The 72,089-nt window shown below is 33.8% G+C and overlaps 2 protein-coding genes across 2 annotated transcripts; one reads left to right on the plus strand and one right to left on the minus strand.

Moving 5' to 3' along the window:
* The first annotated feature begins 27,398 nt into the window (after nt 1–27,398).
* On the plus strand, nt 27,399–40,262 carry LOC120085848 (eukaryotic translation initiation factor 5B). The gene is made up of 13 exons (XM_039042068.1): nt 27,399–27,956; nt 28,120–30,293; nt 31,810–32,372; nt 32,517–32,624; nt 32,712–32,812; nt 32,911–33,001; nt 33,100–33,210; nt 33,296–33,361; nt 34,377–34,436; nt 37,293–37,850; nt 39,091–39,210; nt 39,483–39,602; nt 39,792–40,262. Exons 2-13 carry the CDS (start codon nt 28,178–28,180, stop codon nt 39,855–39,857), a joined length of 4,080 nt encoding a protein of 1,359 aa, XP_038897996.1. The 5' UTR covers nt 27,399–27,956; nt 28,120–28,177; the 3' UTR covers nt 39,858–40,262.
* A 9,748-nt stretch (nt 40,263–50,010) lies between these two features.
* On the minus strand, nt 50,011–51,464 carry LOC120086150 (vacuolar iron transporter homolog 2-like). Its single transcript, XM_039042625.1, has one exon. It carries the CDS (start codon nt 51,351–51,353, stop codon nt 50,682–50,684), a length of 672 nt encoding a protein of 223 aa, XP_038898553.1. The 5' UTR covers nt 51,354–51,464; the 3' UTR covers nt 50,011–50,681.
* Nucleotides 51,465–72,089: the final 20,625 nt, after the last annotated feature.

A 72,089-nucleotide genomic window follows, 5' to 3' on the forward strand; every position in this document is an offset into this window, starting at 1 on the left:
ATGAACAATTAGTTATAGTCCAACTATAATCGAACTCCTCTCAGACTAGAAGAGAGTGTGACGCCACATTATTCAAACTCCGAAATCAGCCCTTAAGAAAGCAATTTATCTACTTACCCTAACAATAGGAAATGAGTGAATTCTTTCTTGTGCAGCTGTGTTTTCAACTCCCAAATCAGACGAATTCTCAAAATGGTAGGCCTATTGAGTCAGCGAGTCTAGCCACTCTGACTCATACAAATCAAATGACTACCCTCATAGGCAAGAGTTCACAACTCACTAAGGATTAAGGTCAAGTCACCTATGGTCATCCTAGTGAAATGTAAGTCTCTTCTAACAATGGTGTTATAAAGAGAGACTATCCATTTCATGATCCGATCTTATATAAACTCTTTTTATAGGATACCCCCGCTAACATGTCTTCACATGAATGATCAAAATCAGACCACTCATAGCACTTTACAACAATTATAACAACTACAAAGCGGGTCGTCTCCATAGCGTCACTAGGATAAGGTACCAAACCTTATCCATCTACTATAGGTCGTTCAAGTTATCAATTAAATATGATCCACCTGTATGTCTCCACGTACATGTTTAAGTTATATATAATAACCTTGTGAAAGGATTGAATCCCAATACAGAAGCGATTGATTGTTCTGTCTTGAATTGGGATTGGGAATGGGAAAATAAAAAATAATTTTTACAGAAACATAAATTAGGCCAAGCACAAGGATTTTTCAATCTAGAAAAATCAAAGATCAAGAATATTTACCTTTGTAGAACCCAAACAACTCAAGCAAAACCCTCCAAGGTCACGTTCAAGCCTACTATGAAATCCCAGTAAATTTTCCATCAATGAAAAACACAACCAATAGGAGTCCTCGTTATTCTTAGGACATAAGGAATGAAAGTGTGGGCTTTTAGTGAGTTTTTGGCAAAGAGAAAATTTGTAGAATTTTGTGAGAGAGTTTGAGTGATTTTTCTAAAGCAATCAAAGAACACACTCTCTCTGTGTTTCAGGTAGAGATAAAGAGAAAGGAGAAATGGAGGGAGTTGTGTTAATTCCCTTCCCACGTTATCCTCAAATAAGTCCCTTAATAAGGAGTTATTTGTTTAATATTGTATTAAAATAATATTAATAATATTTGTTATTCTAACCATTAATAACCATATTATATGCTTTTATAATCATATTATACTACGATCCCCTCTTTTAACCTATAGTTTTAATATGAATCAAATTCTTATTAAATTATAATCTATAATATAAAACCTATTTAAAATATTTGAATCTTATTCAAACATTTTTTTCTCACATAATATAGACTCTTAATTATAAATCATATTTATATTTAACTATATATTATAATGTATCAACATACATTATATATTATATAAATCATATTAATATAAGTAATTACTTAGATTCCCATAATTAATTTGAACAATTCAAATTATTCTAAAAACAATTATTCCTTGTTTCTATCCTTAGTGAGCTAACAAGGAGACCTATTGGATCTACAAATTAGAAGCTCTAATGATACGAGATTTACCAACTAAGCTCTTTAATTGGATTAATTAACATTCATTAACTGTCAATCACACCACTAAAGACAGACAGTTGCACTCTTCACATTGTAGATATATTTCTGTGTCCATTGAATACAACCAATCAACTGTAAGTTGAACCCTCACAAATTGCTCGTAACTACAGTTGGATCAAAATTACCGTTTTACTCCTATAGTTATATCTAACTCCTTAAATGCCACTGATTCCTTTAATAAACAAACAATTTATAGTCCAACTATAAACTAACCTTTCTCGGGCTAATGAGAGGGTAAAGCCTCATTGTTCAACGTCCGGAATTAGTCATTAAGAGAGCAATTTATCTGCTTTCCCTTTCTACTGGAATGAGTGAATTCCATCTTGTGTAGTTATGTTCCCAGCTCCTTACTTGGACAAAACCCTAAAATGATAGGCATATTGAGTTGTGAAATAGACCACTCTCACCCATACAAATCAAAGGTTTGCTCTCATTGACAGGAGTTCATAACTCAATCAGGATTAATCTATGATCATCCTAGTGAAAAGTCAGTTTCTTCAAGTAACGGTGTTATACTGAGAAACCAATAATTTCGTGGTTCGATCTTATATGAACTCTTTGTATAGGATACCCTTACTCACATATCTCTACATGAACAATATAGATCATATTGTTTGTAACACTTACAACTCATGTAACAATTACAAAGTGGGTCGTATTCGCAATGTCACTAAGATAAGACACTCAACCTTAACTATACTGCAGACCTTTTAGGTCATTACTTGAACACGATCTACTCGTATGTCTACCATATATTGTTCATGTTTCATAAAACAACCTTGGATCTTAGTTTGTTGGATTGAGTTCATGCTATCTAAAAGTCAAATAAAAATACTTCTTATTTTATTAAATAAATAATTTGTATTTATAAAATTACAAACTACAAGATGAACGAGATTTAGGACACTAAATCCAACACCTTGGATCTTAGTTTATTGGTTTTTGTGTTAATGCAACTAAATGTCAAATAAAATACAACTTATTTTTTAGATAAATAATAAGTTTGTACAAATACAATTACAAGCTACAAGACCACGAGATTTAGGGCATCAACTCTAACAAGAGTAACTCTCATCCCCTCCCTCTTCATTTTAGTCTGTATTGAGAATACAGACAAGAGATACAGTTTTTACAGAATGTGGAGAAAAAAAAACACTCTCTCATTCTCTCATCTCTTTTGTATTTACTCCCTTTGCCAAAAACAAAGTTGGAGCTCACTCATCCATTATTCTTTGTTTCTTGAGAATGACAAGGTAATTCGAGTGGTGGTGTCTCTACTTTTTTTTTTTTTTTTGATATCGTGTTCTTGCTGGTTCAAGGGAAGACTTTCCTCTTTGATCAGAAAAAATTGCAATTCGTGATCCATGGAAAGGATTAACATGAAGAAGTGAAACATCAAGGATGAGTTTTCTCTTTTCCAAACTCTCGGTAGAATGCATGCATAGAATTCTTGTATTTATCCTGTAATAGTAGCATATTTGTTTCTCCGTATTTAAGCATTTTTTAAATTGAATTTCAATTACATGACGTTCATGTGCTTCTGCGAGGAATTTGATTCCTTCAATCACATCATTTGTAACACTTACAATATTTGTAATACTGATAAAGTGGGTCATTCCATAGTATTATCAAGATAAGACACTTAACCTTATCTATAATACTATAGACTATTCAAGTTATTACTTGAATATGATCTACTTGTATGTTTACTACATATTGTTCAAGTCTCATGAAATAACCTTGAATTTTTCCTGTAATGGATAACTAATTATTGCATATTTAGAACAATCAATTATTATATCAAATAACTAATTAACCACTAGGTTTTGAGGCATAAATCCCAACATTCATAATGGGAGAAACAAAAAATCATCCCCTCTAAGAACATTTTCGTCCCTAAAAAAAAGACGTTTTAAGACCAAAAAAAAATAAAAATAGAAGACCTATCTTTGGAAAAAGAAGTAGATAGAAATTAGTATAAATTAAGATAATTTGTACCTCAATTTGTAAGGAAAAGTTGGAAGGAAACGATAATTCAAAATCAAGTAGAGCAATGAAAAGTAAAAGGCAAAAGGGACTTATCGAGGCATGCAAGCACGCCAAACCAATAGCAAATGCACCAGGTTAGGCCCTCTTCAGACTTAGAGGTCGAGGTTAGACTAATCGAGGTAGTCAAATAGAGGCATGTGCTCAATATCACAATATCATCGCAACGTAGAGTGGCCGACGTCCTTCCCTAATGGTCTCTCCCGAAGTGAAAGATTTGAAGTGGCTACCAATTATTATAGGTGTGATTAGTTACCTATTTCAAAAGAAAAAGAAAATGCAATATACTTAACCAAAGTTTGGTTCAGGGGTCGTTGAATGTAAGAAAGGTATTAGTACCCTACAACACCATTTGAAAACATTTTATTTTGATATCCAATGTATTCTATTAAAAAATGGTCCTTATTTAAGGTGAAAAAAATATTAATTTTATTATAAAATATTAATTTTAAACATTGTTATTGAAATTATATTAAATATTACTATTTGAATAGTTTCCAGGTAGAAGTGTTCCCTCACGGTCAACTTAAATACCACAATCTACTCAAAACTATTGCTTATAATCAATTTTATTTAAAAATCATTGTTAGACACTCTAGAAATACAATTTAGAAAATGAATATTTAACTACTACCTAAATATCAAAATTTAATCTAGATAATGTCTCACTAAATCTCATTCGGACTTTAAAAATATAGTAGAGTCACATTTTGTGAGCGGACAAATGCCCATCAATTTATTATCATGTTGATGTTTACCTCAAGAATTTGAGATGCTTGATAATCTCAACTCCGTTATTGGATTGACATAATATTTTTTAAAAAAATATCTCATGCAAATCAATTCATATTTTAGATATAAATTATGAATCAATCTTTACGAGTGGTGCAAGCCCCTTCAAAGGAAGATTCAAAATTATTTTATAAATCAAATTGAAACTTTATTTAAAAAATTCAAATGAAATTGATATTCATTTGAAAACTTTGAATTAAAACAAAGTTATAATTAATTATAAAAATTTCAAACTAAAGTTGAAAATGAGATACTTTTTTGAAAATTTAAATCTGAAATTATTTAAACTTCATTTAAATCAAATTAAAGAGATTAACACTATTATTGATATTGAAATTCATTTTTAAAACTCTAAATTGAAGTTTGAAATGGAATTTAGAAAACTTATATTGAAGTTAAACCAAGGTTCATCTAGAGATTCATAATTAGAAAATCAAATCAAAGTTTATAGGCAAAATTTAATTAAACTGATAAAAAAATGCACATGTTAATAAAAAAAAGGTTATATTTAAATATAGAAAAATAAACTAAAATATTTATAAAATATAGCAAAAATTAGAATTATAAAAAATAAACGTTGATAGACATCTATAAGTGTCTATCTTGTAAATATTTTCAACAATTTTATCATTTGAAATAATTTTCTAATAAAATATATATATTTTATTTTTAAATGGAAAGAATGAAAAACAAAATAGAAAAGAAATATACAAAAATAAAAAGTAAAAATAAATGGTAGGACTCATCATTTTAACTTTATCAATTTTACTTTTCTCTTTCCTCTTTCTTCTTTCATTTCTTCTTCCTCACCCACGTTTTCTGCCCTTTCCTTGTCTTCTTCTTCAAACTCCTCTTCTTCTTTCACTTCCTCTTCTTATTTCACCATGAAAGTTGCAAATGGTCGCTGCTGGTGGTGGGTTCGAGTTGTAGGGGTCGCGTGTTGCCGTGCCATTGACAAAGTTCGTTGGAGCGTGGGTCACCGAATTCCTCTTGTAATGCTCACTAGAGGTGAATCTTCGTCGGAATGAGTATTTGTTGGCCGGAGCTCTTTACTTTAACAATTAAACTTCTTCCCACTTTCACTCTAATCTTACTCATATTGCTCTAAAAAAACATTTTCTCCTTTATTGTGTATTGTGCTTTCAAGCTCACTCTTCCCTATTTATACTAATGGGAGAGGAAACTAAATTAAAGAACTCCACGTTCACTCTATTTATATTTTACTTCAAAAGTGAATCAAAGAAAAAAATCTTTTACCTTTTTTTTCTTTTTAGATTATTTTTTAAATTCCATTAAGTTTTAAATTTCATTAATAGGAAAAATAAAACAAAATTTAAAAACCAAGTCGGACCAAATATGATGTTTACACTTGACACACGCCCTTACTCATTAGATCACTACCACGAATCCCTTCAATCATTGCCATATCTTTTAAACCAATCACTGCTCAACATGTGTAAGGACATATACCATGTATGTATTTTCTTCACACACAAAGCCCAAAATATGTGTTTTTTATATTCTTCTCTTCTAATTTTTATTTACTTTATGTTGATTTCTTTTTTAAAACATAACATACATAGGTTTTAGGATAAGATAACAAGAAATGGATAAAAATTCAAATTTTGCATCTCCATACAATTCCAAAAGTCAACCTATGATGGTTACTTCTGAAAAAGATATAAGGAAAGTTTAATAAACTAATCCTTAAAAAATCCCAAGAGCCAGCCCTTGAAAAACCTAAAAAATTAGTCAGAATTTGTTAAGGTCATTCCAAAATGAAAAATATCTAAGGATCACATAGGAATTAACTAAATTAAGGCATATTGATGGCCACACGCACTCGATCCAAAACTCAAAAAGTACACATCTTGAGGTAGAATACCCGCAAGTCCAAAAATGGACACGCCAAAAGACGAACAAATGTACATACTGCATCCTCATGCAAAAAGGTGGAACAATAGAAAATATACTCCCAAATTGGGATCTTAGAACTCAATCTCTAACAATTAGCCTCAAAATCCCAACACAGGAGTAAGGGATTATGTTATAGATAATTTTAGACCGATAAAAGATGAAGATAAAGGTAAAACCAAAAGAGTTACCTAATCTCAAAGAACGAACTCAAAATCGGCAGGAAGCGGGTTCGGGAAAGTTCCTAACAAATAGGGAGAAAAGGCAATTGGGCCAATACCTAATAGGACCGCCTCAGCCTCGACGAGCACGATGTCGAGCTGAGGTCGAGGCCAATAATCCCTCGCTAGTGGTGATGTGCCAAATTGTGGTTAACAAAAGCGTACCTTATCAAGTTATAGTAAAATAAAACATGCAAGAGATCGAGTATCGTCCTCAGAGAATCAAGTTATCAAATTACCTTAGCTATTCAAGAATCATGTTGATTTTATTTAAGGATTGAACTTGTGATGATGAATTTTTAATTTTTGAAATAAAATAAAGAAAGCACAGATAACTTGGAAACTCAAGAGACAAATGTGTTCTAGGATATTGAGTTCCTTAATTATTTCACTAAGTCATGCAAAGGGTTTCTATGGATATTACGCCAATGATATGCTTAAGTCTAGAAACTTTTCAAGATCATTACTTTTCAATAACAACCCATTCTCATGCAAACATAATTGATAACTAATTACTTGAAACCAAATTAAGAAGCATGACATTACGAATAGTTATGATCAACTTTTGTTAACAACCTAATTATTTTCGTGAAAGGTTAAGCTAACAACTCAATATCTTAGATCTGGTTAAACATACAATCTTTTCTAATTGGCATTCAACCTAACATACATCTAAGATCAATTGATGTAATCAAGCACAATAATATTGAAAACAAATCAAATACTAACATTCATAGAAAAGACTATTGCATTAACATAAATCCATAAATAAATTCATCAACACTCTAGAAGTAGAACACCTACCACATATCAATGCTACAATCATATTTGCATACATTGCAACAACCATGAAAAGATAAAGATAACTAACGGAGAGAAGAACGCTACTCTCATGGAGAACTCCCTCGATCAAGACCCGTCATGAGCTCCTTGATTTGCACCACGAACCTTCGAAAAGGCCTCCAATCAAACCCTTGATCACTCTCTCTTATTTAAGACTAAAATTCACTCTAAGACTCTTTAATTTCTTGATATTCTTCTATGTATTTTTTCTTCGAATAGCTGAGAAGCCTCAAATTTATTAAAAAAAAATCGAAAACTTGCCTAAAATGTAGAATTTTTATTTTTGGAAAGTTGGCATAGCGATGTTGTCCACTTGAATGCCCTTCCCACATAACCCTCTGCTGCAGTGTAGCATTGTGCCTCGATAAAGCACCGTTGTGTTGGCTTCGCATTGCAGCGCTGATGCATGGTACCGTGGGGCCCTCTAATATAAAAAAATATGGTGCTCTCGAGAAAAAAGCGTCGAGGCAACGCTTCCCTATTTTAGGGTTTTTTGACATTTTTCTTTTCTTTTCTTCACTTTCCTTGATCCATTGCTCGGTTTTGACCTCTTTAAGCATATCATGAAAGACACTCTTTAACTGGTAGGGCCTTTTTAATTGACAAGCAAATTGACTCAAATTAGTTCAATATTCAGTTAAAGTTTCTAAATTAAAATGAATAATTGCTTAAAATATGGGAGACTCCAAGAAGGACTTGAATAGATCATAACTCAAGAGTATGTTATCTATTCCCACAACAAATCATCTAACATGCATATTCAAAGTACATCATAGGCAATCGTCACCAAAAGCATGCAATTTAGACTTTCTCATCGTTTTTATACTAAAAATTTTCAAAATTACTCCAAATTTCACATTATTAAATTAGCATGCATATTTTTGTGATAAACTGTGTGCACAATATTGATTCATCAAATTATCTTAAATGAATACAAGTTTTCTCTAAATAAACCTAAGTGTAAGCTTAAATAGAGGTTATTGACAAGTACTAAGGTCGAACACAGGGACTTTTGAATTAATCTAAGTTGGTTAAAATGATTTTCGATAGTACTCAATTTGAATGATGTTGTTTGCATGAATAAAATAAAAAATAACCACAAGCAAAAAGAAAAATGGATGAAGGTAAACTGGGAGAGTGATAGTGGAAGTGTGATATGTCGAAGGTGCGTGTGTATGTGATGGTGATGCGTTGAATGATGGGGAATGGGATGCATTGATGGATAAGATGTGACACAAATGAAAACAACGTGCTATGAATGGGTTGAAAATCAGTTAATAAGGTAAGGCTGAGAAGGTTCACCAACATTCACCTAAGTGATGCACAAATATTCATTCATGTCTTTGATTTGCAAAATGAAGAATTCACCTCTCAGTGGTTTATGCCACATAAATCTTATCTCTAAGATGCATACTTAAGTCAATATTGGACGAAAGGTTAACTTTATATCTAAAGCTACTTCTTTCCTTGTTTAATGAACTCCACGGCCACTTGCTCTCTCAAGTAGTTAGCCATTTCTACTTAAACCAATTGATAAGATGGATTCAAGCAATAGATTAAGTACATATTAAACAAGATAAACTTCAACTTATATAAAACTTGTGAGAATGTTCGTTTATTCTTCCCCACCCATTAAGAAATTAGTTGATCGTGATGGAGAGAAGAGAAGACATGGATAGAATAAAGATTATAGAAATCATGGTTTATATTAAGAATGAATATGTCATGATATCAATATCTTAATACAAATTTAATGAAAAACAAAAGAATGAAAGTTCAAGAAATGAAAATGCTAAGTTGTTGGTCACAATCTCTTGCTCCTTTTGCTTTTAATGGTTGGCTACTTTCACTTGCGCTAGCGATGGAGGATGATGGAGTTCCACCTCTAACTAGAGAAGAAGACTGAGCATTCACTTAAAATTTCTCAAAGAGAATGTCGAGAGGTTCAAGATGATGGAGAATCAAGTAGAGAGTTGGGCAGAGCTTCGACCAATTTCTTGACTAAGGGCCTAACCTTTTCAACGTGAGAGTTTTTGGCTATTTATAGGCGTCAAGTGGAAGGTTTTTCAGTTTCTTTCCAATGATGATCAGACACACTTGCATTTAATTCGATGCCCTGCTGCGCCAAATTCCTTGCATCACAGGTTCATTGTTTCTACCATGACTATCTCAAATCAGTTTCCAACTTGCTTTGATTTAAGAAGCCCTCATTTTTCTTTCTTCATGATTCTTATTTGCGTGCAAGATTAGGTTGGCTGATCTTGTTATGCATCCAACGGCTGCAACATCATCTTTCTTTGTCAATTTCTGCTTCTTTTTACATTAAATCCTGCATTTAAAGATGTTAGACTTATAATATTTCAAGATTAACAAGTTTTGTAATTATTGAACGCAATGCTTATCTTCTTCTTAAGTTGATGCTTTTCTACTTAATTTCCCTGATTATTCTAAACAAAATGCTACAATAACTTGTATTTCTACAAGTTATCACATATATCTATAAAAACTTATTACCGTGCATAACATGGTAAGAAAACACAAAAGTACAAAGTACACTCCCACCCTAAACTTAGAATGATGCATTGTCCTTAATGTAGAACTAAGAACAAACATACAAAGTAAATGATATAAACATGGGAGTGCTCGAGAGTCCGCCAAACATGATGGTAGAATAAGCACTTTGTGTTGGGCAATGATCCTAAAAAAAATTAGCATCTATAAGAGTTGCTTCGTTTTTAAACCAAAAAAAATTAAATAGACAAAAAATTAAAAGAAAGCAATAAAATTGGGTTGTCTCCCGATGAGTATTATGTTTAACATTTTTTAGCTAGACAAGGCTCATCCATGACACTAGATCCCATGGTGGTTTTGACCTAACATTCATTCCTTTACATCCTAGAATCAAATTGTAATATCCATGCTTAAAGGATAAACCACCAAAATCATAACAATCATCAGAAGGACCATCCACAACATCATTATAATCAAAGAGATCTCTAGATTTAACTTTCCTATTCATGTCAAAAGGATCATTAATCAAATTACCATTATCAAAGAGATCAACAGACGTAGCATTCCTAATCATACAAGGGAGGGCAAAAGACATTACCATGTCATGCTTGCATGTAGTTTCATCTATACTATATATCCTATGACACATACATATCTCATTGGTGCTTTTGAAGGATTGATAGATATTAAATACTACTTGAACATCATTAATTATAAAAGCAAGTTTACCTTCCTTAATATCAATTAAGGCTCTCCTTGTAGCTAAGAATGGTCTTCTAAGGATGATAGGGATCTCAGAATCCTCCTCCATATCCAACACTACAAAGTCTACAAGGAAAATAAATTTATCAACTTTAACAAGCACATCCTCAACTATACCTCTTAGGTACTAGGGTTCTATCAGCTATCTGTAGAGAAATTGTAGTAGGCTTCACATCTAGGAAACCTAGTTTCCTATAAACAGACGGAGGCATAAGATTAATGACGCACCTAAATCACATAATGCTTTCTTAACAGGAAGAGAACCTATAGTGATGGGATAGTGAAACTCCCTGAATCCTTTAATTTTTTAGGTAGCTTCTTCTGCAAGACAACATTGCACTCCTCTATCAAATTCATCATTTCATATTGCTCAAACTTCTTTTTCTCATATAACACCTTCTTCGTAAACTTCATATAATTTGGCATTTGTTCAAGTGCATCAATAAAATGAATATTAATGCGAATTTAAACATGTCTAAGAATTGAGAAAATTGTTTACCTAAGTTTTTCTTTTGAAAACTTCGAGGAAAAGATCATTTTTCAATAGGTAGAAAAGGAGGAGAATGACACTTCCTTGAAGATTTGTGTCTAGGCTTCCTTTTCTTTTCTTCCTCAACTTCCTTCTCTCGCACCATTGATTTGTTAGCTTCAACCTCTTGAGACTCCGAATTTGATTACACAACGGGCTCTACAAAGGACTTGCCACTTTTTAAGGTTATAACATTGCATTGCTCATAAAATCTTCTCTCAGATGTAGTGGGATTGTTATTTATCTTGATGGAGTTTATGGAGTTTACTACAACAATAGTTTGTTCCAACTTGGCATCCATATGTTCAATGGCTTTGACATGCGTGCCACTGAGCTTACCAAGCTTTGAATTATGGTGGCCATACTTCACATGTTGCTAGCCATTATTTGCATGTTGTTCTCTAACGTTGAAGCTCTATTGTCTGACTTTTTGATGTAGTCAAGTAGTTCTTCAATTGCTGGCTTCTTTTCAAATTCTACAGAAAAACCTATGGAACCCTGTAACACATTCCTATTAGCATAGGAGAAAGTTTCATAGTCTGGGTTGTAAATTGTTAGTTGTTGCTATTGTGGTTATCCTTCATAACCTTGATTTCTACCCACAAAGTTTACTGCCTCAATCTTATTAGGGCTGATTGCCATAAATCTTGTAGGGTTCTATAGTTTGTAATTGTATTGTACAAACATTTTATTTATTTAATAAAATATGAGATATTTTATTTGACGTTTAGTATCATTAAACTCACAAACCAATAAATTAACATCCAAAGTTATCATCTGCAGCTTAAACATGTATGTAAAGACATCCATATAGATCATGTTTAAGTGATAACCTAAATGGTCTATAGTAGATGGATAAGGCTAGATACCTTATCCTAGTGACACTACGATTGTGGCCCGCTCTATGGATATTACAATTATTATAAAGTGCTATAAATGATCTGATCTTGATTAATTATATGGGGATATGTGAGCGGGAGTATTCTATATAAAGAAGTTTGTATAAGACCGAACCACAAAATGACTAGTCTCATTATATAATGTCGTTCATAATAGAGACTTACATTTCACTAGGATGACCATATGTGGCATAACCTGAATCCTGAGTGAGTTGTAAATGCCTACTTATGAAGGCGATCCTTTGATTTGTATGGGTGAGAATCGCCAGATCACTGACTTAATAAGCCTATCATTTTGGGGATTTGTCTAATTGGAGAGCTAGGAATACAACTACACAAGAAGGAATTCATTCCTTCCCCAATATCGAGGTAAGTAGATAAATTGCTCCCTTAAAAGCTTATTCTGAGGCTTGAACAATGTGGCGTCACACCATCTCCTAGCCTGATAGGGATTTGGTCATAGTTGGACTATGACTTATTGGTCATTAGAGGGATCGGTGGTACTTAAAGAGTTAGATGTAACTACATGGGCAAAACGATAATTTTGGCCTAGTTGTATTTACGAGTAATTTGTGAAGTGTTATCGCACTGTTGACTGGTTATACCCAATAGACACATAAAGATATCTATAGTACGAAGAGTGCAGTTATCGGTCTTTAGTGAGTGCCCGTGGATGTTGAATAATTTAATTAAAGGAGTTTTAATTAATTATTCAAGTACCATTGGAGCTTCAAATTACAGTTTCATAAGATCCCCTCTGTAGCTCAACAGAGATTAAATGATAATCAATTTTGGATTAATTTGAATTATTCAAATTATTTTAAGGAATTAATTATATGTGATATATAATTAATATAATGTATTTGGTACATTATAATATAAAGTTTATCTGAGAGGAAATAAATATTTGCATATGATTCAAATATTAATTATGTGAATTGAATTCATATGATTAAATTTAGTATAAATGGGATTTATATTAAATACCGTGCATTAATGAGAGAATGAAAACTATAGGTTATGTTGTATTTTATACAATATTAAACTATAGGTTATATGTTATATTTGATATAACATATAGTTTAATATATATTATATGATAAAGTGGTTATCATATAAATATATTTTAGATGTTTTATTAAACTAATTTTTATTTTTATTTATTTATTTTTGAAAAATATGTTTGGGAGAGGTTGTAACTCCCTCTCCTTTCTCTCTCTACTACGTGCGTGAGGGTGCAAAGAGGTTGTTTTATCATCTTCCTCTTGTTTTTTTTTTTTAATACAAATAGCACTTTGTGAAAACAAAAGAAAATTATCTGAGAAAAAGTTCTCTATATCTCACCTTCTGCTTCTCTCAATTTCACTCCCTCACCTAAAATACTAAAAACCCCACATCTCTTGCAGATTCTCTTCCCCTACAGATAATACATGAGGCTCTGATTGGTGGTGGCCAATTAGGGGTTCGAGTATATTGCAGTTCGTGACATTTTAGAGAAAAGGATACACGATGAAGATTGGATCTTCAAGGGTAAGTTCCTAATCATTTTCTTAATTTCTAAATGCATGTTGTAAATTTAATTTAATGCATAATTTTTTCTTTTGGTTTCTATCAAATTCAATGTTCTGTAAAAATTGGATTTTGGGACCGATCTCTGCTTCCACACGGGATCTTCACCGGTTCCTTCAAATCTCAATTGCTATGGATGAGGGTTTATTTGAGCCTGGCCTCATACAACCAATTTATTTCGAGCATTAGTAAAAGATGATAATTGGGCTTTTAAAGAACTTACCTCTAACTCATATATCCATGTGGTAGGTGTAACTAGGGTTGTAAGAGACCGCCCCGAACTGATTTGGTTTGATTTAGTTCAGATTGTAACTAAAACTTATACCATACCAAATCGAACAAATATGGTTCGATTCAATTCGATTCTCCCGTTCGCCTGACCCGCTTAAGTAAGGTTACTTCTTCAGTTCTTCACTTAACATCTTCTTCAAATGACATCTTCTACGCTCACTTTCCTATCTCCCCATCCATCGCTTTCCTCTCTCTCCTCTCTCTCCATTTGCTACTCTTTTCGCTCTCTATCCATCCATCACTCTCTTCTCTCTCCTTTTTCGTCAGTGTCGCTAGCTTTGTCATCGGGCGTCGATGAACACCTTGGCCATTGATAAGTTGAACGGAAATTTCTCAACTTGGCCGTCGATAAGTTCCTATTCTTTATTGAACCAAGGACATCTATGGGCATCTTCTGGGTTTTGTTTGGTTATATTTCAGGTAATCTAACTTATAATTAGGGATGTTCAAATAACCCGAACAACCCGGACTACCCAACCCAAAATATAAGGGTTGGGTTGGGTTAGTTTTGTTTTTGGATTGGGTTGGATTAAATTTTTTCTATTTTCGTTGAGTTGAGTTGGGTCATGGGTTGGCTAAAAAAAAAATTGGGTTGACCCAACCCAACCCAACCCGAATATTATATATAAATAAAATATACTATATATGTTTCTCTTTGTTTAAAATTTGATTACTTTGTATTGATTAATTTGTGAATTTTAAATATTTTTATTTTAAAATTGTTATGATATTTGTCTTTATTTGAAGTTTTCAATAAATATCTTAGATATAATTGGTATTTAGCATTTGAATTTTATGAGATTTTAGTTATTAATCATGTTTTGTATATAAATTCACATATTTTTAATTAAAAAGAAAAAAATAAATTATAACCCGATAACCCAACCCAACCCAACCCGAATTTTAAGGGTTTGGTTGGGTTGGGTTAGAGACTTTATTTGGATTCTTTGGGTTGCCAACCCAACCAACCCAAATTTTCGGGTTGGTCCAGAAAACACCCTCAACCCAAACCAATCCACGTACATCCCTACTTATAATGGGCTTTGAACTGATTTAGTCAATTGACCCACAAATTTTATGTTCTTTTGATGGGAAATTGTTAGTTAGCTTTGAATTGAGCTTCCTGATGTTGAATTGTTTTTTTTTTTTTTTTTGTGGGTTTCTTGTTGTCAGTATCTACTTTTCTTTTTATGATGGTGCTTTGTTTGATCATTGAATCGATAGTGATAGGATTAAATTAGATTAAAGTTTGATTAAGAACGGCTGAAATTCTGTAAATATTTCACTTTGTTATGAATTAGAAGATTGTTTGATTTATTCTTTGTGTGAATAATCAAAGGTGATAGGATGATCAAAAGAGAGGCTCAATTTGCTCCATTTGAGTGCTATGTGTGATGGGATTTTAGAGTTCAAATATATATTTCTTTTTATAGTTTTTTTTCTTTTTTTTTTTTAATGTTTATTGTCATGCCAAATTGGAAATTGATAGCAATCAATCAAAACATTATATGTGGTTGGCTCAATATTTATCGTAATGCATCTTCTATTTATATGTAAAGTCACTTATTGTTCTTGTATTCTTAATGTAGTTGTTAAATCTTGTTGTTGTATTCTTCATAGGAAACTCCATCGTTTGTAAATGAGACTTCAAAACAAAGTTGTTCCAATTCAGTAAGATCGTTAGGAAAAAAAAACCTATTAAACTAGCTTCAACGACATGAGAACATTTCATTAAAGTAGAAGGATGTGATCTTAGATATCCTTGGGCTGCTTGTAAGTACTTTGGGCCACATATGCCTATGATTCCAAGAGAAATGGTGCCACAAATCTCAAAAGATATTTAAAGAAATGTAAGAAGTATCCCAATAAGTCAGAAGATTATGTTGAAGGAGAGGGAGATTCTAAAAGTAGTTTGATGGCTACATCTTTCACTCAAGAAAATTGTAGAACAATGCTTGCTTGTATGGTCATATTAGACGAATTGTCATTAAGTTTGTAGAAAGTGAAGGATTTCATAAATTTTGTTAGGCATTAAATCCAAAGTTTGTAATTCTATTAAGAGTGACTGTTGCAAAAGATTGTTTTCAAATGTACACGAGGGAGAAAAAAAATTAAAGAGTGCATTAACTCAAAGTGGCAAAAGAGTTTGTTTAACAACCGATACATGAACTTTCAAGTAGAATATAATTACATGTTTCTAATGTTTATTTCGTTGATGTTGATTGGAACTTGCACAAAAGTATTTTGAACTTTTATCAAATAGCTAATCACAAAGGAGATATGATAGGTAGAGCAATTGAAAAATGCTTAGAAAGTTAGGGTATTAATAGGTTGTTTACCATAGCAATTGATAATACGAGTTCAAATGATGTAGTCATTACATATTTGGTTAAAAAGTTTAGAGGCAGAAATGTGTTAGTGTTGAACGGTGAATTTATTCATGTTAGATGTTGTGTTCATATTCTTAATTTAATTGTTGATGATGTTTTAAAAGGTTTGCACGCCTATATCATTTGAATTAGAAATGTTATAAAGTATGTTAGGTCATCTTTTGCAAGACTGCAAATGTTTAAAGATTTTGCTAAAGAAGATAAGATGTCAACAAATAGTTGTCTTACGATGAATGTTTCAAAACAATGTAATTCAACTTTCACTGTGTTAGATGGAGTGATTAAGTGTCAAAAGACATTTGAAAGATTAGAGGAGCATGACCCAAGTTATTTTTCGAAGGATGATATTGTTACTATTGAAGATTTGAATAAGGCAAAAGTGTTTATGGAGTTCCTAAATATTTTCTCAGAGGTAACGATAAAGTTTTCTGCATCTATGTCTGTGACTTCAAATATATTTTTTCGTGAACTTTATTTGATTCAAAAAATAATTCGTGAATACTAGTTATATGAGAATGCATCATTGAATCAGATGATATTAAGCATGCAGATTAAGTTCAACAAGCATTGGAGTACAGCTACAAGTGAGAAAACCAATTTATTGTTATATATTGTTGTAATTCTTGACCCTAGATACAAGTTGACTTATGTGAGTTATTGCTTTAATGAACTTTGGAGGAAGAAAGTGCAAAAAAAATGGACGAATAAGGTTGAAGGAGCATTTCGTTGTTTGTGTGATGAATATTATATCACAATGTCAATGCCAAAAGAACAATATCCACAAACACAATCATCCATGCCTATCAAAGGATTTAACTTTCAAAATCCGAGTGAAATGCCTTCCATCTCATTTAGTGGGTCAAGTGGAACGAGATCTTATAAGATATGTGTTGTTATTCATCATAGATTTAAACAAAGTAATAAAGCAAGTCCAGATGATGCTAAAATAGAGATGGCTTGTCATCTAGATGAGGCTCATATAGAAGATGAAACTGTAGATTTGCTGAATTGTTGGAAGTTGAATTCTTCTCGATTTAAGATTATTAGCCAAGTAGCCAGGGACCTCTACAGTATTCCTATATCTACTGTGCCATCTGAGTTGGCCTTTAGAACTAAAGGATGAGTGTTAGATTCTTTTCGAAGTTCATTAACTCCTCAAACTACAGAGGCACTCATTTGTGCTCAAAATTGGCTTCAATACAAACCTTTGGATGATGTGAGTGAAGAAATTGATGGAGCTTAAGAAATTGATGAGGGTAATAGATAATGTTACTTATTTACATATGAGCGAATTATTTTTTTCATTTTGATTCAGAATTCATAAACATACGAAAGAAGATGGAAGCTGCCCTTGAGAATTTGAATTATGATTCTAAGTTTCTACTCTTAAATCTTATTTACATATGTTTTTTATTTATATTAAATCTAAACTTGTTAGGTATTGAATCTTGTTTCTTTTTCTTTCTTTCTTTCTTTTTTTTTTTTTTTTGAGATAGCATATTCAAGTAGATGATGGAATTAGAGTACTCGATGAAGATGAAGATAAAGTTCCTGATGAAGGGTTTTGGGAAGAATCGTATAAAATGCTGATGAATTTCTCTTTCCCCTTTAACAAACTTTGTTTTCATTTACAAACCTTGTATTTCTTATCTTCAATCTGTGTTGTTGATCCTTTTTTGTGCTCTTTTGATTTGCAAGTACAGGTAGAGTTTTGGATTTATCTGCTGCCAACCATTTTGGGATATTACTAGAATTATATATGCAATTTATCTGCTTGTAGGATAGAAAAGGAAAGGGTTTAGAAGTGTAATCTTGTCATATATGTTTTCACTTTTCAACCATAGGTGTACTGACCTTTTTATTTGCTCATGGTTGTTGGATGCAAATTGACATTTTGTTGATGAATTCTTAAATATCAGTTTGTGATGAGTTTTTCAAGTTTATTTTGATTGAATATTATTCCAAGTTTGTAATAATAAGAACAACTTAAAAAATAGAGCCATTTAAAGAATTCTCCAAGTTCTCCTAAACGAAACTGTTTATATATATATATATATATATGCAAACCCCAACCTGATCTGGGTCAAATTTGACTTGATTTGGGTCAAGTCGTATCAGATTTTGTTTGTACAAAACTTGATTGGTTTACCTTGAAAATCAACCCGACCCAGTCCAATTACACCCTTAGGTGCAACTGCTCTCTCATTAGCCCAATTATAACTAGTAGCTGCCATATCCTCTGAGATTGAATAAGCTTCAGTGGTAGTCTTTGAGAAAATAGATCTCCCATTGGTGGCATTTAATATGGAATTTGTGTTGCCATTCAGCCCATCATAGAAGAGTTGAATTGCTACTAATTTAGGCATCCAAGTTATGGGCATCTCCTGAGAATATCCTTGTTCCTTTCCCAAACTTCAAACAATTGCTCTTTAGGTTATTGGAAAAAAGTAACAATTTTAGACCGTAGCTTTAAAAACTTAGTTGGTGGAAAATATTTGTTCAAGAATGCTTGAGCTAACTCGTCCCATGTTGTGATACTATCAGAGGGTATTGTCTCAAAGCATCATGGCATAGGTAAAAGGGAACGAGGAGGCAAGCCCCCCCATCTTTCGCATATCTTGTTCATCCGACAGATAACAATCCTCAAGCTTCTGTTCTTCAACAAACAAAGTATTTAGCTATTGGAAAATCGCCTTCGGTTAACGCAGCCGCCCCTAATACCGGCGGTAGCTCTGCCTCATGGGGACAGCAGGAAGAGGAAAGAGTTTGAAGAAATTTTGTTGATAATCAAGACCCCCTACAGACTATGCACTGGATCCATCCAGCCCGAAATCCAATGAACCGATGGTTAACCCTCTTTTTTTAGTGATTCCCATACAGAGACAAGTTCGCGCTTTTTCCTTAGATCCATCCAGCCCGACATTTTGGAGAACGAGGGACTACATGCTTGTGTAAGGAGATAAGGATCTGATCCTTACAAAATACACAGATTCTAACTTTCAGACCGATCGAGATTCTCGCAAATCGACATCGGGGTCAGTGTTTACTCTAAATGGAGGGGTTGTAGTTTGGCAAAGCATCAAGCAAGGATACATTGCAGACTCTACTATGGAAGCTGAATACGTAGCGGCTTGTGAAGCAACTAAAGAGGCTGTTTAGCTGAGGAAATTCCTTACAGATTTGACGTTGTTCCAAATATGATTTGTCGATCACACTATACTATGATAACAGCGGGGCTGTGGGACAAATTCGAAAAGCCTCGGAGTCATCGTCGAGGTAAGCACATAGACGAAAATATCACCTGATCAGGGAGATTGTGCGTCGCGGTGATGTGATAGTCAAGCAGTCGCATGGGAGCACAACGTTGCTGATCCCTTTACAAAGGCCTCACGGCTAAAGTGTTCAAGGGTCACCTGGAGCGTCTGGTCTGCGAGGCATGCGACATCTTGCCTTAGGGCAGAGTGGAGATGATACTGGGGTATGCCCTAGTTTATTGTATATTGTACATTTTTATATTGTATTGTACATTAATCTCCCGAGCATTGGACAAGTGTGAGATGTTGGGATTAGTCCTAATTCTCCCGAGTCTCGTTGTTTTGTAAAGATACACATTGTTTAATGAATAAAATAAAATAAGTGTTATTTAATTATGGCATTACTCATATATAATAAACAACGCTCATTGGTATATCTTATGTAAACTTAAGCATGTATATGTGATATACAAGTGGATCATGCCTAAGTGATAACCTAAATCGGTTGTAGTATAAGATTAAGGTGGGATACCTGATCCTGGTGACACTACGGATACGACCCACTTTGTAGAGGATTGTAAGTGTTGTAAACTACTACAAGATGGTAGATCGGACCATTTGTGTGGAGACGTGAGCGAGGGTGTCCTATACAAAGAGTTTGTATAAGACCTGGACACAAAGATGATTAGACTCTGATATACGCCATTGATACTAGAGACTTACATCTCACCTAAATGACCATAGATGACATCGACCTCAATCTTGATGTTTTGGGAACTTCTGCCTTTGAAGCGGTCCTTTGATTAGTATGGGTAGAGAGCTGGCCAGATTGACAACTCAACATGCCTACCTTTTGGACTCTTGCCATGATTAGAAGTGGGAACTCAAATCCATAAGATGGAAATTCACTTCTTTCCCAAAGCAGAATAAGTAGAGAGATTGCTCTCTTAAGGGCTGATTTCGGGCTTAGTAACATAGTGGCCCAACTTCTCTGTGGAAGAGAAAGACTCCAGTCATAGTAAGACTATGATTATGTTCTTTAGAGGGATCGTGGTACTTAAGGAGACCAGATGTAAACAGGGGCATAAATGGTTATTGGCCCAGCTGTATCTTACGAGCGATTTGTGAAGGTTGTCGTATCTGTCTGATATGTTAAGATGGACACAAATATATCTGTATGTAAGAGGGTTCAGTTGTCGGTGCTTTAGTTGAAGTGCCTGACAATAACGGAATGAGTGGAATTCCGTGACTAAAGAGTTTAGTCATTATTCATGTCCGTTGAGCTTCGAGCTACGTCCATGAGTCCCTTGGTAGCTTTGGATTCTGTTGAAGGATCAGTTCTTGCGTGTTGATTGAAAGTTCAAATGACAATAGGTATTTGATTATATATTATATAATCAGTATGATGTATGAGATACATCTAATAGAGGGTTGATGTAAATGAGATTACATTAAGTACCATGGAATAGAAAAAGAACTGTGGTTTACATGTTTCATGAGATGAAATATTAAAACTATAGGTTATAATATAGTATATAAGTTGGTATTCAATTATGTTTATAATAATATTAATTATTGGATAATTAATTATTTTCTTTTAAAATAACCAAAGTAGTGGGTGGTTATTGGATCATGGTAACCGTGAGTTTAAAAGAAAGTGGTTTCCTATTTTGAAATAAGTTTTTTTACAAAAGTTGAAAAGTATTTTGAGTTTTCTCTCAGCGCAAAGAAACTCACGAAAGTTCAAGTAAATACGAATTACTAAACGACGGTTTGGGCGAGCAAAACGGTCGTGCAGGTGCGAGTTAACAATCGTGCAAATGTTTACTAAAATTATCACTGGCTCAAGGTAAACAATCGTATAGAGTCTGTACGCGACAGACCGAGCTAAACAATCACATAGCTTTGCTAGACGACCCAATAGCTTTATCTAAACGATTGGACATCGATCTATACGATAGGTCTCCGCCATCTCCCACTTGCCCAGTCGTATACGCGATTTTGTTCCTCCGTTGTCTCTGCTCATACCAAGTCCGAACAGAGCCCACCCTCTAGATTCTCACATCGAGAATACCAAGGTCGCCTTGTTGGTGGTGTTAGACTCAACTCGACACCGTCGAGGTTTTCTGGAGGCCGTTCGTGGTGCTGTAGAGGTCGTTCGTGTTGCGGAAGAGTTCGTGACCGAGGAGATCATTGAGGATGAAGAGGAAGTGTTCGTGATGTGTTGCGGTAACAATAGAGCTAAACGATCACATAGCTTTTGCTAGATAATCACATAGCTTTATCTAAACGATTGGGCATTGACCTATACAATAGGTCTCCGCCATCTCCCACTTACACCAGTCGTGTGTTGTTTCCTCCGTTCGTCTGCCTCATACCAAGTCCGAACAGAGCCCACCCTCTGGATTCTCACACCGAGAATACCAAGGTCGTCTTATTGGTGGTGTCAGACTCAATCTGACACCGTCGAGGTTTTTTGGAGGCCGTTCGTGGTGTTGTGGAGGCCGTTCATGTTGCAGTGGAGTTCGTGACTGAGGAGATCGTTGAGGACGAGTGCGAAGTGTTCGTACGGTGTTCGTGCTGTGTTGCGGTCGTGTAGATCGAGCACTCGTGGTTGCTATTGTTCGATTAGCGGTCGCACAACAGAGCGTGGAGAAGCTTCTGCCTATGTGCGTAGAGTTTGACTCTTTGTTCCTTTGTATGTTACATGCTGTAATTTCTGTATGAATCGCATAACCGTTTGTTTTGAAGTCGACTGTAAATATATGTTTATTCATGATTGTAATTTGGAATAGTCTTGTTCCGCTGCTCATGGAAATCATCGCTTCCGATTTTCTTCACCTACAACTTTCAACATCAAACCATAACAACTGAACAGACAAGGGTTCAACACATAGTGCATGCATAACACATTTACATATACAAAACCTAGTAGGTCCTATCACTTCCTTACTAGTCCCTAAATATGTACATGACATTGGTACAGACATAACCAAGATATCCACCTAGTTCTTCTTTTCCTTCTTCAAGCTTTAACTTGTACTTTGAGTGGCAGGGCTACAACACAACTATCCTCTGGAGAGTTAACCACTACCTGGGAAAAAAGAAAACATTTGAAAACATGAGCTACTAGTACAGTGAGTGACTCTTTAAAAACATATGTATTGAATACCAAACAAACTCATACTTAAAACTTTTAGAATTAAAACTACTAAAACTCATTAAAACAACAGAATCCTTAGTTGAGAGAGAACCCTTTTCCTCAACCCTTAACGTCAATCCTTAGTTGGTGTAGAGTAATCTCAATACAACCAACGTCAACTCTACCTATGTGCACATGGCAATAACTGAATACTGTTATATCTTAGGTACTAGGGCTCGGATACCTTCTCAAAGTCCTTCAATATTGGGTATATCATCAAAGCATCATAAAACTTACTCTTGCAATAAAAGCATATACTTTGAAAGCATAGGTAAGCTAGAATCATTTGCTGAAATGTTTCCTTCACAAGTAATTGACATCACGTAAAGATCTAACACTAATGCATGCTTCATGAAACACAAAGGGTGGAAAAGACTTAAATCATGCCTTCATAAAATCCTTTTGTACTTGAGCATGCGTTATAGAGAACCTTTGGAAACTAGTTTGCTTGGAAAGCTTTCTCATTTTACTAGAAATAAAAGCAAGTATAAAACTACTTTTAAGTAAACATGCATTCATCAAGCATTTGGAAAAACACTTGAATTTGTAACTCACTGTCTTGGGTGTTCTTCTCACGGTTGGTAGGCTTTCCCTATTGGCGTTTTTCCTGTGAAAATGACAAACACTTTTGATTAATGCCACTAGCTCCCTAATGAGCCTAACTTACAAGAACAAGCTTAACATTAAGCCTACAGCATCAATCTCCCTTTTCAACACATATCTGCTAATGCATTCCACACTTGGAAGGTACCTTGAGTCAAGTTGCTAGGCTATGCGGCCACAAGAACTTGTCCTTTGTGCTATGACACACTCCCAACGCCAATGTGCTGCACGTCCCACCTATGCGTCAGTGCTCATAGAACCAATGCAGCCATGTGCTCACTTCCTCGCACACTACAACAATGACCCACGCCTCACAGCACAACCCTTGTGCCTAACCTTGCCCTTGCACGCGTGTCTGCCAGTGCCTCCGCCCGGCCAATGAGTTGCTTGCTTGCTCAACAGAAGCAACTCCCTGCTTGTTTAAACCCAAAATTCCCAATTTCAAATTTAGGCTCGAATAACTCATTTTTCATACATTATTTTAGAAAACTTCCTTCTACAAACTTGTTTATAAATGTGTTAACTCTCTTACTTTAAAATTTAAGCTTCAGATTCCTTCTATTCAATCTGGAAACCTTCAATCTTCCCACCTTGCTCAAGATTACCAGAGAGCTTGAACCACTTAGGGAAACTTCAGATTTCAGCTCGAATTCATGGGAGATTTCTTCCGATAGCCTTAGGTCTTCATCAAAACTCTTCAATCTTTAAGTTAGCTCAAGAATTCATCCCTTAGCATAAGTAGAAAGGCCAAACCGAGAGCCTTCTTCTACCCCCTTTTTATACTTGAGGTTGCATGCTTCATCAACAAGCTTAAGGTGACAACTAGCCCACTAAGTGGGATTTATTCTCCTAACCACAATAGTTGGCCCACTAAGGTGGATGTTTAGGCTGAAAATTTTCACTTCCTCACCAATGCAAGGCTGAACTCCTTCATTTCCTCATCATCGCATGGCGCACTAGCACGCACGCCCTACGTTTGGCCAACACATGCGCATGTTCCTGCCTCAGCCTGTATGACCTACACCTCACACATTGCTGCGTGTGGCCACTACCTCTCCTAACCTCAACGTCTTACTCCAACGCCTACTCAAACTAACACATGGGTAACACTCATCGCATGGGCATCACCCTCAACCCTTACTAACCAGCCCACGCTTAGGCCTTGTGTAACGACCCAACTTTCTAATATACTTCAAGGACGCCACTACATGCATGCATAAGCTTGAAGACATATTTCTAGAAGAAAAATTCAATAAAAGAAATAAAACTTTTTTCATTAAATAAAGCTCTAAAATAATAAAATAAAATAAAAATACTCTTCGGGGTACCAATAAATTAAATAAATAACTAACTAAAACAATCGAATAATTTAAATATTTAATTCTAAAACAAAACATAACACTTTGAGAAAATCATGTGCAGAAGCGATGTCAAGTCTCAATGGCTCTATCACAGATTCCTCTTGTCATTCACCGGTAGATCTTTATCTCTACCTGAAAAAAAAACCTATAGAGAAAAGATTGAGTATAAAAATACTCAGTAAACGACCCACTACTAGACCCACTAGGTGTATAGGTTAGTCTTCCTAACAAGACAAATGTGTGCATCTCGACATAGGCATAAACATAGGATAAGAGGCGAACCTGAAGGCACACTTTCATAGGTAATGTCTCCGAAGAGTAAAAAATAAAAATCATAAATATAGACGGCAATCCCATAAAGACGCCAAAACATACACAAGGGATGTACACAACTCGTTACGAATGCTAACAGTCACCATCAGTTTAACATAGTCATAAGTATGTAATCATAATCCTATAACATACTCACTCAAGAGTTTCCAGAACAGTCTCAACAGTCCATCCATCATTCAAACATAGCAAATCATTCACATAATATCATATTTTCCATAAAATAAACATAAGTTTCCAGAACATCCTCAATAGTCCAACCAAAGCAAGTCATAGCAATTCAACCCATCAAAATAGAATCATGCTTTCAGTGCAATCACAGTCTTAACATCAACTTGGGTTCGAGTGCGAAGTAGTAGTAAATCACTTACCTTAGAGTAAATTCAAACGATTTCGTCCCTTCGTTTATCAAACTTCTCAATCCAAAGCCTAAAACATAAGCCATAATCAGTTTCATCCCATAAAGCATAAATTTTCAACATACTTTACCTCAACTATCCTTAAACCACTTATCCAAATGGAGGTCAAAACAAGATCAATCCAAGATTTCACTCAAAGACGTCCACCAAATAGTCCATCTTATGCACAAATCACCAATAAGACAATGACTAAATTCTCAACAATTAAACTTAAGATAACCTACAAAAACCCAAGGCTTCTAAACAATGCCTCAAAGTACTTTAAAGCTCCAATCTAACACAAGCATTGTGAGTAACAAACTTAAACCAACGCAAAGCTTAATGGGTAATCTACCATTAAACTATAACCTAACAAAACTCATCGATGTGGACCCAACATTGCTGGAAATATCTTCAAAATTCTTTGAATTCTTCCAAAACATTAAATCTATGATCAGGGCGGCATGAGAAAACTGAAATTAGACTAACCTGCCATGGACACACTTGAAACTCAATTAAACTAACCACATACCAGTAAATCGAAAACAACCAAATGAAATCTCATCAACTCACCAGAACACATCGAACTCTAAAAATCTGGCAATGTAAAGCGATGACTTAGTGGCAGTGACCAGCGATGGATGAGTGCGGCGGCCCAAACGGCGGATGTTGCAACGAACGGATGACCCGACAAAAACCCACACGAACGACTACGCTGAGCGCTGGCTACGGACGATTGTGGACAGTGGTACAACTTCAGATTTGGCGGCTAGACTCCAACGACGGCGCTAACAGGTGAATGAGGGGGTTGAAGATTGCGGCTGGAGATCGGTGGGCTACGGTTGGATCACGACGCGATCTAAAACTCCGATGGAACGAGCGGCGTTGGGTCACAGCTGAGAGAACTCGCGACTAGCATGGTCAGAGCAATGCGGGATAGACATATTTGGAGCTTCTCGTGTGGGTGGCAGATCTAAGAGCTGAGGGTTGTGCACGATTGCGAGTGAAGAGAAGAACATTTTGTGGATTGGGCGTAGAGCTGTCTCTTATACACATCTAGATGTGTATAAGAGACAGCTATTGTTTACATACCATGAGTTTTAGGACATAAAACCCAACAATAATATATATATACACACATATACATATATATTATTTTTCCCTTTTCCTTTTCCCCTTTAACCTCTCAGCTTCCCACAAAAATGATCTAAAAATCCAAACCACTAAATATAAACTTAGTTATCTTATCACATTTAATTCAATATTGAACTCCAAAAATCGAGAATATAATTTCAAATAGTTCGAGGTAATTAATTTTAAATATAACAAAATATCACTATCTGTCAGTAATAGACAGTGACATTTTGTTATATTTGTAAATATGTTGGCTCATTTTTATATATTTGAAAACAACCATTTATTTTACTTAGTTCCAGATAAACAAATGTCAAATGTTAACAAGGGGAGTAAGAGAGCATTGAAAAAGAGATGAGAGAAAAAAGAGGGAAAATAAAAAAGTAAGAGGGTAAACGGTTCCCGTTCATATACTGATGATAAGGGTATTTTTGAACTTTATTTTCAAGTTTAAGAATATTATTGTAACTTTTGAAAATTTAGGTATTTTTCAAAATACGTTCAATTTAGAACTAACAATAAGAGTATTTTTGAACTTTTTTTAAAAGTTTAAAGATATTTTTAAATTTTTTTAAAGTTCAAAAACTACTCTTAACCCAATTAGTTCAAAAGTTGCGTGTGTTTTTGTATAATTCAGAACTAAATTAACACAAAATTCAAACATATAGGATTAAGAGTAAAATAAAAGACCTTTGTTATCATTTTATCATATTTATATACCGTCCCGCTTTCTTTTCCAATACATATTATATAATAGAAAAAAAAACTAAACCCTAGCCTCCTTCCTTCCTCTGCAATTTCCTCTCTTTTCTGTTTCTCGCTCTCATATATACCGCAGCCGCACCTCAAGTCACCGGCGTTTATTCTTCTGCCGCTGCTGCTAGCCGGCAACCCCTCCATCGCCACTTTTCTTTCTTCTCTCTCTGCTTCAACTTCACGGCGTCACTCCAACCCTATCTCTCGGTCGCAGCCCCTCCATTTCTCTGTCGCTGGCCGCCGTGATCGAATCTTATTTCTTTTATTTGTTTCTTTTTGGATTAAACGACCTCCAATTAGGGCGAATATTAAATTGGGTCATTTTTTTAATTTGAATTCCTGCCCAATCGGACTTGCTTTAAACGGATTTTTAGAATTTCCAATCGGACTGAATTTCAATCGCCAGCTTTGTTATGTGATTTTGTACAAGCTCGACAAACCTCTCCCAGATTCCCAATCCGAACCCGTAGCTTCGCACAAATCTCTCTGTCTTCACTAGCTGACTTCTTTGTTTTCTCTCCGGATACGCTTCATCTCTTCTAAGGTTCATTGTCGTTTTTCTGGGCTATGATGTTATTTGTTTTGATATATGTTCTATATTCTTTTGTTTCTTTTTGTTTTTCTATGGGATTTTTTCTGTTGAAGAGAGATCTGATTACGTAGTCGATTGGTGTTGATGGGTCTAATTTATGACAATCAATTTGCAGATAGGATTTTTGGGGTGCTATTGCTGGTTGTTAAGGGTTTCAATTTGCCGATATTCCTATGGGTCGAAAGAAGCCTACCGCAAGGGATGATGACAGCGCCCCTGCGGCAGCCCATGGTGGTGGGAAGTCGAAGAAAAAGACATTTGCAGTAGACGACGATGAGTACTCCATTGGAACCGAGTTGTCTGAAGAAGCCCAAGTTCAGGAGGAGAAGGTCGTGATAACTGGGAAGAAGAAGGGTAAGAAGGGCAATTCAAAAGCTTCACAACTTAAAGAGGATGACGATGATGACGATGTGGATGGTGTTTCAGAAATTGTTATTACCGGGAAGAAGAAGGGAAAGACCAAGAAGGGTGGAAGTAGCAGTGCTTTTACTGCATCCAGTTTTGGTTTGCTTGAAGAGGAGGGAATGGATGGTGCTGATGAAGACGATGGATCTGTCTTGACTGCAGAAAAGGACGATGACGAAGAGGTAGATTCTGCGATCAAGTTTTCAGGTAAGAAGAAGTCGTCCAAGTCTTCAAAGAAGAGTGGTTTTTCTGCGGTGTCAGCATTCAGTGCCCTCGATGATGAGAAAGATGAGGATGTAAATGATAATGAGATCAGGGTTGATGAAGATATTGATGACGAGCCTGTTATTGCATTTACAGGTAAGAAGAAGTCATCAAAAGGTGGCAAGAAGGCCGGGAGTGCATTTACAGCTTTTAGTGGTCTTGACTATGAGGACGAGGACAGAGATGATGATAAAGATGAGGATGAAGATGTTGCATCCATTAGTTTCTCTGGTAAGAAAAAGAAGTCAGCTAAGGCTTCAAAGAAGAGTGGAAATTCGTTTAGTGCAGCATTAGCAGATGAGGAGAATGATGGTGGTGTTTCTATTTCAGAGCCAAATAAATTAGACAATGATGGTGAAGACGATGTCAATGTTATTGCATTTTCTGGTAAGAAAAAGTCCTCTAAGAAGAAAAGCAGCAGTACTTTTACTGCATTAAGTGATGAAAATGCGCAGGGCAATGAAGTTAAAGATGTAGTCGTACCTGAAATACTTAATACAGTAAGTAGCAATCTTGATTCTGATTTATCTAATGCTTCCAAGATGGAAGGGGTGGTGGAAACTTCAAAAAATAAAAAGAAAAAGAAGAAGAGCGGAAGGACTGCTCAAGAAGAAGATGATTTGGATAAGATTCTTGCTGAGCTAGGTGAAGGGCCTACCATATCAAAACCAGCAGACCCTCCTCTTTCTTCTCAGGAGGCCAAAGTTGAGAATCCACCTGAGCTTGTAGCTCCTCCTGAAAAGGAAGCTGAAGAAGAGAGCACAGAATCGGCTGCAGCAAGGAAGAAGAAAAAGAAGAAGGAGAAGGAAAAAGAAAAAAAGGCTGCTGCTGCTGCTGCAGCTGCTGAAGGGAACGATGAAAAAATTGAGGAGGTAAATACTGAAATTATAGAACCCAAAAAAGGTGCTGCAAAGAGTAAAGTGCCAGAGAAGAAAGTGCCAAAGCATGTTAGGGAGATGCAGGAAGCAATGGCTAGAAGGAAAGAAGAAGAAGAGCGTAGGAAAAGGGAGGAGGAAGAGAGATTGAGAAAGGAAGAAGAAGAGAGACTTAGGCTAGAAGAACTTGAAAGGCAAGCTGAGGAGGCTAAGCGTAGGAAAAAGGAAAGAGAAAAAGAGAAGCTTTTAAGAAAGAAACAGGAAGGCAAACTGTTAACAGGTAAACAAAAGGAAGAACAACGGAGGTTGGAGGCAATGAGGAACCAGATATTGTCAAGTGCGGGAGGTTTACCTCTTTCTACATCTGACCCTAGTGCACCAGCTAAACGGCCAAAATACCAGACAAAGAAGGCAAAACCAGCTCATCATCAGCCAAATGGCAATGCACAAACTAAGGCCGTGGGACATGTAGAAGAAAAAATACAAGAAAAAGATGTGGCAGAGACAGAAATATTGGAGTCAGAGAAGGTTGAAGCTGTTGAGTTGATGCATGTGGAGGAAAAATCAGATGTTATTGAGGCTACAGAAGATAATGAAATTCAAGAAGACGAGGATGAGGATGAATGGGATGCAAAGAGTTGGGATGATGCTGTTGTTGATCTTTCCTTAAAAAGTTCCTTTGCTGATGAGGAGCTTGAATCAGAACCTGAGAATGACATGAAAAAAGATAGAAAGAATGGCACAGGTTAGGTCAATAATATAAATTCAACATTTGAATGCATCCAGGTTACTCAGACCAATTTAGCATTAATTAAAAAAATGTAAAATGATTAGAACTAGTTTATTGGGAGCTTTAGATCACTTCCACTTTGATGATACAATCAAATGTTTCTTTTTGGAAGTTCCATAGTTTACCTTATGCATGCAGACTTAGGAATTTGTTCCTGCATCTTATGATTTTTTACTGGTTACTCTCGTCTTGTCAGTTGTCAGTAAGTCTTTGTTGATTTTTCTATTAGTGTCCACCGTCAATAGAGTTTCTTGAATTACACATTAGATCTTATTTTGTAAGATTAGAAATCCATTTTGTGTTAATTTTTCTCCTTGCTCTTTCGTTTTTGTATGCCTTTGTGTGGTCTTTCATTTTTCTCAATGAGAATATGGGTTTTCATCATGAAGGGGGAAAAAAGAAAAATTGAGTGCATGAAAACCAAAGGGAAGGAGTAAATGTTATGTGCAAATCCAAACAATTACTAGAAAGAAAAAAAGTGACTTGTAAGAAAAGAGAGAGAGAGAGGGAGGTTATTCTTCTTTTCTATTGTACCAATTGGAAGTTTTGCAATTCCTTCTTTTGAGACTGCCTTGTTCTCTTACTTTGTTTCTCTCTTAATGGAATACTAGCCCCCCCCACCTCCACCTTCACTGAGTTGCAAGAGAAAAGTGCATCAAGTTCTTCCATTCTATAGTTGCCAAAAGGCCGACTGGTGTGTTATGTAAAGAACCCTGAATCTCGAAGTCGTTTATTTATAACGACCTTACTTGAATAGGATTTGTTCTATAGGTTATACGACTGTATCCTTGAGTTCTAAGGAGACAAGAATCGAGGGTGTTTATTTATATAATATGATTTTGCGAGTAGATTTTGGAATATCTACTATCTTCCTTCAGTTGGCATACCTCCTTTAGACCAATATGAGAGCATTTCTGCCCTTTAGTGGCAGCACCACTTCAGAAAAGATCAGGAAATTCTTTATTAGAATTTAGTTTGTCCTTTCCTAGGGCCCCTTTGGATAGAGAGGAACAATTACATTCAGTGACAATGGTTGTTTTTATATATAGATTTTTTGAGTCAGTTTTTTATTCTTGTTTTATCCTGTGAGTGCTTTTTCTCTCCCTTCACAAATTATTGCTTAAATGATTACTAATTAGATGCCCGACTACAAAGAATATATCCAACAAGGGAACAATGAGTGTTTTTTTCTCTTTTTTTTCTTTTCTCCTTTAATTCTATCCAATTATCTTTCTGATATGTCATGAGGTATTGTGTGAAGTTTTAGCATAGACTTAAAAGAGAAGGATTCTTTGTAAGCTTCCAGTATGTTATAATGTCCTAAAAGGAATATTTTATTTGTTTGTTTCTTTTTTATTATATTCTGTTTGGTTATATTATGGTGTTACCTCCTGGGTTAGTATTTTCTTTCTATTTTCAAATTTGAAGGTTGAAATTTGATTCTTCTGTTTAATAAAACTTGCATTTATAGGCGCCAAGCTAGCTGCCCCTGTTCAAAAAGGTTTACCTTCTCAGCCTGTAAAGTCTCAAGATATTGATAACAAAAAGAAGCAGCATGAGGTTGAGGTTGCGGACAAGGGAAAGGGAAAAGATGATGCTGTTAAGAAAAAAGCTTCAATTCCAGATGCTACTCCTGTACAACAGGAAGAAAATCTTCGCTCACCCATCTGTTGTATTATGGGTCATGTAGATACCGGTAAAACCAAGCTACTGGACTGTATCCGTGGTACAAATGTTCAAGAGGGAGAGGCGGGAGGAATTACTCAGCAGATTGGGGCAACATATTTTCCTGCTGAGAACATTCGGGAAAGAACTAGGGAATTGAAAGCTGATGCAAAGCTGAAGGTTCCTGGCCTACTTATTATTGATACCCCTGGGCACGAGTCGTTCACAAATTTACGTTCTCGTGGTTCGGGCTTATGTGATCTTGCAATTTTGGTTGTTGACATCATGCATGGCCTAGAGCCACAAACAATAGAATCTCTTAACCTCTTGAGGATGAGAAACACAGAATTTATTGTTGCTCTGAATAAGGTAGCTATTATTCATTTGCAATTGCACTTGATATTTGTTTAAATGATGTCTATTCCCTATTCTTGTATTATTTCCACTCGTTTTGTATATTCCGATAGATGAGATATCTGTTTCTGACCCAAAAGAAGTTATCCAACTTTCAAGGTTGACAGACTTTATGGGTGGAAAACAATCCGTAATGCGCCAATACTCAAAACAATGAAGCAGCAGTCCAAGGATGTGCAGAATGAGTTCAATATGAGGCTTATTCAGGTTATATAAATTATCGATTTTTTAGTTGTATTTTTATATCACAGTTTAATATGGACGTTGATTGATTATTTCCTCCTTGGTCAACAGATTATTACTCAATTTAAGGAGCAGGGATTGAATACGGAGCTGTATTATAAAAATAAAGAAATGGGGGAGACTTTCAGTATAGTACCTACTAGTGCTGTTACGTAAGTTTTACATGCTTGTTCATATTGTTGTTTTGACTTCTCTAAGCATTCAACATTTTTTTGCAAGTTCTCTAATAGCTTGTTGCTGAATATGTTAGTGGTGAAGGTATTCCAGACATGTTACTGTTATTGGTGCAGTGGGCCCAGAAAACTATGACGAAGAAACTTACATATAGTGATGAAGTGCAGGTGCTAATTTGCTGTGGCTTCTTATTATTGTTTTTCTATGATAATGTATATACATATAGAATTTCAAAGGTGACCATATTCTGATTGTGCATCAACAGTGTACGGTCTTGGAGGTCAAGGTTGTTGAAGGCCATGGAACAACTATTGATGTCATATTGGTTAATGGTGTGCTGCATGAAGGAGATCAAATCGTTGTTTGTGGGATGCAGGCAAGCACTGATATAGTTACAGAATTCCCTTTTTTGTTTAGAGTTAGGGGGTCTTAAATAAACTTATGGAATTATCTCGATATAGGGCCCAATTGTTACTACTATTCGAGCCCTATTGACGCCCCATCCAATGAAGGAACTCCGGGTGAAGGTATGACTTCTTTTAGATTCTTTTGTTCGTATAGCTTTAGATGATTGATCTTGCTTATAAAAGATGAGAAAAATTAACGGTAATATGTAATCTTGTTAATCTATTAATTTTTGGTTCTTATCTGTATTGAGATTTGGTTATTTTATGAGTCATTTACAGAATAACTAGTGCAAGCTTAAGTTAGTGCATGGGAATTAGTAGCCAACGGTTGAAAATATGGGGGAGACAATATTGAGAGGAAAGATAGGATCTTAAGCCTAACTGTTGGGGAGAATTGTTCTCTTCTGCTCAGTAACAGAATGTAGTCTGTATATATTTTTTAATTCTTCATTCCAGATTGGCAGATTATGATTCCTTTCACTTCTATGGCATATAAATATGTTTGAAATTGGTTTCTGAGTTAAATTTAATAATTTGAAGTTTGCAAGTGACCCCTTTCCACGGAAATTTGGATTTTGTTTCCAAGCTAGCTTGGAGGAAAATAATTTTAGAATCAAATATTGTCGCGATTGATAAGGCCGAGAAATATCTTTTTGTTTTCTATAACATTTGTTTCTTTTCAGAATAGCAGAGTCCTTGCATCCTTCTGAAACTCTTAGTCATACATTCTTATTGGAATGAGAGATTACTACTAAACTGGTTGAGGAATTTGCAGAATTATTGCTCTGTAGGTAGGAAACAATATAATTCAAGTGTAGGAAAACAAGTCTATTAGTAACCTTGTTTAGATCAATATGGTCACTACTGCAGAACCTGGAAAAAGAAACGTTAGAGAGTCTGCCTTTAGGGGGGGGGGGGTGTTGTTGGTTGGTAGAGGGAATGTAGTCAGTATTTCTTAGTGGTTAGTATTTGACAGTATCTTGCATTTTATTGGCCTGGAAATTTCTGTCCACTGACTTGAATGACCGAGTGTTTTTGTGGCCTGTATGAATATGAAATCCTTGAAGCACTACCACATTTATATGCAAGTGTTGCAATGAATAGCTGATGATGTTGGTGGTTGTATAATTTTCAGGGAACATATCTGCATCATAAGGAAATCAAGGCTGCTCAGGGAATAAAAATAACTGGACAGGTGATTGGTCATAACTATCAATCTAGAGATATAATTTTTTATTTTACCATCAAGAAGTATGAATTTTGACCTGGACACTATGATTATTCATTAAAAAAAAACTAGGGCACAACTTAGAGACTGACAGGGCACATTTGTTTAAATTTATGTTTTTCCCCCATATATCTACACATTTGGAATCTTGGATGATATTTGCGCTAAGGAGTTTGCATTTTTAATTATGATGGATGAAATCGTGCTAAAAATAATCAGATTTTGAGTGGAATCTAAAATTTTTTTCCTTCCATTTCCCCATATTCTACCAAGTTTCTCCCATCCACAGCCACCAATCAGATAAACAACTGGATCTTCTCCTTGGAGCCATTAATTTAGTTTGGATTCTCATCACCTTTTCTCAACCCTTTGATTTTGCAAATTTAGAAAGTTATCTTATTTTCTTGAAAAATCACTTCTTCCAATTCAGTTTGGCTTCAATTCTTCAATGTCTGTCTTCAGGCGTCAATAATCCATTTTCTTCTCTGTTATGATATCTCCTTTAAGATGTCAACCACTTGCTCTTTTCTACACTATTCTACATATAGCATTTTCTTTCTCAATTTTTGCATCATGTTACAACCATTCCACTAGGTATTCGAAGGAGCTTTTTTTTTTAGGGTTTTCTTAATAGCATTTCCGAGCAAGCTAATCACATGAGGAGCTTTCTAGTCATTAATAATCATCAAGATGCTGCAGTTACACAATAATTTTGAACGTTAAGAGGCCCTACCAAGAAGCCGTATTTGTACAAGATTACAAAAGCGGAGTCTAACTGAAGGGATTTTTCAAGCTTTCTGTTCTTTCGGTCCATAAGTGTTGCAACAATGCTTTAGTGGCACAATTACCCAAAATCCTAGCTTTGCGCATCAAATTCCAACTATTGAGACCTTTGAGGAGCCAATCGTCAATTCTTCGAGGAAAACATGTCAACGAACCCATCTTCTTGAATATAAAGTTCAAGGCCTTATATGCAAAAGTGCAAAGGAGAAACAAGTGGTCCAAGGCTTCCACCAGTTTTGAATGGAGCATGTCCCCCGCCCTAAAGAGTAGTTACACAAGGTCTTTGAAATCGAAGCCTAATGTGAAATTTGAAATCGAAGCCTAATGAGAAACATAAAATTTCACTGAGGACCAAACATCACTAGGGTCCCTCTCTAACCCTCTAAACATTTTGTTATTTCTCTCTCCCATAACATTCACAAAATGGTGCTACACCCTAACATCCCAAAGAAAGCAGCCCTTCCTTTCTTTTGTTGACTCTTTTGACCAACTGGTACTATGAAATAACTATTTTAAGCATAGCTCAGTGGTTAAGATAACAACTCCTTCCTATGAGTCAAATGGTCAAGACGTCTACACCTTCCTATGAGGTCCAATATTTGTTGTATTCAAAGATGCAAGGAATCTATCCTGCAATTAATGGATTGGACTGACCAATCCATTTGTTTCCAAAATTTCGTGAGCCATCCTTAAAACCCCTTCCTTTAGTAAGCGTGTTTCATGGGCTTGTTTTTTGTATGCCCTTGTATTCTTTCATTTTTTCTGTTGTTGATTCTATTTAAGGAAAAAAAAAATCTTCAGCCATCTGATTGGGCTGAAACCTAAATGCTGGGCTATTTGCACCATCCCAGACCTCACAACAAGTAGATACTACATTTTCGTTCAAAGTTTATTAATCTATTTCATGCACTGTACGATTCCAAAGTTGTCTTGTACTTTCTGATCTCCAAGATGGGTTGGATTAGAGATCTATCAATTTTTTGACTTTTGATTGTTGCTACAAAATAATGATGGGGTCAGCTCCCTTTTGAAACATTTTATTAACCCCCAACTGACCATCTTTGTAAAAGTACATAATCATCCTCCCTTGCGTCGATTTGATGATATTTTCATAATTCACATTCATTTTCCACGCTTATCTAGGAAGCACAAAGACAACCTTATTTGAATAGGATATGTTCTATAGGTTGTACTACTATGCCCTTGAGTTCTAAAGCTAGGAAGTATGGAGATGTGTTGGAAATGGATATGTTTTGACATGTGTTTGATATGCCAAAAACATATCTAAATTGTGTGTATATATATATATATATATATATTTTCTAATTTTCGACACGGCTTGCACATAGATCGGAACAAATTTAACCTAAAATTCCTAGTTTATTGATCATTCATATAGTATAGTATTAAGATGTCATTTTCTTCCTATAGCTTTAGCCAACTAAATCCTTCTATATTTTCTAGTTTTTGAATATGCTTAACTGACCCAACCCTATTGTATGTTTTCAGTGAAATATATTTTGTTTTTATGGTAAATTACATGTTTTATCTATAAATAAGTATTAATATGTCAACATATACACGCATATTCTATTAAAAGAGGTGTTCCAGCATATCAGGTCAAGTTCATATCTTGTGTCCATGTCCGTGCTTCTTAGGCACTCAAAGATGTATCGAATTTGATATTGTAGCATTTTTCATTCTTCCAGTCTGACATTTGACCTTGTGCGTTCCAATTTGATCTAGAGCCTGAGACCTTATCCCGTTCACTTGTCAAAAAAAAAAAAAAAAAAATGTCTTCTAGGGAGTTCATTTGCCCAATTTTCTTCTTCTTCTCCCTCTCTCTCCTTTAATTTAATTGAAGAGAGCCGGATATATATTGCATTGTCCAGTATGTAATGAAGGTAGAAATATTGGCCAAAATTGGAGTTTTTTTAATGCTTCATAGGTCTCATCATACTTTAACGAGATTGATTATTGCTTTTGTTGGATCATCTTAATGAAATCCCATTGGTATATATCTTTTGAATATTTGTATAGGGTCTTGAGCATGCCATTGCTGGAACCAGTCTTCATGTGGTAGGTCCTGAGGATGACTTGGAAGACATCAAGGATTCGGCTATGGAAGATATGAAGTCAGTCTTGAGCAGGATAGACAAGACTGGTGAGGGAGTCTGTGTTCAAGCATCCACACTTGGTTCCTTGGAAGCATTATTGGAGTTTTTGAAGTCCCCGGCAGTGAGCATTCCTGTTAGTGGAATAAGTATAGGACCCGTTCATAAAAAAGATGTCATGAAAGCTAGTGTAATGCTTGAGAAGAAAAAAGAATATGCCACAATTTTGGCTTTCGATGTTAAAGTAACCCCAGAAGCTCGAGAACTTGCTGATGAGCTTGGTGTGAAGATTTTTATTGCTGATATCATTTATCACTTGTTCGACCAATTCAAGGCCTATATTGATAATCTTAAGGAGGAAAAGAAGAAAGAAGCTGCTGAGGAAGCAGTCTTTCCTTGTGTTCTCAAAATTCTACCAAATTGCATTTTCAACAAGAAGGATCCAATTGTGTTGGGGGTCGATGTGATTGAAGGCATTGCCAAGGTACACTTATTTCCTTTTCATCTCTCCTGTTAACTTCAATGTTTCCGATGTTATTTCACCTTTAAAATTTGAATTATTGGCTTAATTTATTATCTCTTGCTTTGGTAGATGCATATATGCGGATCAGTTGGCTCTCAAATATCTTTCACGTGATAAAAGAAAGAAAAGAATCTAACTTGCACAGCATCCTTATGTTTGCAGTTATTTCTGATACATGACCTTTCATACCTAGTACACTTCGTTCTATTTGTTACTCTATTTATTTATTTTTTAAATTCATTTTCGTTTATGTGATTAAGAATTGCATATATCTTTCAAACAACCATATCTTTTTCTTGAATAAGGAATAATTTAGTTGATGTACAACCATATGCTTTTGAATCTGTCATAGATGACACTTGTAAAAAAGTAACTATCGATGGATGTTACAGTTTCCATATCAAAGTCATTTGCATACGATTTCTGCAAAAGATAATCTGAAGTTTTAATTAGTATCTGTTTATTCTGTCATCTTATTTCTTCCTATGTTTTTTTAGTTTCTTTTTCTTGTGAGGTTGTGGTGCCCATCTTCTAGAACCATCTTGTTATTTAAGTTCACTTGTGTGTATAAAGTTGTGTTATTACCATTTTCTAAATAAAAGTTAAATTACAAGTTTAGTCTCCAAACTTTTTAAAGTGTCTGATAGGTTAGTAAACATTCAATGTTGTGTTCAATAGGTCCTCGAGAAATTTGAAATATTTAAAAATTAATTGATTTCTTAGATATACATATAAATTCAATGTCTAGTAGATCCGTAAATATAAAAAAAATCCGAAGTCAAGAGGACTAAATGTAATTTTTAATTTTGGAAGTTAGGGACTACATTTGTAATATATCTAGAATTTGAATATCTGTAGGGGGTATGAAAAGAGACTCTTAGTTATACTTTTCCTGTTTTCCCCATCCCTATATTGATACTTCCTACAATGCCATCGTTTTAGTTCTCATTTATTTTGTACGAAATGGTGGAATGTTATGGAGAATAATAGGTGCATATTTGATAATTGACTCAGAACATGGGACTTGTCACGCTTGTCCTTAAACCATGTATTTTTTTTATATTCTTTTAAAAAAGTTTTCCTTTGTAATATAATGTCAGTGAATTATTTACAAACATTGCTGCAGGTTGAAAAATATAACCTTTGATTTGATAAATCACCTGTAGTTTCAATCTTTTTGATGTTTTACCAATTGCTGCAGGTTGGCACACCAATTTGTATTCCTCAAAGAGAATTTATTGACATTGGTCGCATTGCTTCCATTGAAAATAATCACAAACCTGTTGATTATGCAAAGAAAGGGCAGAAGATTGCCATTAAGGTAGCCCTTTGTTATTCTACTAGTGTTGCTGTCATTTTACTATCTCAAATTTTTCTACAATAAGAGCCTTTCTTTGGTCTGAAAGGGAGTTTGGGGGGGGTTAAAGTTGGGATTGCCGATCAAGTTGATATGTTTCCATCATCCATGTGACTGATGGAATCTTATGATTTTTATTAGAAAGTTTTGCTTCTACTCTGATGCCATCTCAAATTTGCAAAATCATCCGTGTTGAATCAGTATGTAACTGAACTTTCCTTGGATTCTTTCAACAGATAGTTGGGCACTCTTCGGAGGAGCAACAAAAGATGTATGGTAGACATTTTGATTTGGAGGATGAACTTGTCAGCCATATATCAAGGAAGTCCATTGACCTTCTCAAAGCCAATTATCGGGTTAGTTTACTTCTCTCTTTTCCTCTTTTTCATTGAGAAACTCGAGTCCACCGACCATGGTCTGGTAAGTAGTTTTACACCGTTGGATATATGAGAGAAATAACATCTCTTAAATAGCGTTTGCTCGATCAAATGAATTATTATTACTATTTTTTTTTTGTTTTGGCCAACAAATTGATTGTCGTACAGGATGATTTGTCCACGGATGAGTGGAGACTTGTCGTGAAATTGAAGAATCTTTTCAAGATACAATGAAATCAACACCATCAACTTGAGCGGTTTAAGACATTTCAAACAGCTGGTTCGGATCCGGGTTAATATGTTGAAGATACAGCGGAAACGCGGAGGGAAGAAGGTTGTTCCTTGAAAAAGACACCAGTGCCGAGTTTATGGAAGGGTGATTGTTGGATTCAGCTAGGTGAGAAGGTATGCGGAATGGAATAACACCACTATATTTTCTTGCACGAGAAAGCCACCGTGTTCTCTTCTTATGGAATCATTGAATACCTAAGTTTTGTTGTGATTATCTATAGAGATTTTTTTTGTATGAAATAAGTGATTGCGAGATTGTCAACTTGAGGGGGTTGATCAAGATCTGTAATTATATGTTATGACATTCTTCGCTAATTAAAATTTTTTAGAGAAATTCGTTTCTGGCTACCATAAAATTTCCAGGAAATTCTTTCCTTCTCTTGCGGATTGCTCTAAGAAAACTTCTGATAGTGTTCTTTTTAATCGAAATATATATAATGTGCGAGAATCTGAACATTCAACTTTAAGAAAAGAAAATGTTGATCTTTTCTTATATTGACAACATTACTTCTATTAAGAAGCTGATATCTGTGTGAGGGTTCTAATATTTAGTTTTGGATTGAATGATACCAAATGATGGCCATGGAGAGAAAAAAAAAAAAAAGAAAACAACAATTTAATGGTGTTATTGTCAGTTGCATCCATCTCTGAATTACTTTTAAAGTATAATTTAAAGTGCACAAATGACTCGTACTATAAGGATTTGTATAATTTTCTATAATTCATATTATCATTACAATCTAACGTTTCTTTTTTATGTGTTTAACCATTGAGGAAAAAAACATGTAGTAGATAAAAATAACAAAAAGGTTCTAACCAAGCAAAATAGATAGAATCCTTTAAAAAGTCTTATCATTAGCAATTTTATATAGTAATAGTAATATTTTCAGGGTCGAGGGGACTTTGGACCTTTGGTAAATCTGTCAAAGCTAGGCTTGTTGTCAAGTGTTTTACGCAAATCAAAAGAGTAGATCATTAATAACTTTTTTATTCTTGTGGTATAACATACTTTTATTTGAATTTTCTCGTTTCAACCGTTACCTATGATGTAGAGCAACCAATGCAAAGCCAACGTCTTTTGCATGGAGAACTTGAGGAAACTATTTACTTGCATTAACCAACATGTTTTATTAAATGAGGATTGAGAATAAAGTAGTTTGTCGGAAAAATCTTTATATTTTCTTAAACAATCACTTAGGCACTAACTTTGACTCCTTCACAATCTCATGTGGCTTACTGGACGTAAGTTAAATCATTGTGTTTACTCTTTACTTTCAAGTATATGGAAAAGGAATCACACACTTATTTACTACTTTATGTCAATAACATATAGATCCATGAAACTGATTAGCTTAAACATCAATTGAAAGGGAACTTTAAACTTGTATACAAGAAGCCTATTCTAAAAAATCTTGTAAATCGTTACTATCTCATTGGCTAGACATTTTAAGTTGTCTGTTAATCAATCTCTAAGTACTGAAAAAAGAACATTTAACACATGTTTGCAATTGGGAGTTTGATGTATTTTGATCGGTTTGTAACTAAACTTTCCTCTCATTTGATGAGTGTGGTTAATAGATTTATGTAGAGATCCTAGAACAAATCATTAGCATTGCCGTTTAGTGGCTTATGAGCGATATATTAAAGCTACTTTGTCATATAGTTTGTTGTATGCTAAATGAGAGTTCCATGACCAACCACTTAAATTGGTTATGTAGATGTAAATTATGCTGTTGATTGTTAGTAAGGGTATTATGTGATAATGTAGTCTACCTTTGATAAATTAAACTTTTCATGATCGTATGAAACACAGTGATATTTGATATCATTTTCTTAGAGATATTCTAAGTGAAGGTCAATTTTCACAATCGATGCTTTTACACTAAATCACCTTCCATTGAGCAAATTTCATAGTAGTCTTCAAACTCTCAAAATTTGCTCAATATTGTTTAGTGGAGTGTTATTGCAATTTTATAATGTTGGAGGTTCCAGGAAGCGAACTGCTTTTGAGTTGTGATTTTCATTATATCTTATGTTCTTGGTGATTTATAATGAAGTGACTAGAGTGGATGTAGATCTATAGTTTGGTCGAACCACTATAAATTGATGTCCTTTATCTTCGCCTCTCCATTATTTGAGGCTTGGAAGAAATTTCAAATTAACAGATTTTTTGGTAAATCCTATAAAATTATAGAGTAAGTTTGCAAGGATGTTATCCAAACACATGTCAAGTAATTATAGTAAAACTTGAACCATTGAAGGTAGCAGGCGTTTTTGTTTTGGCTCCCGAGCGAGAACGAGAAATAGGCGTTGCACCATCCTTACTGCTACGTACATTGACCTTGACTTGACAGATTCATCCATTGAACCCACACTAAAAGGAGGACCACAAGCTTGGGGCTCGACGAAATGGAAAGTATCAGCATGTTGAAACTTCTTGGGGTTAGTAGTGAAAGAAAGAACTCGTCATTCATAACGGGTCTAGCTCAACTCTAAGCCTAGGGTTGAAACCAACTTCTTTCTATTTTAGTATAATTAGAACGGAGTCTCAATTATCCGTGCCAAAGCCCACCCTATAGTTTTTACTTAGTTTTTTTCTAGTCTTAAAGGTCCCCAGACTCATCTCGCAGGCGAAATTCAATTCTCTATCCTACCTCCTATGAGCCCTAAACGGATCAAGCTTCCTTAGCATACTGAGCCTACCTATTTGAGAGAAAAAAGACTCGCTAAAATGGTATTCATTCTCCTTTCGAGGTTATATAATATACTCGACTATAAGGAGAGGAGAGCTATAAACTGACCCCCTCTGGGAATTGAGCAATAGCCCTGCAGAGAACTTCTTGTTAATTGCACGCACTAAGTCTTTAAAAGCCAACACAAATCCCCAAAATGTAACTTCAAGCATCGGAGCTAGAAGAAAGAGAGGGATTTCCGGGCTCGATTTGGTTTAGTATCAAGCTGACCAAGGAGTGATAATTGCTGTATTTAGGCCTTAAATATTGAAGCTAAATTGCAAGCTTATGATTTAGGCTTGAATCACAACTTCATGTAAGTGAGTTTACTACTTATGTGTTGGTAACGATTTGGTAAAGATATTATTTTTGGCCTACCCAAATAGTTTTAATAAAAATTTGAATATCTGGTAGTATTGATCAATGAGATTTATATGAGTATACTATGAGATTCTCATGTGCTTAATCATGATTAGTATCTGTACGTTGTGAGACATCATTATTACATGTTGCATGCTAGTCAATTCCACTTAATAACTGTTATTATAGGAAGGTGAAAACAGCTTCAAGGTTGTTACAAATCAGTTACATTTAAGCTACCTTTATATACACTTTGTAACTAAATGTAAAAGAAAGAGAATGAAAAAAAAAAAAAATACAGAGTGTGCAAGAAAGCTTGAGACTTATCTTGTAGCGATCTTGTAATTTTCCCTAATAAAAACTCCCGTTAGCTTCTCCGTGGACGTAGGCTATCCTTGGCTGAACCACGTAAATCGTCGTGTTCATCTTCTTCTCCGATCTTCTTATTTTATCGTTTACCTTTGAGCCATCGATCATTTACCTCGGCACCTCTATTGTGCAGACCATCGTCGACTAGAACCCCATCGTCTAGACGATCTTCAGTAAAGCCTCCATCATCTAGATGACTCTTCCCTTATCGTCTAGGCGACTTCCTGCTTTACTTCCAATCGGCTAGACGATAAGCAACCTCATCGTCCAGGCGATTTCCGGCAGCATCTCCCTCTGGTTCTCTCTTTACTTTTCTCTTTGTTTTCTCTGCAACAAAGAAAAGAAAAGAATAGTCATTAGAGTTCTACAAACTACAACAATGCCTTTCTCTAATCTCAGCCATCAAGGTGTATGGTGGAGATTTCTCATCACACGAATTGTGCTTTTAGCACACTGTTTTATGTTTGTTTGATTATCAAAGGTGGTATCCGGTATTTAGAATAGGGTCTGGATTTCATTAAGCCCAAAAGATCAATAGTGCAGTATGTGTAATCAACCCATCATTCACTTCTCAAGTCTAACAATAACAATTACCATCTTACTAGTAACTATAAACACCTCAGTTTATTTTGTGCACATATCAGCTTATTATGTACACTCGGGTACATTTTGATAGAGTAAACTAACATACAGCAGAAGAAATCAGAGTCAATAAACACTCTAATTACACTTAATTTGAGTTTAAAAGCATGGTGAAAACACATTTTACAGAATAAAGGGTTTCTAAAACTACAACCTTTGATGAAACACTTCAATCACAGTTCCTCTTCACGAATTTGGTCTCCAAAACCACAGTAGACCACCACAATGACCTTCACTACTATTCTTTAGCTTGGATGTGTGGTGGAAACACTGAATTGAAGGGAAGGAAGAGGGTTTTTGTGAGAAAGTCTGAATTCCAGAAATTTAGTTTTCCTCTATTTTAATAACTGAAATTTCTGCATTATGAAGAATTGACATGGAGGCACTTCAATTTTCAACTCAGTGATACCCCAAGGAATTGATTATAACGGGCTAGGTGTTAATTAGAGGATGTTGGATTAATCCACAAACTTCTCGTTTTCATTTTATTTTAAAAATTCAAAAATTTATTTTTCAAATTCAAATTTAATTAATCCAAAGCCGAATTTTTGGATTTCAAAAATTTGAAATTTTTTAATTTAAATAATTAATTACAAATTTAATTATTTAATTAAAAAAAAATTAATTAGTAATTTAATATCAAATATTAAATTAATCAAACACCTAATTGATACATGAATCCTATTCATGTAATTCAATATTTAAATCAATATTTAAATATTAATCTCTCCGGTTACATTTAATTTTATTAAATTAAACATTTAATTATATCAAATATAATTATCCAAACCCTAAATTGAGTTTGAACATTTCAAATTCAACAACCCTAATTTTAATTTTGAACATTTCAAATCCGCTCAATTCACTAATCCAAGATATAATTTTATGAGCTAGAAGAGAAACCTTATGAACCTACAAATCATGAGCTCTAACGATATGAGATTAATTGACTAAACTCTTTCGACCGAATTAATCAATATTTGTTAACTACCGAGACACAACACTATAGCTCAATAGTTGCACTCTCCTCACTGTAAATATATTTTTATCCATTTTAACCATAATCAGTGAGTCGATCCTTCACAGGTCGTTCATATTTACAGCTAGGTCCAAATTACCGTTTTACCCCTATAAATACATCTTGCTCCTTAAGCTCACACTAATCTTCTATTGAACAATTGGTTTATAGTCCAACTAATAAACCATGACCCTTTCAATCATGAGAGGGCGGGGCCTGTTGTTCAAGACGAGGAATCAATACTTAAGAGAACAACCTATTTGCTAACCCTAAAGTGGGTAGGAGCGAATTCCATCTTGTAGAACTATGTCCTCGGCTATCTATCAGGTCTTATCCCTAAAATGGGAGGCTTATTGAGTAGTGCTGTTGGACTACTCTCACCTATGCAGATCAAAGGATAATCCCGAATAAACAGGAATTCATAGTTAGCTCAGGATTAAGATCAAGTTATCCTAGGTCATCAATATTTTTGAAATAGTCAGTTTTAATAGTAAATGGTTGTTATAAAGAAAAGTGACTATTCCGAGGTCCGGTCTTATGTAAACGCATTGCATAGGATGCCTTCACTCACATGTCTCCACATGAATGATTTTGGGATCACATCATTTGTATCAATATGTAAATTGGGATGAATCCAATAGTGTCACCAGAATAAGGTACCTAATCTCATCCATATAAATATAGACTATTTTGGTTATATACTAAAACTTGATCTACTTTTATGTCTCCACATAAAGTTAAAGTATTCATATTATGGCCATAGATTCGTTTATTAGATTTTTATAACAGAATGCAATATCAATAACAATTTATTGAATGAAATACTCAATAATACTTTTATTGATAAATAGAATATGTTTTCAACATTTACAAATGACGAGTTTTAGGACATTCCCAACACTCAGAGATAATATTTCTGTATTCTTTAGAATTTATCCACGATTCTTCAAACTTTATATTTTTCTTCTTAAGAACTTGATCCCTCACCGAAGAGTCTATTGAGACTGATAAAAGGATCATCCTATGATTGAAGAAGTAATAACTGAAGTTCTCAACAAGAATCTTTAGCATCTCATTTCAACAACTTTATAACAAATTCCCTCTAAACCCAGGGCAATTAAATTAGGGCATATTTGAGAGTGATTCTGAAATGGTCAAAATCACTTTTGTCATTTTTAAAATTACTATAAAACATGTTTTTAATCATTCAAATCCAACTTTAATGATATGAAAATTACCTTTAAAGGTGTAAAATTAAATACTAATTTCATTTCAAATGATTAAAGACATGTTACGAAGTAATTTTAAGCATGTCAAAAGTGATTTTAACAATTTCAAAATCACTTCTTACAATAAGAAAGAAAACACTTATTAAAAGCATATCAATGGTTTACAGATGGAAAAAATTTGAAAAAAGATATAATAACTAATATACTTATAGTCGATAGATCAGTTGATCGATATGCTAAATAATAGGTATATGAATGGACTAATACTTTATATTGGGCACATCTATAACAAATATACAACATATTAGTTGCGTACATAGCTAATATACTCTATATACTATTAAACATATCAATGATATACTATATCAAGTGAAAGAACTAATTGGATTATTTTCTTTCAACTTAAAAATAAAAACCTTGGGAATTAAAGAATAAAAATTGGCATCTCCTTTCAACGACTTCATAACAACTTCCTTTCCCCTCTAGGCTTTATAATAGCCTAAATCGATATATGTATATGATGCATAATATCTTTCGATGTTGAATGATCATTGACTATATCTCAAATTCTGAACATACGATAACAGTTAAATTGTGATTAAAGACGCTTGCCTATAAGAAAATTGAATAATCATGGAGCAATTATGATTGATATTTTTCAAATAATTTAACAGTTATATTCCTTAATTAATACATTCAAACTCTAACATATTTTAAATTTGATCTCAAATGTCTTGAGCTCAAAATTATTCTTCACAACTTAAAAAATGGAATGTATGTAACAAATTATTTTTACAAGCAAATAAATCCTTTCTCGTTGAAATACAACGCATAATAAATATTACTTATATATACATCTTTCTAAACTTCCAAATGACATTCATAAATCTCACCTTCAATTTGAGATGAAGAAGAAGCAATTGAAACTTCTAAAAACATAATGATAACACAAGAACTAAAGAATATTTCATACATTGATCCTTAATAGAGTAAAAAAATTGAAATATGTATTTATCATAAAATTGAAAGTTCAATTGATGCATTAGAAACCTTTGCAAATTCTCTAATCTATTTTTTCATCCATTGTAATTTTCTTTAAATTAAACAATAAAAAATAAGAGGATTTTTAAAAATAGAAAAATGAAGAAAAATATTTACACAAATAGCAAAATTTAATTATATTCTCATTCTCCATCTTTCGGCTTCTCCTTCTTCTTCCTCAATTATAAATCTTCTTCTTCTCCTTCTCTATTTATAGTTTTGTTACTAGTTTAAAAATATTAATTAAAATGATAATGATAGACAATGAAAGGTCAACATATCAAGTGATAGTAGTTCTTGGTAGTTTTGTTGCTAGTTCCAAAATAGTAATTAGAATGATAATCATAGATAATGGTAAGCCAAGTGATAGAACCTTATCATTATCTATTATAGATAGACACTGATAGTTGTCTATCACTATCTATCTGTGATAGACAATGATAGTTTACTATCATTGTCTATAAGTGATAAATGATTTTATTCATAATTTTGTTGGCCATCAACTATACACTAGAAGTTATTATTGAATATGAAAATTCTGTTGCTTTTAGATAGATAGACACTTATAGTGATAGACTACTATGAATTGGCTATCAGTAGGTAATCATTTTGTTGTTGCTAGTTGTTGGTATTTTTTTTTATTTTTTATTTTATTTTTGTTTTATGTTTTTAGATAGTTCCTGATACATACACTAGACATTGTTATTGAAAATTTTTTTACTTTTAGATAATTGTGATAGATATTGTTATTAATGTCTATTACAGGTAGACGTTGGTAGAAGTCTACTCGCATCTATTAGTGATAGAAGCTGATACAAGTCTATGACTGATAGACACTAATAGAAGTCTATTAGTGTCTATATGTGATAGAAACTGATAGAAATGTATTATTTATAGAGACTAATAGAAGTCTATCAGTGTTTATCTTTGATGCTATCAGTGATAGAAAATGATACAAATTTATTATTAACAGAGGTTGATAAAGGTATATCAATATTTTTTTTGCTATTTGTGTAAATAGTATGACATTTCTCTTATCTATAAAATTTTTCCAAAAAGTAATTGGATACTTTTTTTAAAAAATTCTTTATAGGAAACAATTATTCAATTATTAGCTTTTAATATTCTATGATATATGATTATCCATTTGACTAAGATTCTTCATTAAGTTACAAAGTCTATTGATATTTCAAAAAGGAGAAGAAAAGGTAGTTGATGGTGGAAAACTTTTCCATAAAAAAAAACCCACAAAAATTGTTTAAGCCAGATAAAGCAGCTCTCCAATACAAACTTGCAAACTCAGTTTGGCTGTTTAATTCCTTGAAAAATCGAGAATTTTTCTAATATTATGAATACTATGTCAGATGAGCTATGTTGGTTGGTGATACACTCAATTCTTCGAAAAAGAAAATCTAATAAACCACCTAGACGCTGAAACAATGTTAATTACTTTGACATAATTTAGAAAAAAAAAAACTATAAAGTTAATTGAAAAAAATTAATAAAAGTATAACAAAAGTTAGAACTATTATTATATTTAATCAATAATGAAAGTTTTTTTCTTTTAAAAAAGAATAATGAAAATTAGTGTCATGGTTTTTTACCTTGTTCAACCAATGTAGAGATAGAAATATGAGAGAGAAAATGGTATCTTCATAATAAGTTAATAATCTTCCATATTTATATGTACATTAGTGTTCATGAAAAGAAGTTAATAAATGAATACAAGTTTGAAGAAAAACTAAACTTCTAACTATTTGTTAAACTCCATATGTGTAACACATAATTGAAAATAAATATTTTTACACATATCTTAAGAATAAAGCTTTTAAAAGTCATCACTAGAGAGTTGTTTTTTTTAGTGTTGAATATAACAAGTGGGATGGAAAATCAAACCGCTGAACTTCATAGATAGGGCTAACCTAATTTCAGTATTTTTTTTTAGAAAAGAAGGAAAAAGATTTATTTTTAATTTTTAGTTTTTTGAATTCAAGAAAAAGTCCTTATTTAACTCAAATTCATTTAAAATATTTTTTTAATCAATTAAGTTTACCTTAAAAATTTTAAAGTTAAATCTATTAGAGAAGCTACGATAACATCATAATTTATCAATCTAAACTTTTAAGTTTAGTACTATATATAACCTAACACAACATTAGAGGAAAACGATAAAACTTTTAGGAGGGTGTTTGACCCAAATAATTGGAGTTGGAAAGAGTGGAGTGGTAAACTCTGCTTCTTATTTGATCCAATGAGTTCGTGGGATCCATGCGTGACTAAAATAAACATCAATTTGATGTTTTATTAACATCTTATACTATGGTTCCAACGACTTCACAAACTTTACTGATTGCTTCAAGGACTCTCTTAGTGACAAAAATTTCCTTTCTCTAATGAATATAATTATAATTAGTAAATCTGTAAGGTCTATGTTCCAATATTCAAAACTACAAATATATCTAACATGATTCCATAAACTTTTGAATTTAGTAAGTGATTTAGGGTATGTTTGAGATCAGCTAATTAGATTGACACTCTCGTATCACTCTCATCCTATCCCAATTTTATTCCTAGTATGCAATAATATACAGAAGTTATTTGATACAAAAGATCATAGAGATGAGACTTATTAAGCACAGGTCTCTTGACAGAGACTATATCATTGCTTGAACAAAAAAAGCTATGCTTAGGGTTGAGGAGAGAGATTTGAAAACTAAAGAGAGTGAATTATTTCACCAAGAAATTTATTAAGAGAGGAGATTGAAGTACATAAAAATATCCCATAGAGAAAGTGGCCATGTTAGCCTTCTCTCCTTCCCTTCCAATATATACAACTTCTAGTTTAACCATATACATACACTACCATATATTTCAAACAACAAACTCCAATCAAAATAAAATAAACCAAAATTCCAATAATCACTGTCTACCCCACACCATTTCATATCATAGTTAATTGAAGAATACTTACACACCAATTACCAAGAACATCACCTCTACTAACTTTATGATGTGGGTGCAATTATACTTTTAATTATTGACTTTCTAATATGACCTATTTTTATTTGATAAAAAAAATACTCCATATTAGGAAGTCAGTAGCTCTTAATATATTTTTGGGAGTAATTTTAAAATTGTCAAAATCATTTTTTTTCAATTTTTAAATCACTATAAAACACGTTGTTGTTACTCAAAATTATTTTGAATATTAAAATTTATCTTTTTAAAGACAATTTTTATATCATGAAATTTAGTTTTGAAAGATTAAAAACATGTTTTACAATGTTTTAAAACCATTTTAGAATCACCTCGTACATATTGGTTGACAAGATCGACAAAGTATTGTTATATATAATTCAAAATAAAATTTACCCTCTCATAGTCCACTCGATCCAATCAACTTAGTCAATCCAAAAGTCACAGCCATGGCTAGCCACCCTCCAATCAAGACCCTTACCATGGACCTAATCATGGGCGCCTTCCCCAATGTCGCTCCCAGCCAACCGAACGCTACCAGAGCCACCGTCACCGCTGCCACCACCACCCCGAGACGAACCATATATGCCCTTATGAACGCCGCGGCCAACAGGGGCACTATTGCCCCTGTGGAAAAGGCCAAGGCCGAAGCCGCTGCCGCTTGAAGAGGGTTAGGCAGTTTCTCTCTCTCCTCTTCCTCCAACTCCTTCCTATGATCCTTGTTTCTTTTTATATGGGCCATTTCTATATCCAGTTGAGAGTAGACGGATACGAACTCACCGATGGCCATGCTACAGGCACCGGCAATGAGGCCAGCAAAGCCGGTGAGGATCATGGCCTTGACATCGTGTTTGACGGCACCGACACCCATCATGAGAGATGCCGTAGAGACAAGGCCATCGTTGGCGCCGAGGACGGCGGCGCGTAGCCACTGGGCCCGTTTGGAGTAGTCAAAGGGTTGGGATTGGATTTCATCTACTACATGGTTGTGGGAGGTTGTCATTTGGTCATGGTGAGGGTGGGGAAACTTAGTGCAACTGTTGAGGGAGCTGCTTTGGTTCGGTGTGGACATGGTAAGATTTAGAAGAAAAACTACTCAAGATGAATTAAAGGCAAATATGGCTTAGAAAGAAAATTAAAGAAGGGACGAAGAAAATGATCAAGAAGTTGAAGTGTGGTGAACACACGTCCCCTTGATGTCTATTTAAGAGGGAAATTCTTAGATGGCCATTAGTGGTAGTTACTGTCCAATAATGTAAGGAGAAAAAGACCAACTAAATTAACATAGCTTTAATTCCAACTAATAATCGTCTCCATTGAAACGTTACATTTTCGTAAGAAGCGCTTGACAAATATCGTGTGAAAATTTTAATTTGTATCAATTAGATTTTTAAACTTTCATCAAAGAATCAATTAAGACCGTTCATTACAACTACTTTTGAAAATCATCTATGTAAAAATTCTCAAACTTGTTAAATTTTACAAATATCGATTTCATGAAAGAAATTATTAGAGTTAATGCATAGATGAGGTTTAATTAATAAAATTATATAACTTTCACACATGATATTTTTCTAAATAGAATGCAATGAAGTACTTATTATTTAATACAATACTCACTTATAATGGTTGAAAATTCAATATGCTCCCTAATAGGTTTTAGATATTACCTGAAGTATTGTTATATAATTTTTCTATTATACATGCAAAAGTGTCAAAATACAAAATCCTTCCAAGTGTTTAACAAAATCCTCTTAAATGTGCTATTAACATTATTGACCATAATGAACGAAAATAATACAAAATTGTTTTCAGGACGAAAATGATTCATCTTCCTTCTTACTAGCAACAACAATCATTCATGTTTTGTATGGTTAAGTATTGAATTTGTATACTTCTAGAAAATACCATATTTCTATTATTTTTAATACATATATTCTTACATACATACTTACATATTAGTTCATGAATGATTCGTACTTACAAAACATAGAATCACAATCGAATGAAGCCTTAAAACGTGAACATAAACTTCAACTTAGTTTACACACCTAATAAACGTTAAATTTTATTAATATATATGCTAAGATGACGTTTTTGGCAACTAACTAAAATATGGGAGAATTTCTAAAATAGAAAAATAAGAAAAACTATTGATCAAAATAACAAAACTTAATCTTCTTTGATAAAGGATGATAGAAGTTCATCAGTGTGTATCAGTGATAGAAACTTATAGAAGTCTATCGTTGATACTATGTGATAGACGTGGATAGATTGTTTATTAGTGTTTTCTTTTTGCTATTCTTATAAATAGTTTGACATTTTTTTCTCTCCGTAAAAAATTCCCTTAAAATGTTATATATATGTTTTTTAGTATATATATAGAGATGGAGGATTTTAAACTTACCTTTTTGTCGAGGATATATGCCTTAATTGGAACTAAAAGGAGGGGTTGCCCATTTAAATTTGAACAGAAAGTATATGCGTGGATTTCTTATGTGTTATACATTTATTTGTTGATGAATTAGTGGAAATACCACCAACAAAACGGTTATTGCTTGTCTCCATCTTTGCTTTTCTTTCTCTCTTTTCTTTTGTTTATTTTTTTTTCTCTCAAAGGGATGAACTTTGACTGTGTTTTTCAAGCTTATTTGCTTGTTATTATCTCTTCATTTTGGTATATATTAATAAAATATGCAGCTTGCTTTTAGAAAAAAAATGACTTTTAGTCTTTAGGTTTAGGTATAATTTTTATTTGGTCTATAACTTTCGAAATGTTATACATTTAATCCTGAAATTTTGAGTTTGGTTTCAATTTAGTTTCCAGGTTTCAAAATGTTAGAATTTTACCTTAAGTTTTGTTTCAATTTGGTTTATAAGTTTCAAGATTTATATTTTTAACCTTGATTTTTCATTGAACAATCATTTTTAGTTACGTTATAGGCATTACTATCTATTAATTAATTTAAAATAAAATTTCAGAATAGAACAATGAAGTTAAATAAACATAAATCAAACTTGAATATAATATAGTCTGATCGACCATATTAAGATATTTCTGTTAATGTTTGTGGTTTTTTTTTTAATTTCTTGTTCAACAAGAAATTTTTTTAATAAAAAAAACAATACTTAAAAATGATTTGCAACTTTTGATTTTGTCACTTAACTAAAAAATGATTTGCAACTTTTGATTATGTCACTTAAATGAAATAATTGGATTGGATATTAAAATATTTACGTTTTATATTTTTCACGTAATTAAAAAGTTTTTTAGAATGACTTCGTTGTTTACTGCCTTACTGATTCCAAAAGAAATGATTGTGCCATTTAGAGAAACAAGTTTCTTTGACAAATTTATAGCAATAATTATTAGCTAGCTATTATTTATTTTTTTAGAACATACTACTTATTTTTTGATATTGGAAAAGAAGTTTGAGAATATTAGAGATATATTAGGTAACACTTTTTTTGTACGACTGAAAGTGGTCTTTTTTATAGTGTTGGTAAAAACTTAATTTAATTTTCTTAATTTTAAGTTTTAATATTTTCTATTCATTTTTCTTTTTCAAAGTTTCATTGTGTTTCCATTATTGTTTTCATTCTATAATCTTTCTTGACTCTTGTATTTGTTATGGACAATATAAATTTACAGATATGTTAAATTCTTTTTCACTTTTCTTAAATTAATGAAATAAAATAACCTTATAATTATTCACATAGGTATGGCATTATTTAGAATTTAGTACGCATATACTAAATGATTTTTAAATCAAATACAATGAAAAAAAGGACTTTGATGGGAGGTTTTATTTTTATATATTATATATATATATATATATATATATATTATAATATATATTACCCGAAATCAAGAAGATTCATTTTAAGATTTTTTTTTTTTGTTTTTATTTTCTCCTCTCCAAACGTCACTATCTTTCCAAGAATCAAAGAGTTACCCACGAAATAATAATTTAAGTCAGGTTATTATATCATTTTTGTATCAATTTTATTTCAATTATATATATATATATATATATATATATATATATATATAATATATATATATATATATATATATATATAATGTCAACTATTTCAAATTTATATTCAGTTATAAATATATTCGTTCAAAAATTTTATTACCTTTTAAAAATTGTCCAAAAATTTTGGACAACATTCAAAATATCTCACACATTCATTGTAAATTAATTTGAAACAAGAAATATACAGTTTAAGACACTATTTTTCGATAGCTTCATTTCATGTCAAATATTTATTAGTTAAATTTAATGAATATTAAATCATAATTTTATGTTAAAGAACAAGGGAAACTTGCAAAAATAGGAAAACAAATATTCTTAAATTTGCAAATTTAGTAATAGTTTTTCAAAATTTGCAAATATAGTATAAGCAGAATTTTCATTTTTTATTATTCCAAATTTACCCCTATTGTTAGCAGATATCAATAGCATATCTGATATACTTTATATTTGGTATATTAGTCATCTGATATACTTTATATTTAGTATATCAGTTGACTAATATACCAATCAAATTATATAAGTTATACAATTGATATATCAAAATTCTCATTCATATATTGAATTTATTATTCAACAAATGCTTATACATTTGCTATTATTTATGTATTTTGACTGATATATCAAGTATAAAGTATATAAGTTATACAATGAACATATCAAATTTATCATTCATAAATCAAGAAATATTTGTTCATTTTCTATTATTCGTGGACTTAATTTCAATCCTTATTCATCTGTTATAGAATATTACTTTTCTAGTATATTATAATCAACTTATAACGGTTCAGTCCGTTATGTTAGTTACCATTTTGAATGAATGTTGATAAACTATTGATGCACCAATGTTACACTTGAAATTGAATTTTGAACATTGATATATTATTGATATAATTGAACAAATGTATTTTAAAAAAGTATTGATGTACTAATGATACACCAATATTTTATACTTAAAATGAATTTGAGTTAATGCCGATATTAATACATCAATGTTATACTTAATTTTATTTAGGAGCAATGTTGATATACTACTAATATACTTGATATTAGTTTTTTATGAGCATCAATACAATATTGATAGACTAATTTATACTTTAAATGAATTTTGAATAAGTGTCTAACTATAACTGCTGATATTAATGCATGCATTAGTAATATATATACTTGAAATTTAATTTTGAATGAGTATTGATATACTAATGATACACCAACACAATACTTTAAAATGGATTCAAATAGTCAACAAGAGTGTAGCTTAACTGACATAATGCTTGTACTATCGATCTCAGATCGAGATCTGAGGTTCGATATTCCCACCCCATACTTTAATTATAATACCTTTAAAAAAAATGGATTCAAATAATGAGTGGTATACTATTAATATATAACAGTAGAACCGGGCATTAGTGATGGAATAGAGCTAAAATGGGTTTAACCAGAGCTAAATTATATCAAATGGGAAGGAAGAATCAAGAATTACAAGTTTTGCCCCTGCTTTCACGGTGTCGCGACGCTTTATGGTCCCAAGCTCAGCACCAAAAGGCAGAGTGCTCCAAATTCATGAAAAGCACATAGCACCGTGATGCTGCCTTGACGCTATTTCGAATTCTATAAAAAGAATTTTAGTTGCCTAGGATTTGGATCTCCAATTTTTGCTGATTGGAACTCGATTTCTCTCTACTTTTCTTGTGCTTTTGGTTAGTAGATGTATTCGAACTCAAACCTAATAATCGTATGTCGATTATAGAATAAGGTAACATTTTTTTAGCTTGAGTTTCTAGGAGTTTCCTGATTTTCATGTATTTGTGAGTTTTCGAACCAAATTCTTGTATTTGCTGGATTCAATTTTGTGTTTAATAAAATATTATCATATCATCGTACGCTTGGGGATTGTATCATATTGCTTTTGATTAACGTTCAATTCGTGACACTTGATTGTATGTTGATTTATATAAAGAAATAGGTTAAGTTGGCTCGAATTGGTTAAGATTAGTATTATTCTACCAACTTAGAATTGAACCAAACAAATATTTAATCAGACACTTGAAAGTTAAATATTCTATCTAACATTCTCTAGATCTTAATGCAATTAGGATAATTTAAATATGCATGCTTTTCATTTTTTCGAATTGGACTAGAAAGTTGTTTAGGAAATTTTAATTAGCTTTTCTAATTGAATTGGATAAGTGTAAATAATTGATTAATTTTGGTAATAAGAATTCATTGATCAAATATTTTGAAAAATGAAAATTTCATACAACCCAAGCTAGGTTTTTTCATATAATTCCTTAAACCTTTGATTTGTGCTTTTATTTTATGCTATTTAAATTTTCTTGCATCAAAACAAATTTCAAACACCCACCCCCTTCCCATTGGTTACACTTGGGTTGTAAACTATTTCACTGGAAAATTCAAGGGCTCCATGTGTTCGATCTATGCTACCATTACTACATTAATTTTAGTGGAAATGGTTAAAAACTATTTGGTCTAAATTTAGGCAATGAAATCCGTCCAACCAAACTGGAGCCGTTTTAACCCGTGTTAGTCAATTCTGTCACTAATGTCCACTTATACCCTTAATATGCTTGAAACCTACAAAATAGCCAAATAGACACATAAAATCATTGAAAAATCCTAAATTAAGTGGGAAAAGATACCACATTTTTAGTGCTATCAAACATCCCTAACTTAATTCTTGATAGTCTTTGAGCAAGGTAGAATAAAGCAAACAATCACACATATACACTCAAATTCAGTTTCAACAGTTTAATAGGATTTAACGTGTACTCAACAATCAATCAACTCATAATCAATCAATGAAACACAAATCAAAACTAATTCTAATCTTATTCATGCAAGAGTAAATTCAAAGCCCTCCTAATTAAGTTTTAGCAATCCGGAATAGTTTTAAATAACTCCCAATTCGTTTTCTCCTACACTGGCTTGCACAAATTGTTAAGTGCCAAAAAAATAAAAGCAGTAATATGTCAATTGAGATGCCTGAAATTAAACTCTAGGTCCTATATGTGCATTTATTTTACCTAGGGGCATTAGCATTCACACATTACTGTAGAGAACTATACTCACTCTTTTCTCATGAGTGTTCTAACTAACCACAATAAAGGTAGCTCTTTCTACCCCTAATCATGCATAACATTACAAGTTCATTTTTTTTTTTCGTTTCGTTCTTTTTCATGATATTTTCTTTTTAGTACAACATTTTTTTTTTATCTGCAGACTTTTTTAAATAGGAAAATTAATCATTCTCTTTCCTTAGTATTACACTACAATCTATCATACAAGACACTATCTAATCAGTAGGGCCTATCGGAGTGACAACAAAAATGCAAGCTAAGTAGTATAATTCTAAGCATACAAGACCTAATGTAGGCAGACAAAGTACTTAAGCATGCATGAAAAGTAAGAAACTTTTTTTAAAATTTTTTTTTTTAAAAAAGGACTAAAATTCATGCTTACTCATTTCAAACATCATATCATGCAAGAAAGATCACAAGGGAGTGTGTCATAAACGATTCATAATAACAGACCAAGCAAAGCATGACTAAACATACAATTAAGTACACAAATAGCTCGAGCTCAGATGCTCAAGGACTCCAGTTAGAACACAGACATCACCCACCCCCAACATAAAATCCTACATTATCCCAATGTGATAAAGAATAGAAAATATGGGATACATGCAAGAGAAACATAAATTTTCCTTGAAATTTTGCACACTGGATGCGCAATGATATCAGGCTCATCTAAAAATAATTCTCTCAATCTTCTCATTGGGCTACCAAAAACCAAGAATCAAGAAATATAGAAATACTTAAGCTCAATAAAAAATAAAAATAACTGAAAAGAAACCTACACTAAGAAAGCAATAAAAAAAATGTAAATCCTAGATGCCTCTAGGTAGCGCAATTTTTTTTTAAGGTTATTATGCTCGACCTGACTCAGCTTCATCACCTATATCCATCACAATCCACCAAGTCACCATCTCCCACCCCTAACTTAAAAGGTTGGCCACTATTATGAAAAAGAATAGAACTAGAAAATGCAAGATAAGTAGTAGTGGGAGTTTTAAAAATAATTTTTTTTTCAAATTTATCTTCGTGCCTAAGAGTTAAGGTCCCCTTATCAACATCAATATTAGCCTTAGAAATCTTTAAGAAGGGTCAACCTAACAACATAGATAATACGAAAGAAGAAGAATCAACATTCATATTTATCACATAAAAATCAAAAGGAAAAGTTAGGCCATTGACTCCAACCAGCATATCTTGAACCAAACGAACTGGCCTAACAAAAGAATGGTTAGCTAAGTGTACCAAAAAATATTAGCAAGGTACAGGATGTGGGACTGAAAGTCAGTATACACAGGATAAGACATTATGCTTATTACAGACCGTAGATCTAACATGACATGTTTAAATTTTTTAGTACTTATCTGACAAGGTATAAAAAACATACTTGGGTCTTCTTGCTTAGTAGGTAAATTATCTTGAAGAACTATATCATGCTTGACCTTTTCCTCTTGTTTCTTTCCCTCTGAAGGTACCGCAACCCAAATTTTCTTGCCGTTTTCAGTAAGGCTCTTGTCAGTAAAAAAACTTAACATAATGCACTTCTTTCTTGTGCACAACTCTCTTAGAAACAACAAACTTACTAGGGAAAAGAGCAACAGGAACATAAGATGTTAAATTCAATGGTGGATCGAAACTTACCACACGTCTTCTTGGTACACCATGAGATTCCTACGGTTCGTTTGCTTGTTGTCCTGGAGCGACCATCCCTTTGGAAGACCTAATCATAGGATTCGAAACAATGCAAACTCCAGTAATAAATAGGGTTTCTTAGGTTAATCTTCAATAGTTGTCTTTCCTTACGGTAGCCTGTTGAAGCGTATCTTTGGGATCTGAAAATGGTGGGGTCACATTTATAGGATGAATTAAGCTAGTTAATGAATCCCTAACCAAAAAAGGTAGCTAAGAATTATAAGAATAAGAGTTATTTTGGTACTACTAATTAGCTGAGATTATCTCAATTCAGGGGAGGGTTAACTGATCACCCTTCGATGGTTATTTCTCTAAACTTACGAAGTATTGTTACAAAAACTAAATCAATAGTTTAATTAAGATTCTGTGATTTCTTGTTTTTGCTGAATTAATTGGATGTTTTTTTTTTCTTTCGTAATGGGTTAAGGAAAATATAACTAATACGGTCAATTGTTTGTTTTTCGTTTAAGTAATTTTCTTGCTTAAGAATGAAAAACTAACTGGTGAAAATTATGTGACATGAAAATCTAACTTAAATACGATTCTAGTTATAGATTATCTACGATTCATCCTAATGGAGGAATGCCCTCCAAATCCCATTCATAATGAATCCTAAGCATTAAAGATGCTTATGACTGCCGAACAAAGGCCAATGACAAGGCTCGAGTCTATATCTTGACAAGTCTATCTGATATTCTTTCCAAGAAACACGAGGCCATGATCAATGCATGTTAGATCAAGGAGTCCTTCCAAGAGATGTTTGGACAACCGTCCTCTTAGATCTGACACGAGGTCCTCAAGTACGTTTATAATGCGCACATGAAGAAAAACCAGTCAGTGAGAGAACATATTCTTGACCTGATGGTCCACTTCAATGTCGTCGAGATGAACGATGCGATCATCAATGAGCAAAGTCAGATGTTCTTTATTTTGGAATCTCTTCCGAAGAGTTTCCTCCAATTTCGCAACAATGCGGTTATGAATAAATAGAGTACACCATGACTACCCTTCTGAATGAGTTATAGATTTATCAATCTCTTATGAAATATAAGGGACCGATAGAAGAAGAGGCAAATGTTGTCCATTCTAAGAAGTTTCACAAGGGTTCATATTCTAGAACTAAGTCCATTCCCTCATCTTTTGGTTATAAGAAGATCCAGAAAAAAAGGAGGGAAGAGGAAGGCTCTCGCTGCTGGGAAAGGTAACGACAAGGCCAAGAGGGCCGACAAGGGTAAATGCTTTTACTGCAATGTGGATGGTCACTGAAAATGCAATTACCCCAAGTATCTCGCCGAGAAGAAGAAAGAGAAGAAAGGTAAATATGATTTATTGGTTCTAGAAACTTGTTTAGTAAAAAATGACCACAATGCCTGAATACTCGATTCTGGAGCCACAATCATGTTTGTTCTTCTTCATAGGGAATTAGTTCATTCCAGAAGCTCGAGGAGGGTGACATAACGTTCAAGTTTGAAAAGGGAGCTGCCATTTTAGGCTATGCAGTGTGAGCTGCTAAGTTGTTTTTTAGAAATAGATACTTAATTTTGGAAAATTTGTATATAGTTCCCAAAATTAAGAGGAACCTTGTATCTATTTCTTATTTAATTGAACAATCATATTCTATTTCCATTTCATTCAATAAAGCGTTCATTATGAAAAATGGTGTGACTATTTGTTCAGCTAAACCAGAAAATAACTTATATGTGTTAAGACCAATTGAAGCAAAAACACTTTTAAATCATGAGATGTTTAAAATTTCAAATATTCAAACAAAAAGGCAAAAAATTTCTTCAAGTAACAATAATACATATATTTGACATTTGAGATTAGGTCACATAAATCTCGATAGGATCAGGAGACTGGTAAAGATTGGACTTCTAAGTAAGTTAGTGTTGGATTTTTATGTTCTAATACTCATGGTTTGTAAACATTAGAACTTATTCTGAGAATTCAATAACGTTGTTGTTGAATATATTGTTTTTTTAGAAATCCAATAAACCTAAGTCTCTTGACTATTATATGAGTACTTGAACTTTATGCGGAGACATAAAAGTGGATCATGTTCGAGTAAATAATCAAAATGATCTATAGTATATGAATAAGGTTGGGTACCTTATTCTGGTAATACTATTGGATGCGGCCTACTCTGTAGTTGTTACAAAGAGTTGTAAAGTGCTACATACGAAGTGAACCTAATTCGTGCATGTTGAGACATGAGGAGTGGGGGTGTCCTGTGCAAATGAGTTTTGTGCAAGATCGGACCATGAAACCTGTCACTCTTATTTTATAACGCTATTTACTATTTAAGACTATGATTTCAAAGCGATGACCTAGGTAACTTAACCTTAATCCTAAGCTAACTATGAACTCCTGTTTGTTCGGGATTATACTTTGATCGGCAAATGATGAGAGTAGACTAATTGTCTCTGCTCAATAAGCTTACCATTTTGGGGATAAGACCGGATAAATAGCTGGGAACATAGGGTGCAAGAGGGAATTCACTCCTAACCAATTAAGATTAGTAGAGAGATTGTTCCCTTCAAGTGCTGATTCTGGGTCTTGAACAAGAGGCCTCACCCTCTCATTGGCTTAAGAGGGATTCGATTTGTTGATTGGATCACAAATCAATTATTCATTAGGGGATCAGTGGAACTTAAGGAACAAGAGGTAATTTCGGGGGTAAAACAGAGATTCGACCCAACATAATTACGAGCAACCTGTGAAGGGTTAACTTACTAATCATGATTATATCGAGTGGACATAATATATCTACAGTGAGAGGAGTTCAGCTATGGACTTTAGTGGAATCACCCATTAGTTAACGAATGGGGGTTAGATTGGTCTAATGAGTTTAGATGATTAATCTCGGATCGTTGGAGCCCATGATCTGTAGGTCCGCGAGGTCCCCCTACTAGCTCGTAAATGGGTACGCTTTAGGGTAGCTTGAGAAATTAATTTGAAACGTTCAAATTAAACAGAACAAGAGAATAAATATTTAAATATGATTTAAATATATAAAGATGATTATTGTGCAAAAATTAATTTAATATTTGATATTAAATTAATTTAATAAAATCAAAATTTAAATTAAAATGATTTAAAAGTCATTTTTTATTTTAAAAATAAAATAGAAATTCGTTTGCATGGGTTGCTCATAATGGAAAAAGAGTTTTTTCCATTATCATCATCTTTATGCTCACACACAAACCATGATCTTCTCTACCTTGATTCTCCAAGTATGAGCTGAAAGTCATGCACTCCATCTCTTTGCATGCTCATCTTGATATATAAAGAAGATTGGAGTTGTTGGAGAAGAGAAGGAATACAGATTTTTGAGAGAAAAATCGTGGTGAAGAAGAAGCTGTTTTCTTCAACTTGCTGCTGTGAGCTTCCCTTGTTTCTCCATATCTACAAGCTGTTCTTGAGTCCCACAACTCTGCCTAAAGCTCTAAGACCATAGTAGGGAAGGCTTTGAGGTGGTTTACGTTGACATCAAGTGAAGACAACAGCTGAACATACATTTTCTTGAAGATTTTATTAAAGGTATGTTCTGAAAACCCATTTTTATGAACAACATGCTTTAGTTTTTACCAAAATTAGTAAATTAGAATGTTTATGGATCCTCGATACTTTCGCTGAATGTTTTTTTGCTCTGGTATTAGAGCATGTTTTAAGCTTTCAATTCGGTCTAATTTTGGCAAGGTGGGTGTTTTTTCATGAGATATATGAAACTGTTGTACTGTTATGGTTTTCTATTTTTGGCATTTTAATTCTCTTTAATTTCTCAATTAAATTTGTAATTGACTCTTGTTTGATGAGCATTTATGTGTTAGCAAGAGTCTGTAATTTATTTGGAGTCATTAGAGTTGAAATTAAGATGTAATTGAAGAAACAAGCGAAGGAGGTCGAGCTGCTGTTCCAGAGTTTTCAGTTTCTACTTCAATCTGTTGCTGAGGTCCAGTTTCTAAACGATCGTTTAGCTCCAGATGCTATACGATGAGAAGAAAAGCTATATGATCGTTTAGTAATATGCACTAGTCGTTGTGATGTTGAATGCTAAACGATCGTGTACCTGCAGGAGCTAAGCGATGCGTTCATTTGCTATACGATAGCATTACGCGATCATTTAGTTTGAGTTGTGGGAACTAGATGATTCGCTAATTTTGCTAAACGATGGCAGTATACGATCGTTTAGCAATGATGCACGCTAAACAATGCGATGAAATGCTATGCGATAGCACTGAGCGTTCGTTTGGTAGCAGAGTTAAATGATCGTGTAGATAAATGCTATACGATGCGATAATGTTCTATACGATGGAGCTATGCGATCGTTTAGCCGGCGGATACTAAACAATGACTTGAATGCACTGGGTGATGGTGTTATGCGATCGTTTAGTACTATACGATGGAGCTAAACAATTACACTACGATGGAACTAAACGATCGTCTAGTCCTATGCGATAGAGCTAAACAATCGTCTAGCTCCCAGCAAACACTATGCAATCGTGTACTTCCTCTCAACCGAAGGCGACGACGATAGATGAGTACCTCCAGGCGCTACACGATCGACCTTAGCAGCATATTGAGGTTGGACCAAGAGCAACCGGTTCGACTGGTTTACTCAAGGTTCAATCCGGTTCAGCCTCAAATTGTTGTGGTTGGTCCGGTTCAGGCTTTGTTGGTCTAGTTCATACTCGTCCAACCCGGTTCAAGTTGTTTTGGGTTCAATTTGGAGCGGTTCGAGCAGTTCAAAGATGGTTATGAAGCTGTTTGTAATAGTTAGCTATCTGTTTGCTTGTTTATGCCAAACAATTAATATTTAATTGTTTATGCATGAGATATATGTGATAATTAAATAAATTCATGTATATGTATACAGTATGCCATGTAGATTTAAAACCCCACCGTAGGAAGCATGTTACATGCATTGACAATATGTTATAATTGTTATGATATATAGTATGCATGTTAGGGTTATGTTTAAAATAATAATTATATTAGATACCTTCGTTGTTTGTCGTGGATGTTAAGCATGTCTAAATTTTGTAAGTTGTTATAAAATTGGTTAGACGTTTAAAATCCATAACAAAGAACAACTGCATGCTCACTTAGATTAACCGCTTATTTTAAAAGTTAAAATAGGTCGTTAAAACTTGTAAAACTAGGGTTACAAACTCAACCGGTATATAATCTTATCGAAGGCTGGGGGGTATTTAAGTTGACGGTCTACGGAACACCTCCTACTTGGGGATTATAGTTGAATAATTGAGTGTTGGTAACCAGTTTTATGAGCATTCGTGAGTGATGTGAGTAATAAAATGGTTTATCACATAGACATTGTAGGTTAAATCCAATTATAAGAGTTATATTTGGATAACTACTTAGACTTAAGTTGTATAAAATTAGCCATCTAACCTAAGTATAAATATACCCAAACATTTAGAACACTTCAGTGGGAAAATAAAAGTTATTAGCTCTCACGTTCTCAAGAGTTCACACCATGAGATCCATGCTCGACTTCTTGTCGATTTTACCTTGACTGCTCCATACGGAAAGTGTTTGCATGGGTCAATAACAAGGTGAATGGAGGAAGTTGTTCATAGTAAATGGGTGAAGAAAATGTGTCAACATTGTCCTACGGTCTCCTCCATTAGTCTGAACCGTGAGATTCTTATGTTGCGTCTGTTGTTGTTTTTCATGCTACACTATCTAGTCGTTAACTGCGGCGATCCCTATGGACGATTGTAACATAGGATTCAGAACAACCCAGGCTTTAGTAAAATGAATAGGGTCTTATATTTTCGTCTTGGGTATTGTCTTATATTTCGGAGGCATACTCATACTGTTTTGTAAGATCTGAAAATGGCGGATCTACACTTACAAGACTTACTAAGTGTTAGTAATGATCTTGACCGAAAACGATAACTAAATGACTATCGAAATATGAGTTATTCTGGAGATAGTATTTGATCAAGAATTGTCATGCTTTTGTAAAGGAATTCTTGACTGCCCCACGGTATAATTCGTTCTAAATCACTTAAGTATGGTTGCAAAAATAATGATTATGGGTACATTATCACTTTGCTAAAACTTGATTGGATTTAAAAGTTTACTTATAAAATTTGTTTATAATTTCAGAATGACGAGTTCTATTATACAATTACCGGCTTCAGACAAACTGATTAGGGACAATTATGTAAACTGAAAATCAAATTTTAATACAATACTCACAATAGACGATTTGAAATTTTTCTTAACGGAGGAATGTCCTCCCATTCCTAGCTCAAATACCAACCAAACTGTTTGGGAAGCATTTGATAAATGGATCATGACTAATGATAAAACCCGTGCTTATATCCTTGCCAGCCTGTATGACGTTTTGGCAAAAACACGAGGGTATGAACACTGCCAAAGAGATTATGGAATCTCTAAGATGGATGTTTAGACAACCATCCTTCACCCTGAGGGATGATGCCATTAAGTACGTTTACAATAGTAGCATTAAAGTAGGGATCAATGTTTGTGAACATGTAAAGACATGATGGTCCACTTTAATATGGCAGAAGTAAACGATGCTGTCATGAACGAGAGAAGTGTAGTTGGTTTTATTCTAGAATCTCTTCTGAAGAGTTTTTTGCAATTCCGAATGCATTAATAAATAAAATTTGACTACTCTGCTGAATGAGCTACAGGCTTACTAGATAATGTTAAGAACAAAAGGGTCTGGTGCCAAAAGTAAATGTTACTACTGCCAAGAAGTGAGGAATGTCCTCCAAGCATGAAGTTGCCTCGTCTTCGCAGACTAAGCGTATTCCAGTGAAGAAAGACAAAGGGAAAGGGAAAAAACCTGCTGGTAAGAAGAGCAAGAATACCGCTGTAGAGAAAGGGAAATGTTTCCACTGCAACGAGCTAAGGCACTGGAAGAGAAATTGCCCTAAATATCTTGTAGAGAAAAGAGCAGAGAAAGGAAAATAGGCTACTTAGATCCTGGAGACCATTTGCTTAAGCTCATTCAGTAAAAGAAGTTGCTGATGAATATGTAAATTACATGCTTTTGTTAAATCTTGTAATAAACCTTTTGTACATATTTTTGTGTTAAATGAAATGTTCATTTTCAAAAATTATGTTTGTTCTATCTCATAGCAACTTCTGTTAAGAATCAAATTGTTAATAGCCATCAGCAAATATTTAGATATTTAAATGAAAATTTTTAATAGCCATCAACAAATATTTAGATATTTAAATGACTAAGATCGAAGTATAATGAAATTAAGATTTCTAGCTCTGACTGTTAACAAGAGTTGTTAAGGTAAGTCAGACCATCTTAATCAAAGAGTTGAGAGTACCTCAATGTAGTGGGAGGAAAATGTGTTTCCTAACCATTATTGAGAAATGGATGAATTCCCCATTAGAAATCTATTTATATACTAACATGTTTACAATGATTCTCTCGGCTAAAGTGTTTAGGAATCATCTAGTAAGTCTAGAAATACCAGAGGTTAATAACCTAGGACAAGTGGGAGAAATATCAGATATGAGATACTAAATGGCAAAAACCATGGGTATGAGATGCCCTAGTTTATTGTATTTCTCTATAAAACACAGAAACTCAGTCTTATATATTAGATATATAAGTTACCACTAGAGTTTTAGTCCAAGTGGGAGTTTTTTGGGTTTTTGTGTCCTAAAATTTGTGGTTTGTAAACATTAGAACTTATTCTGAGATTTCAATAAAGTTGTTGTTGAATATATTGTTTTTTTAGAAATCCAATAAGCCTAAGTCCCTTGACTATTATATGAGTACTTGAACTTTATGTGGAGACATACAAGTGGATCAGGTTCGAGTAAATAGTCAAAATAATCTATAGTATATGAATAAGGTTGGGTACCTTATTCTGGTAACACTATTGGATGCGGCCTACTCTTTAGTTGTTACAAAGAGTTTTAAAGTGTTACATACGAAGTGATCCTAATTCGTGCATGTTGATATATGAGGAGTAGGGGTGTCCTGTGCAAATGAGTTTTTTGCAAGATCGGACTATGAAACCTGTCACTCTTATTTTATAACGCTGTTTACTGTTTAAGACTGATGATTTCAAAGCGATGACCTAGGTAACTTAACCTTAATCTTGAGCTAACTATGAACTCCTATTTGTTCGGGATTATCCTTTGATCTGCAAATGATGAAAGTAGACCAATTGCCTCTGCTCAATAAGCTTATCATTTTGGGGATAAGACCAAATAAATTGTTGGGAATATAGGGTACAAGAGGGAATTCACTCCTAACCGATTAGGGTTAGTAAAGAGGTTGTTCCCTTCAAGTGCTGATTTTGGGTCTTGAACAAGAGGCCTCACCCTTTCATTGGCCTGATAGAGATTTGATTTGTTGATTGGATCACAAATCAATTGTCATTAGGGGATTAGTGGAACATAAGGAACAAAAGATAATTTCGGGGGTAAAACAGAGATTCGATCCAACCATTATTACGAGCAACTTGTGAAGGGTTAACTTACTAATCATGGTTATATCGAGGGGACATAATATATCTACAATGAGGGGAGTTCAGCTATGGGCTTTAGTGGAATCACCCATTAGTTAACGAATGAGGTTTAGATCGGTCTAATGAGTTTAGCTGATTAATCTCGGATCGTTGGAGCCCATGATCTGTAGGTCCGTGAGGTCCCCCTACTACTCGTAAATGGGTACGCTTTAGGATAGCTTGAGAAATTAATTTGAAACATTCAAATTAAACGGAACAAGAGAATAAATATTTAAATATGATTTAAATAAATAAATGATTATTGTGCAAAAATTAATTTAATATTTGATATTAAATTAATTAATTTTTAAATTAATTTATGAAATTAATTTAAGAAAATCAAATTTTAAATTAAAATGATTTAAAAGTCATTTTGTATTTTAAAAATAAAATGGAAATTCATTTGCATGGGTTGCACATAATGGAGAGTTTTTTCCATTATCATCATTTTTATGCTCACACACAAACCATGATCTTCTCTACCTTGATTCTCCAAGCATGAGCCATGCACTCCATCTCTTTGCATGCTCATCTTGATATATAAAGAAGATTGGAGTTGTTTGAGAAGATGAGGAATATGGATTTTTGAGAGAAAAATTGTGGTGAAGAAGAAGTTGTCTTCTTCAACTTGCTGCTGTGAGCTTCCCTTGTTTCTCCACATCTAATAGCTGTTCTTGAGTCCTACAACCTGCCTAAAGCTCCAAGAGCATAGTAGGGAAGGCTTTGAGGTGGTTCACATTGACATTAAGTGAAGATAACAGCTGAACAGACATTTTCTTAAAGGGTTCATCAAAGGTATGTTCTGAAAACCCATTTTTATGAACAACATGCTTTAGTTTTTGCCAAAATTAGTGAATTAGAATGCTTATGGATCATTCATACTTCCGCTGCATGTTGTTTAACTCTAACTGTTAGAAGATGATTCATTACCTCCATATGAATCCCATCTTGAAGGAAAAATGACTAGACCTTTTAGTGGAAAAGGTTATAGAGCCAAAGAGCCCCTAAAGCTTATACATTTGGATCTTTGTGGTCCAATGAATGTAAAAGCTCGATCAGGGTACGACTACTTCATCTCTTTTGTAGATGATATTTGAGGTATAGTTACTTATACGTAATGGAACATAAGTCTAAAGCCCTTGAAATATTCAAGGAGTATAAGGCTGAAGTTGAAAATGTTGGGTTTTATGTCCTAAAAACTTGTAGTTTGTAAAATGATAAACATTTTCTATAATCAATATACTCGTTATTGATCTCATAATTATATGAAAGTCTTAAATCCAATAAACTAAGACTCATGACTATTGTATGAGTACTTGAACTTTATGTGGAGACATAAGAGTGGACCGGGTTTGAGTAAATAGTCAAAATGATCTATGGTACATGAATGAGGTTAGGTACGTTATTCTGGCAACACCATTAGATGCGGCCTACTCTGTAGTTGTTACAAAGAGTTGTAAAGTGCTACATACGATGTGATCCTAATTCGTACATGTTATGACATGAGAAGTGGGGGCGTCCTATGCAATGAGTTTCCATAAGATTAGGACCAAGAAATAAGTCATTCTTACTTTATAACGCTGTTTACTGTTTAGGACTGACTATTTCACCTAGATGACCTAGGTAACTCGATCTTAATCCTAAGCTAACTATGAACTTCTGTTTATTCGGGATTGCCTTTAGATTTGCATTGTTGAGGGTTGGCTCAACAGTGCCAGCTCAATAAGACTCCCATTTCAGGGGTAAGATTGGATAGATAGCTAGGGACATAGGGTGCAAGACGGAGTTCACGCTTACCCAATTTAGGGATAGGAGAACGGTTGTTCTCTCAAGTACTTAATCCAAGTCTTGAACAAGTGGCCCCACCCTCTCACTGGGCTGAGAGAGTTTGGTTTGGTGATTGGATTAAAAACCAATTGTTCATTAGAGGAACAGTAGAGACTTGAGGAATAAGACGTAATCTCGGGGGTAAAACAGATATTTGACCCAACCGTTATTACAAACAACCTGTGAAGTGTCGACTTGCTGATTATGGTTAAATCATGTGGACATAATATATCTACAGTGAGAGGAGTGCAACTATAGACTTTAGTGGAATGACCCATTAGTTAACGAACAGGGATTAATTTGGTCTAATGAGTTTAGCCAATTAATCTCAGATCGTTGGAGCCCATGATTTGTAGGTCCACGAGGTCCTCCTACTAGCTCGTAACGGACTAGCTCTAGAATAGCGTGATAAGTTAATTTGAAACGTTCAAATTAGAATTAAGGAAATTAGTAATTATATGAGATATAATTACATGTTTAATTTTAGAATTAAACGGAATAGGAGAATTTATATATTTAAATATGATTTAAATATATAAAGATGGATATGTGTTAAAATTAATTTAATATTTGATATTAAATTAATTAAGTTTTCCTTAATAATTAATTTATGAAATAATTAATTTTTCATTTTTAAAATCAAATAGATTTTTTAAAATCAAAATTTGATTTTTTGATAAAATTTGAAAAATTGGAAAACAAAAACATAGAATGGAAAAATGGATTTTTCCATTATCCATCACCAAGTAGCTCACACATATTGCATTGTCTTGGCCTTGTCTTCTTCAAGTATGAGCTGCAACTCATGCAACTTTTCTCTTTGCATGTTGATCTGCAATATAATGAGAAGATTGGAGTGAAAATCGGGCATACAATTAAAAGAGTTTTGAGAGAAAAATTGGTTTGAAGAAAGGTTCTTCAACAAGGTTGCAGTAGTGAGCTTTTCTCCTTTATCTTGATTCAAGCTTGTTTTGAGTCCCACAACTCAATCTAGAGCACCAAGAGAATATGGGGAATATCTTGATGTGGTCTACAACAAGATATGGAGAAGATAGCAGCTGAAGATGGAGCTTTGAAGAAGTTCTACAAGAGGTATGTCTTGAAACCCATTTTTCTGCAGAAGCATGATTTATATTATGCCAAAATTAGTGAATTTGAATGCTTAGATGATCCTTATGCTTCCGTTGCTGATGATACAATCCTACAAAAAATCTGTTAGGTAAAATGATTAAAACACTACGATCTGATCGGGGGTGGAGAGTACATGGATTTAGCATCAAGACTATATGATAGAACATGGAATCCAACCCCAACTTTCAGCACTTGGTACATCTCAATAGAATGGTGTATTAGAAAGGATAAATAGAACCTGGTTAGACATGGTTCGTTCTATGATGAGCCATGCTCAATTTCCTAACTCGTTTTGGGTGTATGTAGTAGAGACTGTAGTTCATATCTTGAATAACGTTCCTTTGAAGAGTGTTTTTGAAACACGTTTCGAGTTATGGAGGGGGCGTAAACCTAGTTTACGTTACTTTATAATATGGGCTATCTTGCACATGTGCTAGTGAAAAATCCTAATAAATTGGAACCTCGTTCAAGATTATACCAATTTATTGGTTACCCCAAGAAAATGAGAGGTGGTTTGTTCTACGACCTTTAAGAAAATAAGATGTTTGTATTGACAAATGCTACATTCTTGGAGGAAGACCATATGAGAGATCATAAACCACAGAACAAATTAGTGTTAAATGAAGCCAGTGAAGAATCAACAAGGGTTGTTGATACAGCTGGTCTTTCATCAAGAGTTAATGAAGAAGCCAACACTTCAGGTCAGTCTCGTCCTTCTTAATCTTGAGAGTACCATGACAAAGTGGAGGGTTATATCACAACCTGACCATTACTTGGGTTTAACTGAAACTCGGGTTTTCATACCAGATGATGGCATTGAGGATCCATTATCCTAAAAGCATGCAATGAATGACATAGAAAAGGACCAATGGGTCAAAGCCATGGATCTTGAAATGGAGTCTATGTACGTCAATTTAGTATGGAAACTTGTAGATCTACCTGAAGGGGTTAAACCCATAGGGTGTAAATGGATCTATAAAAAAAAGAGTGATGTAGCTAGAAAGGTACACTTTACATATTCAATAATAACTTTACTGAATAAACCTCAATAACATCTTTATTGTAAATAGAATATGTTTAATGTTTACAAACCACGAGTTTCAGGACATACGACGCAACAAACTTCCATTGGACTGAACTCTAGTGGATTACATATACAATGTTAAGTGTGAAAGAAAGAACATAATTGCAATAAACGAGGGCATCACATACCCATGAATTCTCCCACTTGGCCTAGATTTATATAACTTATAGTCCTAGATTCACTAGGTGACCCACAAACACTTTAGCTGAGAGAACCTTTGTAAATGGATAAGCTAAGTTGTCTTCTGAGGTTATCTGCGTGATGATCACGTAGTCCTAGATTCACTATCTCTCTGATGAGATGGTATTTGCGCTCAATGTGTTTTCTGCACTTCTGGCTTATAAGTTCTTTAGAGTTTCCAATTGCTCAATTGTTATCACAATAGAGAGTGATAGGAAGATGCAT

Source organism: Benincasa hispida, chromosome 9, assembly GCF_009727055.1.
Source record: "Benincasa hispida cultivar B227 chromosome 9, ASM972705v1, whole genome shotgun sequence".
NCBI lineage: Eukaryota > Viridiplantae > Streptophyta > Magnoliopsida > Cucurbitales > Cucurbitaceae > Benincasa > Benincasa hispida.

Coding starts and splice junctions, on each gene's coding strand:
- LOC120085848 (XM_039042068.1), top strand. CDS start 28,178: ATGGGTCGAAAGAAGCCTACCGCAAGGGATGATGACAGCGCCCCTGCG. Junction 32,813..32,910: donor GTACCTACTAGTGCTGTTAC/GTAAGTTTTACA, acceptor TGAATATGTTAG/TGGTGAAGGTATTCCAGACA. Junction 39,211..39,482: donor GGCAGAAGATTGCCATTAAG/GTAGCCCTTTGT, acceptor TTCTTTCAACAG/ATAGTTGGGCACTCTTCGGA.
- LOC120086150 (XM_039042625.1), bottom strand. CDS start 51,353: ATGTCCACACCGAACCAAAGCAGCTCCCTCAACAGTTGCACTAAGTTT.